Here is a 72,089-nt window from a genome sequence, read left to right as displayed (position 1 = left end):
CTTTGTTTTCTTACAATATTTATAATTTACATCAATGTGAAAAAATAGTAATCTCATTGACTTTTACTTGATCTGTTCTATCTACTATAACGAAATGCCATAAACTAGGTGGATTATGAATAACAAAAATTTATGTTTCACCATTCACACAGTGTGACTATCCAAGATAAAAATTACAAGTTTGGTGACTGCTGAGGCCCCTTTTCCTTGTTCAGGGATGGTGCCCTTTTCCCTCATCCTCACAGCACCAAAGGAGCAAGGAGCTACCTTGTGCCTATTTAATAAGGTCGCTAATATCATTTTTATAAGAGTGATCCTCACAGTCTTACATTCTAATGGCCTCCTCCTTGCCCCATGACCTGAAAAGTTAGGATCAGGACATGAATGGGGGATGTTCCTAGCATCTTCCCTCAATGACTGTCATTTTCAGATGCCATTGAACTTTCTTCCTCAGACTTTCTTTTTTTTTCAAGAGTAGCCATTGAACACTCTTTCTGATAGATTAAACAAAAAGTTAAACACTACTCTTTCTGATAAACAAAACAACATTAGCGGTATGCATATGCTTTATATGCTTGTTCTGTGGTTCCATATCACATTTTTGCTATCTTTTCCACCAAAATCCACCTTTTATCTTTATCTCTAACTTGCCTCTACTGATGGGGTGGCACGGAGGAAAAGAAGGAAACACGAGAAAAACCTGAGCTGCAAGCTGAAGAGTCTTCCATTCGAATGGGAAGAGCAGTAGAAGACAATGCGAATCCAAACCCAGCAAATGTATGCTAATCATGTCCAGTTCCACGAGTTCCACCCCATTGAGTTTGAGCCAGGCCACCTGACCGCTTCTTCCTCTGGTAAAGAACATCTCAGATGAACCAGCTGTCGTGGACATGGTTCAGAAAACTGGCCCCGAAAAGAACCCTGAGCCATCTGTGTTTGCCGTTCTATTCATAGAGTTCTCCAAATCACAGACTTCTATCAGGAACTTCACAGCAAGGCCCTCTCCTATTGGAGCTCTGGAGAACATTGCTCATTAGCATCTCTTGCACCCCCTTGGGGTGGGAATGCTGTGATTTTTAGCCACGAGAGCTCAGGGGTGAGGTGGGTAACAAATAAGAGTGGGAACTTCCGGAGTCAGGAAGCCTGCTTTTCCTCTCTTTTCCTTTGTCGGGTTCTGGGATTGACAAGAAATCCAACATCAAGCTGTACTGAAGCATCTTGTGTGCACTGACCAATGAAAGAACATTTGCAGGGTTACCTTGTGAGGGGCAAAGTTGTTTCCATTTTAAAATAAATACGAGTAAGTGCACAGTCTGATCTGTTAAGTAGATTGACTGCATAGACACAGACAGGGAGCAGTTGGTCTAACATTGGATTGTATAGCTGGTGAGGAATGTGTTGGCTTTACACCTTCTCATGATTTATCAAAAAAAGGATTTTTTTTGTTTTTACTTATGGGTATATAGATGCCATGTTGGAGCAGTGTGTGAGGAGGCCAGAAGAAAGCACTGGATCTCCTGAAAATGGGATATGGGCAGTTGTGACCCTCCTGACATGGGTACCAGGAACTGAACTTGGGTCCTCCATGAGAACAGCAAGCATTCTTACATACTGAAGCATCCTCTCTCCAGCACTGTTTCTGGAACTTTTTAGCTGTATCCATTTGTTCTTATGAGGTTGATCCTGGATTGTGATTTATTTTTCTCTAGTTAATCTTTGAGAATTTTTCTGTGACTCTAGAGAAAGATGAAATGATGAATTCAATGAGGCTGAAATAACTATGAGGTTTCTGAAAATTTATTTGTGGTGTATAAATTAAGCTTAAGGCTCATGGAAATAATATCAGAAAGCATGAAATACAAGACAGCATTAAGCCACACCAAAACTACATGCTTGACAAAATGCTGAAAAAGAGAAAATTTTGAACACACAAAGGGAGATGAGTGGGAAGACTTATTGTGACAAGTAAAAATTTTTTAAAAAGATTTTGCAAAGATTCTTTTTTCTTCAAGGGTAGAAGCATCACACATGTATTTAAATACATTGATGTGAAATATAGGTATAGTATCGGTATATAAATATGCTTCTTCTATGCTTCTCACCCATAGATTAGGAACCTCAGATTTTAGATATTTTTAAAACTTATAATTTTGAAGTAAAAAGAAGCAGTAACCAGTACATGGGAAAGAGAAAGAGATAAAGCATTAGAGGAGCATGTAAGAGATGTGGATAAATTGGGGCTGGCAAGGTGATTCTGCAGTTGAAATGACGCAGTGAACCCAGGTTCAGTTCCCGGCACCAGCATGGCATCTCAGTACTTCCTGCAACTCCATCTTTAAGGGATTCAATGTCCTTTTCTGTCCTTCAGGGGCACCTGCATTGCACAAGCAAAACACTCATACATGCAAAACAAATCTATTTTTTAATGAAACACAAGTAAACCTTTTTATAAAAGGTATGAGTATTATAATAAATGAACTTTATAGAGGAGTAGAGGAAGGAACATGCATAGCAATTCTAAAAGCTAATTAGGCAATGCACAAACAAAAAGAAAATCGTAGTGAAACATGCATATAAGAGTAATTCGTAAAAAATCCTAGAGAAGCTATATAAGAAGGTGAACCCAAAGAAAAACATATAGTTATCCTCCTGGATACTGGAAGAAGACAAGATTGCCGGACAAAAAATGGGAACATGGGGGTGGGGTGGGATGGGGGGAGGGGGGATGGGGAGAGAAAAGTGTGAAGTGGAGGATGGGAAGAGCTTGGGGGAATAGGATGGTTGGGATATAGGAAGGGTGGATATGGGAACAAGGAATTATATATCTTACTTAAGGGAGCCATTCTAGGGTTGGCAGAGACTTGACTCTAGAGGGGTTCCCAGGTGTCCAGGAAGACGCCCCCAGCTAGGTCCTTGGGCAGCTGAGGAGAGGGTGCCAGAAATGTACAGATCCTATTGCCATACTCATGAATATCTTGCATATCACCATAGAACCTTCACCTGGCATTGGATGGAGAAAATGACAGAGCCCCACATAGGAGCACTGGACTGAGATCCCAAGGTCCCGATGAGGAGCAAAAGGAGGGAGATCATGAGCAAGGAAGTCAGGACCGTGAGGGGTGCGTTTACCCATTGAGATGGTGGGACAGATCTAATGGGAAACCACCAAGTCCAGTTGGAATGGGACTGATGGAACAGGGGACCAAACCAGACTCTCTGAATGTGGCTGACGGTGGAGGAGGACTGAGAAACCAAGGACAACGGCAATGAACATGACCTCTACAGCATGGACGGGCTCACTGTGAGCCTTGTCAGTTTGGTTGCTCACCTTCCTGGACTTAGGGGGAGCTGGGAGTACCTTGGACTTAACATAGTGAAGGGAACCCTGATGGCTCTTTGTCTTGGAGAGGGGTGGAGTGGGGGTATGGGTGGAAGGGAGGGGAGGGAAGGGGGAGGAGATGGAAATCTTTAATAAAAAAAAGAGTAGAAATTAAAGATAGAAGACACGAAAGAGAATACTCAAGAAGTGAGCTGCCACATTTATGCTAAGCTGAAAGATGAAGTCATAAGATCTTTCTAATTCTAACAGTCTGTATTCACTATGAAGTATATATTTAAAGTATGTATATATGTGTTTGTGTGTTTAAGTATATACATATAAGTAAATATATAATATGCATATAAAGTAAATATATATTAAAGTATTATAGTATATATTTGTTGTCGGAGTTTCTGTCTGCCTGGTTCCCGCAGTCATTAAGTCCCAAAGAAATCACACAGAAGTCTACATTAACTATAAACTGATTGGCCTAGTATCTCAGGCTTTTTTTTATCGCTTACAACTTATATTAGCCCCTTATTTTTATTATTCTTATCTGTGCTAGCCACATAGCTCAGTACCTTTTTCAGTGAGGCAATCACGTCTTGCTTCTTCTGTGATCAGGTCAGAACAACTGGAGGGGAAAGGGCTTCCTCCTTCCCAGAATTCTCCTGTTCTCATTGACCCATCTCTACTTCCTGTCTGGTTGACCCATCTATACTTCCTACCTGGCTATTGGCCAATCAGCGTTTATTTAAAATATAATTGACAGAATACAGACCATGGTCCCACACCATATATTTAAAGCTAGGAAAAGTTCAGAAAGCAAAAAAGGGGAGAGGAGAATAAATGATTTGAGAAATTAAAATGTCAGGTAAGGGTGATGAACTGTCCCTGAACAGAATTTCTGTTTGCATGCACAGACATCCTAGACTCTCATATGCTTACAAGAGTAACATCTTCTTATGACTGGACGTCAGACCAAGATGAGCCATAATGTATGTCTTACTCCTCAAAGTCATTGAAAAGGTCACAAGCAGATGTGCAAGTAACAAGAATCAAGGCAAGCACTGGCCTTGTGGAATGTTCCTAGTCACTATCAGTGATCTTCATACAAGTACCATTGTACTTGCGTTCCCACACAAATACACTACACACATAGACAGACAGACAGACAGACAGACAGACAGACAGACAGACAGACAGATAGATAGATAGATAGATAGATAGATATAGATAATATATGTTTTAAAACTTGCAATGGGTAGCTCACGACTTTTTACTATAACCACTGCATATCATTTTCAATTATCAATATTTTATGAGATTTTACTTTTCCGACTACTCTTGTCTTTTTGCTCCTTGAACGAATTCTTTGAGGAAATGTGTAATTTTGTGTTTGAAGAGTTGAGTCCTCTGGCAATACATCATGATGACAGAACTTTGCCTCCAGTGATTGTGTGAGCTTCCGCCTCCCCACATTTGCACAAACACAACCTTTAGTGACCTTTGGAATTTGAAAACTGCATGAATCACCATGGTAGGAAAATTGGACTGAGGCAACTAGACAATTATTTTTCAGAGGATTGACTACATCCTGTGCCACATAAATTGGTAAAGGTATGTGTAGAGCCACATAATCTATCAAGATAAATTTTTCTATGATTCATTATCTATGGTAGGCATTCATGTTATTATGAACTCTATACAGCAAAAAAAGATCAATATCATGACGAATTTGATGTTGTCAACATTAAAAAATAAACCTCATTAATCTATTGTGCCTTTAAACTCTGAATGAAGGGTCTTGTGATATACACAGCCCACATCTAGATGATCACATCAGAATTAACCTTCCAAAATTATGATTACTAACTGAAGATGTGTTTTCTAAATATACCTATGCATTTACAAGAAATGACATGGGTAGCCTGAGCTTGCAAGAGAAATAACATAATTTGAAGTATACCAGTCTTGGAGTTTGGCATTAGGAAAATGATTTCTTTTTCTAAATAAAATACATGCATTACAAAATACCTGTATTACTGGAGCATAATTTTTATCTTTGCAGCAAGACAATATTTGTTCTTCAGTAACAGAATATTAATAAAGTTTTTCTAAATGATTGATACATCTACCAGCATAGGAAATAAGATGCAATATGTAGCAGTCAAATCAGAAATTTAATTTATTTTTCCCTGCATATAAAATACATCCCCCAAAAGCCCATCTCCATGTACCATGCTGCTGTGGTTTGAATGAAAGTGGCCATCATAGGATCTTGAATGTTTGGTCCCCAGTTAGTGGAACTCTTTGGAGAGGATTAGGAGGTGCGGCCTTATTGGAGTAGATGTGGCTTTATATGGCCTTGCTGGAGAATGTGTATCACTGGAAGTGGGTTTTGATGTTTCAAAAGCTGACACCAGACCCAGCAGTCTCTCTCTGCCTGCTGTAGATCATGAGCTCAGCTACTTTTCCAGAATCATGTCTGTCTGAATGCTGCCATGTTCTCTACCATGATTGATAATGGACTATTCCTCTGAAGCTATAAGCAAGCACACAATTAAATAATTTCTTCTTTAAGTCGCTTTGATCAGGGCATCTTTTCAGAACAACAGAACAGTAACTAAGACACTCAGTAAAGGCTCAGCTAATTTCAAAGAATCTTCATCATTCTTACTGGGTCTCATTCCCAATGTTCAGGCATGTACCTAAACAGCCCCCTACTATATTAAGTTTATAGGACTGTGAAATTAAGATATGTGCCAGTATCTCAAAATACTGGAAAGACAGGAGATCCTGAGTCCTTTGGGGTAATGAAATGCTTTCCATAACTTTCCAGGTACATCAGGGAACTCAGACACGGCACATGCTCAATATTTTAAAATAGCTCAAAATGTATCAGATGATTTAGGATTATATAAAATTGCTTAATTTCTAAGTGATTTCCATACTAATGAAATTGATATTAAAAAATCTTTAGATTTAGAAAAATTATTTTATTAGGTCATTTATCAAATAGAATATGCAGAGTTTTATAATAGCTTGTTTCTTTGCTTTGATCTCAACATTTATTTATTCATTTATTTAGTGTGTATGTGTGCATGTTTGCACATGCATGCTCACATGAACACACCTATTTATGAGAAATTATAAGACAATTTTTGAGAGTTGGTTTTCTTCTTCTACCATGTGGGTTCAGGTATTAAATTTAAGTCATTAGACTTGGCAGCAAGTATCTTGACCAGAGTGTGATCTTACTGGCCTTCTGGTTTTGTTTTAAAGTCAGGCTCTCTTAAGTAGCCCAGGTTCAGACTGGTCTCAAATTCACTATATAACTGATGATGGTCTTGAACATCTAATATTTGTGTCTCCATCTCCCTGCTTCTAGGATTATAGATATAAACCCCTACCCCTTGTTTTTGAGGTGCTTATACTCAAACCCTAGGTTCTGTACATACTCAGAGCCATGTACTCAGGCCAAGAAAGTATATTTCAGTCATTGCATTTTTATTGTAGCTTAAGTCTAATGAAAGTCATATGCTCAAAAAAAAAAAAAGCTCTGGAGAAGCTTCTCAAAAGCCCCAGGTTGATGGAGGACAGTTATCTGTCTATGTTACTTTCATTGGTTAATTAATAAAGAAAACTGCCTTAGCCCTTTAAGAGAACAGAAAATTAGGTAGGCGGAATAGACAGAACAGAATGCTGGGTAGCAGGCAGTGGGGAGACGCTTCAGGCAGTCGCCATAGTGAGTCGCCATGCTTCTCCTCTCTGAGATGGACACAGGTTAAGATCTCTCCTGGTAAGCTACCCCTCGTGGTGCTATATAAATTACTAAATATGGGTTAAAGCAAGATATGAGAATCAACCAATAAGAAGCTACAGATAACGGGCCAGGGGCCAGACAGTATTTAAATGAATACAGTTTCCGTGTAATTATTTCGGTGTAAAGCTAGCTGGTGGCCGGGTGGCGGGACACAGCCCGCTGCTCCTTTCTACATCAGGTTCTTGAGCCTTGCCTCCCAAAAGACTGCCCAGCATCCATAGGAAGATAATGGATACACACTGCTTGTATCATTAGCGTGTGTAGAATTTGTGTTGGAATTGATTGACACACAAATCCCAAACTGTTCTGTTGTAATCACGTAAATAAAAGAAGCAAGTAAAAAATGATTCCACAGGCCATCATGGGCTATGAAACAAAATTCAGGGGCTTATTCCCTATAATAAAATGTAAAATATAGTATTGTCTCTGTTTTTACTGTTCTTCAGCTGACCCTTGCTTGGGACAGATTTCATAGTCATATGTTGGTATTCATAAGACTGTCACCTAATACCTCTGATATGAGCGGCTTACTTAACTACCATACAAAGTATTTCACTGGCCTTTTGTTTATGAGCTGATGCCCAAGCAGCAAGCCAAGCCAGGCATGTGTTTCTGGCACTCTTCAGTATCTATAGGTGCATGGAATAAATTATATTATCATCACAACATGTTTATAAAAATTTCATCTTGGATTCTAAATAAAGTTCAGTATTTTCCAACTTATTCTTTCATTCTGACCAGGCAAAGGAAAACCAAAAAAAAGCAATTTTCTTTCCTTACTTCAGATATTCCTATAGGACCCATTTCTCCAACAGAATTTCCCAAATCACTCCCTTAAACCTGTCACTAACAGTAATAAAGACAAAATTAGAGGACAAACAATAGCCAGAACTGCAAATGATAAAACTTTGTCTGTTCTCAGCTATTTCTTTACTAATATACTGTCCTATTTGTGGAAGATCAGAAGAGACTATGAATCTGTACTAATAGTTCTTTCTTATACGTCCTGCCTCCAAAGAGACTGAGCTTTTACAACACCACAGCCAAGTTAATAACATATCTTGAGATCCTTTAAGATTGTGACTTTAGATGTACTCTGTCTGTTTAAGTTTAGTCTGCCCTTATGAAAACAATGCAATCGATCTTACTATGCCTCAGATTTCCCATGAAATCAATCAGCTTTACAGCCTAAGTTGAATAAGCTTTAATCTTAACTTATTTATTCTTCCATCTCCCTGATTCAAAATGAAGTGTGAGTGTGTGTGTGTGTGTGTGTGTGTGTGTGTGTGTGTTAGTAATCAATTGTGAAAAGAGCCTGCTGACTGAAATAAAAAAAAATAAACAACAAATATTCTATAAGTGTCAGAGGCAGCATGAAGATATGGGCTGATAACATCGGTTTGCAGTTTGGAGTGTTATTCTGGGTCAGTTAGGGACAAATGATGGGGACAGATGCACACACTTGACAAACAGCAGACAGACCAGCCAGTGACCACAAATGTTGTAAGGAAGGCCACTTGTTTGTTTCCTGGCCACCCAGACTCCTAAAATAATCACACAGAAACTGTATTATTTCAATCACTGCTTGGTCAATCAATTAAGCGTATTGCTAGCTAGCTCTTACATCTAGAATTAACCAATTTCCAGTATTTTATATTTTACCATGAGGTTCATGGCCTACCAGCAGGGTTCCAGCATGTCTATCTCTGGCGACAGACAGCTCCATGGCTTCTCTCTGACTCTACTCCACCTCCTTTCACCCAGCATTCAGCTTAGTTTTCCCCACCTAACTAAGTTCTACCTTGCTATAGGCCAAGCCGGTTTCTTTATTCATTACCCAATAAAAGCAACACATAGAAGGACTTCCCACACCATACAAACTATAGACAAATGGGAGACACAGGGAGAGAAATGGAGAATTCAAACGTGGGTTCACTCTTAATCAAGCTACTCCAAGATAAAGTATCATTTTCATTCCTTAATGAAACATTGGTTATTAAACATATTCAGAAAGAAGGTTGAGACCTGACTTCACTGAGTGAATTAAATATATATCAGGAGCACAATGTGAGTTATAATCGGGGCCTCTGAAACAATAAGAACTCCATTGTAGGGATTTCCAATTTGTTATTAAAGAAAGAAATATGAAAATAAAAGGTATAGACCTCACTCTATTCCCCTTCTACCAGAAATATATATATATATATATATATATATATGTGTGTGTGTGTGTGTGTGTGTGTGTGTGTGTGTGTATGTATGTATACATATATATGTGTGTGTGTTCATATATATGTTCATGATATATGTGTGTTCACATATATGTTCAGAATATGGTCCTGTAAAGGACCATTGGCAAACAAAAAGAAAGCAGAGCTAAAATCAGGAAGAACCCCATCACCTTACTGGATTAAGCAGTCTTTGTGTTGGATTAAAACTGTTAAATACATTACTTGTTGTGAAACTAGTACCTAGAATACACTAGTTAACAGAATGTACCAGGTAATTTAAGAGTATCCAATGTATTAACACATTTAAGGAAAATGATTATAAAATATAATTCAATTGCATTGATAAAATCATATTTACTATTTATGCTGTGGAAACCACAAATAGCTACCTCTCTATTAAAGCTATCTTTGTTTCTTCCACTGCCAAGTAGAAGACTACAAGACATGCCAACACATTTAGTCCCAGGAGAATATCTCTTGAAACCTTAATGGTAGAGGGGTAGAAGTGGAGCCAGCCTAGGAGCAGAGCAGGCAGGAGCAGAGCATGACACATGGCTATTCTGGTACAGTGAGTATTGACCAAAGAAGAGGATTGCCATTGCCGTAAGCCCACCTATCTGACAAAGGCTAAAGATTTCTAGGTCACCACATACTGCGCTTTCTCAAAGTGACTTTCAAATGTCACATAGCTATATAATTTATCTTCTGGCTGAAGTTAATCAAATAAAGTAGGAGGTCTTTGAGGATCAAGCTGACCCTGGCCTGGCTCTATTCATTCTTCATGGCTCGTTCAATGAGAAAACTATTTCAGTCTTCAGCAGTCTTAAAAATAACAGAAGGAACACTTCACCAGAACCTATACATTAGGTGGGGGAGAAATAGCCATTCTCAAATGCCTTTTCTTCCCTCCAGTTATATACTCATTATGGTCTGACGTTAGACTTTCAAGCTGGCCAAGACTATAGAGACATTAAAAGAAAGATGACACACACACCACAGTATTCCTGAGAGAAGGGACTGGCAAAATCAACAGATTTCAAATCTAACTGTAGGGATAGCCAACTCTAACCTGAGGGATCCTAAGGAAAGATTGTTACCAGTGATTAGGGAACAGCCCCTCTTGATTACAGAAGATCACGATACCTCAAAGTCATCACTGTGTGATCTGAGAGGGATGATTGCAAAAAACAAATAAGTTTTCCCTTTTTAACTATCTTTTGTGCGCAATTAATGACCCATTCTCAATGTACTGAGTTTAAGATAAGCTTCATTTGGGGAGCTGGGGGGATAGATCAATTGGTAAAGTGCATGAGGACCTGAGTTCAGTCCCAAAAAAACATATCAAAAAGGTGGCATTGTGGCAATTGCTTGCAATTTTAATCTTAGTCTAGCCTAGTTTTAATTGGTGGGTTCCAGGATAGTAAGAGACTTCTCAAAAAAAAGACCACTAGTGGGTGGAGTCTGAGAAATGATGACATCTGACCTACACATATGTGCACACGTGCCCATACACACACCACACACATACACACATACAAAAATATGAATCAAGGGGGGGAGGAAAAGAAGGGGTAAGTGTAGTTGGTACATAAAATGAATATAAAACTAAAAATATGAATCATAGCTTGATTAAATTATGTGAACTATAGAATTCTCACTCTACAATATATTTACTAATTTATTTTATGGTTATTTTTTCAAAATATCGCATAAGCATAATAAAGAGAGTGAGAAAGGCTGGTGTCTCAATGTCAGGCACTGGGCTGAGACACTCTTGGTATGTCAAATTTACAAGGAAAACTAGACTGAGAGAGGGGAAGAGGAGGCACAGAGTAAGGAGATGTTGGAATTAGTCAGGGACTGGGGATGGGAATATAGCACTCATTAGAGGTGGGAAGGACACTTTATCAGGCAAAAATAGTTCATCAGAATCCCAGAGTTTAGTCTCAGCAGGACTGTCCCACACGTCTCTAGCATGTCAAGTTACAGGATTCCATTTTTCACCAACCAGTGCCTTCAGTTTTAACTGCAAACACTTTAAGACTGAAACGTAAATGTCCATAGTTATCCAACCACATGATGAGGACTTGTGGTTGATTGTTTTTAGTTTTTGTTTGTTTGTTTGTCTTTTTCTTTCCTTCTTTCTTTCTTTCTTTCTTTCTTTCTTTCTTTCTTTCTGTCTGTCTTTCTTTCTTTCTTTCATTTCTCTCTCTCTCTCTCTCTCTTCTCTCTCTCTCTCTCTCTCCTCTCTCTCTCTTCTCTTTCTTTCTTTCTTTCTTTTTTCTTTCTTTCTTTCTTTCTTGTCAACTTTAGTTCCACAGCTGCAGGAGAGAAGACTATCAGGAAACACAGGACTCCTATGATTATGTATATGCACCTGAATCTGGCAAATGGCATCTTGCAGCTCATTCTTTTCCTGTGTCACTTGGTCCAGAGAGGCCAGGAGAAGTCAGCCATCACCATTATATTCATAAGTTTTACAGGAATTGTCAAAAGCATGAAGCATACGGTCACTAAAGTCATTGCCTCACACAGGTGGTGAAAGAGGAATCTCAATTGCATTTGTCTTGTATTGTTTAACAGTTCATGTTATGGATTATCTTTACTCTCTATACTACCAGGAGATTCTTTAGCAACTTCAGGTATAGTCAATTAGAGAGCCAGCTCCAGAAGACACCGAGCCCATTAAGGAAATTCATCCTTACAATTATCTTTTTGTAGAAGCATTCTTAGTACCAATATCTGCATCTATTCCTTAAGGGAAAAGAAAACAATGTGTATATACACATGTGTCCATATATTATAAAAGAGGATTTATTGATTAGTTTACATGGTAGGGTTAGAACTAATCATCAGCATGCCAGAGAAAAAGAGAGCCTAGTAACTGCTGAGCCTGAGAAACTGGATGCCTGAGCAACTATAGTCAAACATGAAAACCTGGACATTCTCTGAAAATGTTCTGACCTTGTGTCTGCATTAAAGGTTGAAGAAGGTAGAGTCTGGAGGCACCAATGGTAGCAGCCTGGACAGAAACACTCAGGAGGAAAGTGTCTAGTGGCTCTTCTCCAACCATCATAATCCCACTATGTCAGACCTACTGTTGAAGAAGACTGCTTGATGGTTCCCGGCTGCTCAGCCCCAAAGTAATTACACAGAAACTGTATTAATTAAATCACTGCTTGGCCTATTAGCTCTAACTTCTTAATGGCTAGCTCTTACAATTTAATTTAACCCATTTCTAGTAATCTGTGAATTGCCATATAGCTGTGACTTTCTGGGTAAAGTTCTGTCTGGCTCTAGTGGGGTTACATGGCTTCTCTCTGACTCCGCCTTCTTCCTCCCAGCATTCAGCTTAGTTTTCTCTACCTGCTTAAGTTCTGCTCTATCAACAGGCCAAGATAGTTTCTTTATTCACCAATGGTACTCACAGCATACAGAGGAGAATCACACATCATCCTATTATCTGGCAATCCCAGGACAGACACACACACAGAGGTATCCTAGATATGTGCAAATTTAGTCAAGTTGAAAACCACCACCAATTATTAATTTCAGTCTTTCAGGGTGTATCCAGATCTGATTTGATATGAGGTCTGTGACCTAAACAATAGGTTAAATTTCTTGATGAATTCATAATATGATGGCATCATGGGAAGTGGCAATAAGTAGCAGATGGAGCCTAGTTTGAGGTAGTAGGTAACTGGGTGAATGACCCTAAGCTGTATCTTGCCCTATCCCCTTTCTGTATGTTCCTTGTCTCTTCTTATCCAAGAAACAAAGAGCTACTCTACCACATAATCCCTCTACTTTGAGTTCTGCTCAAACATATGGGACCAAGCAACCAAGGATTGAGTCTTCTAAAACTGTGAGCCCAAATAGCTCTTTCCTCTTCCTTAAAATTATTTCAGTCAAGTAGTTGGTCATAGAAATGAAAAATCTAAGTAATACACATTGTAAGGTTTTGTGTGAAGGCTGCTTGTTCATTTCCCAGGTGCTCAGACTCCCGTAATAACCACACAGAAACTGAGAAACTGTATTAATTAAATCATTGATTGGCCAATTACTTAAGCATATTGCTAGCTAGCTAGAATTAACCCAGCTCCATTATTTTATATTTTACCACAAGGTTAGTGGCCTACCAGCAAGGTTTCAGCATGTCTGTCTCTGGCTGTGACTCCATAGCTTCTCTCTGACTCCACCTCCTTTCTCCCAGCATTCAGTTTAGTTTTTGTTGCCTACCTCTGTTCTTCTAAGCCACTAACCAAAACAGATTCTTTATTAACCAATGGTATTCGTGGTGTACAAAGGGGACTCCCACATCAGTAAGGCATACTTTCTGGTTCCTGGGAACGATGTTGCTATTTGGAGATCTCATTTGCATTGATACTCTTGGGTGGTTTGATGGCCAGGGGATACTGGAGGGTGGATAACTTGAACAATACCTTATCATTGTCATCCATTGCTCCAGAGAATCCTCTGAAATTTCCACTGCTCTGTTATCTATGGTCTTTTTTTTTTCTATCTTGATGACAAGCATTTGTTATGCCTTGGGGCCCTAATGCTTCTTCTAGATTTCTCTGACTTTCTATCACCTGTGTCCTATTTACTATGCCATCGTAATTAAAAACTGTTTTCTAAATGCATATCTTTATACCCAGAAATAATCCCAGAAATAAGTGGAGGTCTCATCCTCACCAGAAAAAAAGTTTCATTTTCGAGCAGACAGAGACAAGCACAAAAATCCACAACTGGTCAAATTTTAGAGAGCAAGGTCATAGAGTACCATCCCTAACTGATGTGTCTGAAACACAACCCCTCACAAGTATAGACCTGTGATATTGTGTCTTCTGCTTGGAACAGGGAACTGCACACATGAAATCTCAACACAAGATGATGGCTTCAACCAGACCTGAACAATTTCAACACCAGCTGACATCTCAACATTGGTGGGGGAAGTTTTGTAAGGCTATACTGCTAGATGAAGAACTCCACACATTTAACAGTTGCTAGGAGATGACTCAATCTTCCTCAAAGACAAGTTCCATAACAGGTTACTCAATCCCAAGTGGTTAGCCCTAAACACGGGTATATACAAGCAACACTAAGTGGAGTCAGCAGGTTGTATTTATATACATATGCATGTATAATGACAATTAAAGAAAAAAATCATGAATTGGAGAGGGAGTGGGAGAACTTGGGAATAATTGAGGAAAACGGATAGAGGGTAGAAATAATATAAATAAAGTATTCATATATGAAATTCTCGAAAATTAAAACACATCTTAATTAAAATACTAGAGACACATAAAACAAACATATCAAATGCCTTAGAATAACATTTACCTAGGATGTGAATAAACTCTATACTGAAATGGAAACACTGATAAAGGAAGGTAAGAGAGAAACTAGAAGACAGAGAGGTCTTATGTGTGCAAGGCAAGGGATATTACACTGAGTTACTGCAAACCCAGCATAATATATTTATATAAAACTGAAATACTATGATTTTATGGATAGATAAGGAAATTGGCAAGATGAACATCCAATAAATAGCAGGATAAATAGTAGAAAGAAATAGTTTTAAAAGTTGAAGTTGGGTAGTGGTGGTGCATACCTTTAATTCCAGCACTTGGGAGGCAAGGGCAGGCAGATCTCTGTGAGTTCAAAGCCAGCCTGATCTACAGAGTGAGTTCCAGGACAGCCAGGGCTACATAGAGAAATCCTGTCTTGGAAAACAAAACAAAAAGCAAACAAAGAAACAAAAAATTGAAGTTGGGGCCAGTGCTTGAGTTGGAATTCAGAGGTCCTGGTTTAAGCTTAATCCCCATTATTAAAAAAAAAAAAGAAAGAAACTGAAAAGAACTCTTGAAATGAATACTTTGAAGTTGCACTAATTAAAATTCTGATTGTAAACAGAAGTCTGAGTGGTGCTGAATTATGAGTACTCAATTAAGTAAAATAATTTTATTTTATATTCATTGCTGTCTTTATCATATATTATAAATTCAGGTAAAAGATAAAGATTTATTTTGAAATTCCACCAACATTTGAAATATTATATTGCATCTCTATTATTTTTGACAAATTTATGATGTGCCTTCCCTGACATTTAGAGATTCTTTAATGACACTCAGAACAATCATACTTATCTCCAAAAAAGTAATATAAGTAAATAGAATATTATTTAATAACATTTGAGAAGATTGTTTTATTCTAAATATTATATACTGAGAATTACTACAGAATCTTTTCATCTAGTTGCATGACTAAATTTTATATGCTCATTAGACTTCTTACATTGCTTAAAATACTGTTTTAAATTTGAAATTGTATTTTCTGTGTATAAATCTTATTTTTCTACTCTCACCTTATTAAACTTTTTAAAAATTCCATTTTTATCTTAGGCTAACACCTATTCTTTTCTGCATCTCACATTTCACAGTCTCTTCTGAAGTTGGAAGCTCCCACTGGTGTTTCATGAAGCTTCTTCACTCAATGTTTTTGCTCCAAGGATAGCAGCCGAACCTATAACCAGGCAATATTTGACTCAGTTTTACTGGACAATGTCTTTCAAAGTTTCAGTCCCTTGGCTGCATTCTTCTGCTAACAGGTGAATGAATTATGCAGCATTTCCCCCAGAATACCCTACATATCAAATGAGTTGTTTTTCCCGAAGAACATGAAGAAATACCGCAAGTATTTGAAGGGCAGGTGTTGACAGCCGCCTGTTATCTCTGTCGCCAGCCTTCAAGAACAGGGAGGTAGGGCATTCTCAGCAAACTGGACTAGCTCAAATCTGCAAGGTCTGGGCTCAGCTACCAACTTTACCTTAACAGAGTGGAGAATGGTCCAGGAAGACACTCGGTGTCACCTTCATGCACACATACACACACGCACACATACACACACATGCACTCATACGTAGAGGAGCACATGAGAACACATGCACACCACAAATGTACACATAAAAGAGGAAACTTCCATATACAATCCACTTATCATGACTGTGTTTATATAAACTCATATCATAAAGGTTAAAGAATATATTGAGTCTAAAATCATAGTGAAGAATGAATTTTAAACAAATGAAGACACAACGTTCTTTCCTGCCTTCCAGTTTGCAGTACGTTTCTACTTTTAATAGCAACTGAAATGTCATGAATATAGTAAAGTCTAAGTTTTGTGAAAGGGATTTGAAAGATAGCCCATATATTATGGAAGCAGCAACTGTGTTGGAGCCAATGGTAGCTAGAGCCAATCAAATGCAATTAGTATTCAGACTTTCAGAAAAAGAGATTTCCAACTCCATCACACTGACTCAAGGGTTAATTACTAGCTTAAACGTGGTGCCAGCTGCAGGCCAGTGTGGAAAACTACCATAAGAGAGCAGCCATATGCCGAGACCTATAGGGATGTAGGGGCAAGACTGTGCAAAGCCTCGAGGGCCTATTTCTCACTCACAACATATTGTTTCCAATACTTACATCTGAGAGAGTCCACCTAGAGTCTTAGGTAAGAGTGTCGACTTGGCGCTCTCAACAAGTTGGGAACAGTTAAAGCTAGACTCTTGATAGTGGACATAAGAGGGACATATACCTTGGAAACAAGACGTAGAGAGATGTGGTTTGGGTGGTCTCCAAGAAGTCCATTTTAATCAGAGGCTTAGTCCCCAAGCTGGACCCAATGGGGGATATATAGAGAGTCTTAAGATATGAGTCATAGTGAAGATTCTTAGGTCATTAGGGGTTGCCTTCGAGGGGAGTATGAGGTCTCATTCTCTGTTCTGACTCTTTGGCTCAAGATGTGATCTTTCCATGACAAATGTTACACTTTCTGCTATTTGCCATGAGGACCTCACCATGTTCTTGAACCTTTAATAGCGAAGTTTGGTAAGTTCTTTGTCCTTCTAGTAGCTGGTGTCAGGCATTTCATTATAGCAGTGAAAAGTTGACTAACACAATATCGATGCAAGGCTCCCAGACAAAATACCAGCCAACTGAACTTAACAACAACACATTAAAAGACAAAATGCCAGCCAACTGAACTTAACAACACATTAAAAGGCTGCATATTATTACCACGTTGGGTTTATACCTGGGATGAAATGATTTGGCAAATAAAAAAATCAATTGAAGTGACATACTACATTAATAAAACTAAAAAAATTTTTTAAGCCTGTACGATTATCTCAAAAGAAGCAAGACAGAAAATTGAGCATTCATCAAAATTCAATGACCTTTCCACGAAGTGTTAATTTAGGAACCTAGGAAGACATGAATGGGGTGCAGGAGCTGTCATACAAAGGTAGCCTGTAGCATGTCACTGCCCTTTGTGGGTTTATCTTTTTCTTTCTTGGCTAAATCAAAACACCTTCCTTGGTTAACTCCGAGCACCCAACATACAGTATCAATCTAGAGCTGCCAAATGCTTTAGCAATGACCATGAAGGGCTGCTGTTAGGTCAGTGGAGAATTTAAGGAAGCAGTAGCCATAGAAAAAACAGTCAATACAGCCTGAAGAATGGTCATCATGAGTTTACAAGAAGGTGGAAGAAACAGTATGTGGTCCATCTGGAGGATGGAGAGGAGCAGACATAGAACTGGAAAACATAGAATGCTTGTGTTTTGTGCAAAACCACGCTCAGCTCTCATGTCAAGGCCACAAGAGATCTTTAAGTCCTGGAGACATCTCTGTGCTTACTATGGGTACAATTTAGTCCCTGGGGGTACAAGACATTATAGTATTAACAGCTGCTGTCAAAATATACACAATTAGATTGATTTATCCAAGAATCTGAAAAACATTGAGAGACACCATGGTGAAATGGGACATATGTTTCTATTCCTAAATGCAGTAATAGGAACATAGTTCATGATTTCACATCAAGACAGGCATGATGGATTCAGTGTTATACACATGACACCCTGTGGGGCAAGTACTTGAATATCCTTTATTCAGAGAGAACCTAATAACCGTAAAGCTTTGCAGATTTTATGCGTGTGTCAGCTTCCAAGCCACACGGGACTCTGTTCTTTCATCAAAATCCAAGTGACTTGTTGGTCCTGCTGCCTCTTTCCTCCTATTCCACTCGTCTTTCCTTATTGGATCAGAGCTCGTGACTCTGATCATCACTGTGGCACTGACTACATGTGCTGTGGCTAATTGCCAGTCTTCCATTAGACAGGAAGCACCACGGATGCATAGAACACTTTGGATGCATTTGAGATTCCCATCACCCAGGGTCACAAGCTTCATTAGGATCTAAAATACCACCACTTACTCTTTTGCTTCAACTATGAGTTGCTCTACATCTTTGCAACAGGTTGGGAAAAACAAACATAAATACCACAGAAAAATGTTAGTCCCTTTTGACAATAAAATAGAATAAGGTTTAGTCTCTCTCTCTTCTGGTAAAATATGGTTTTCTATGCTATTTTTATAATGAGAATTTTACAAAAATATTGAGCATCTTCAGTACAGGATAACTGTCTTAAAATATACTAAACAATTGATATGTCATTTTATAAATAAGAATTTTATTAAGAATATGTCATGTCGTCATTAATATTCATTCTTTTAGCAAAAGAAGCTGGACATCTAATATATAGACATCACTTCTGGGAGAGATGGAGGGACATAGGGAATATGACGAAGCTTGCAGAACAGTGAGGAAAATAAGATGTGTCTCATCACAATTGTAGTGTGAAGCGGCGGGGCCGTGTCCCGCCACCCGGCAGCCGCTAGCTTTACACCTGAAATAATTACACGGAAACTGTATTCTTTTAAAACACTGCCTGGCCCATAGTTTCAGCCTCTTATTGGTTAATTCTCACATCTTCCATTAACCCATATTTAGTAATCTGGGTAGCACCACGAGGTGTGGCTTACCAGGAGAGATCTTAACCTGCGTCCATCTCGGAGAGGAGCAGCATGGAGACTCACTATGGCGACTGCCTGAAGCGTCTCCCCAACTCTGCTTCCTTGTTCCCACAATTCTGTTCTGTCTACTCCACCTACCTAATTTTCTGTCTCTTAAAGGGCCAAGGCAGTTTTCTTTATTAATTAACCAATGAAAGAAACATAGACAGATAACTCTCCTCCATCACACAATTTTCCTCATTATTCAATTTTCCTATCCATCTCACAAGAGCGATGATTTAGAGGAATAATGGGTGACGTGGTCTACTCCTTAGCCCTTAACAAAAACCTCTTTCACCACAAAACCACACACCCTGAAATAAGTTTCAGCCTATTAACTAGCTTGGAATTGAGCAGCAGCACAAATCTTTCTCCTATAGTAGTATTCTTCCAAAAGAAGATCATCTTCCTAACCTTCGCATTGTATTTAGTTTCTTCTCCCCTACTGCAAACTAGGATATTCAAGAGAAAGACTCTTGTCCGTCTTACACATCATTGCCGCTCAACTTACTTCACCATTTCTCAAAAAAAGGAGACAATGTTTAAGCTGTCTAATTGTATTAATTTGGAAGGGAGATTTTTTTTTTGGCCTCTGATATCTATTCAGAAATTCTGTCTTTTGGTCATTGCTTTTTCCCCTCTTCTGTTCCCAGAAAATATTTCACATATTTCATTTTCTTTCCAGACCAAGTTATTTCAGTGTCTCTTGTCCTCTCTCTTGGGTTTTACATATTAATATTCTAATGTGGAAATGTGGCTCTTCTCTGATGCTTGCACAAATGTTTGACCTCAGCCATTTGGGACGGTGGGAAAGCAGCCATGATGCAAATGGCTGATCACTGGGCTACATACTAATCACCATCACATCACAAAAGGCAGGATGTTAGTCAGTAGCAATTAGTTTCTTTCCACTTCACCCAGTGAAAGAGAAAATTTTACTTCAATACATGTAGAAATATTAATGTTTTATTCTTCAAAGTACTAATTTCATTATTTTAAAGGAAAGAAAGGTAGTTAATGTTCTCTACCTTTAGAAATAGAACTAAATAACCTTTTAAAATGTGAGTGATCATAAACAAATCCTAATTGACAATTAACTCGCCTTTTTCTTCCCTCTTTGCCATATGTTTTAATGAAATTATGATCAGTCTTTATAGCACCCTCTGACATTTGTGTGCAAATCAAGTCAATGATATTTGACCTGATAGAGCTGTAGGTGACTTGTCAAACTCAAAAGATCCAATAGATTCAGCCCCACTCCTTGAATATGGTTAAACAATTTTCTTTTCCTCAAGCAGGAAGAGTATCGTAAAAGAATAAGGTCTCTGATATTAATGAGGTTGGTTGGAGGAGATTGGAGAGTTTTATGAAAATAGCTGATCCCGTTATGCGTTCTCATGAGATTTTGTCAGCAGACACTGAGGAACTATGGGAACAAAATGCAGAAGGCAGCTAGGCTTTTTGCACACAGGATTTAAAAACAGACTGTCTAGTATGCCAAAAGTGAAGATCACTAATGAAACTTAATGCCTGGCTAGAATTGAATCAAGTTTGGCTGATATGATTCCTTGACACCTCACCCTGTTTTGTTTATGAGGGCTAAGGTTGACAGGGGTGTGAATATATTCAGGGAAAAAGAAAGAAACACAAACTCCATCTACCACTGATTGATTCACTTTCCCACTCCACAAGCAATGTCAACCGCACACTACCTGGGTAATAAATAAAATGTTTGCATAGTTTATAGATCCTCATATAGGCTGGCTTTATTCTGATCAACTCAATTTTCCAACAGACTGCAGTCTTGGATTGGAAATGTGTCCTTCAAAAAGGCTAGAATGCTGACATCTTGGTCTGCATTTTAAGAGGAGATTGTGTCATCCACATGTGAACACTTGGGTGAGTGTAGATTGAGAAGTGGGGTCTGTTTAGAAAATGGGATCTTATCATTGGCCTGTGTGTCTTTCTGTTTCCTAGGAACCAAAAGAGAGTGAACGTTTCAGTCTGACCACAGGCCAGAAGCAACCAGGGACTGAAACCTCTAAGAACCTGAGACAAATAAACCATTTCTCCATAGCTATAGAAAGCTGACACACAGTCATTGTGAAGTCCCCTCATATGCCACACCCTGGCTTGCCAACTCACCCCCTCCTCTGCTGCCATTCCTGCCCTTCTCCTCTCGCTAGAGAATCCTCCCTGCCCTCATCTGCCATTGCTTCCCATCATCAAGGTCCAGAGAACATTACTTCTTTTCACACGGAGCCCAGAATTTCATTCTCTTATCTATTCTTCTCTTGTTCAATGACACCCTCAGCCCAGTCCCCCCACAAACACACTCAAAGAAATTTCCCCTTTCTCAGACTCTCAAACTTACAAACATCTCTCCTACCCATTGGTACTATACGAAGTTAATAGTATATAAATGCAGCTATTGATGGATTGCTCATGGGTAAAATGACGAATGAAGGGATAAATAATTTCATTGGCAGAAAGGAAGTCATATTGTGGACCAGGATATAACAAAATATAAAAGTCCAACCTACTGTAGTAAGGAGCTGCGGGCTGCATTCCCACCCAGCTCCCGGCCACCTGGCTAGCTTATGCCCCAAAATAACAACACACAAACTGTATTCATTTAAACACTGCCTGACCCATTAGTTTCAGCCTCTTACTCACATCTTGACTAACCCATATCTAATAATCTGTATAGCACCACAAGTGGTGTCTTACTGGGAAAGATTCAGCACATCTGACCTGGTGGCTGGCTTCATGGCATCTGTCTCCCTGAGGAGAGGCACAGCAGTCTGCTCCAGAGAGGCGAGGCATGGCGATTTATCTCACTTAGGAGAGGCATGGCACCTGACTCACTTAGGAGAGGCGTGGCATCTGACTGAGCCATCTACCTCACTTCCTTCTTCCTGTTCTGTCTACTCCACCCACCTAAGGGCTGGCCAAGGCAGTTTGTTTATTAGCCAATGAGAATCCTCCATCATCCAACCTAATGATTTACAGAAGTTTAAAAAGTATATGCAAGTATATTCATTCTGTTACTCATTAGAGCATTTAGTGATACATGCAAACTAGCCCTGAGAGCCTTTAGAAACCTCTAAAGAAATGGAGCACAGTTTGCCTGCACGGCAGTGTGAAATGATACAAGTTTTTACCCGCAGAAACTGCTTTCAACACGTTGTGCCTCCCCCATATTGGTTATGCAGCAAGTGTTTGCTGACAGCATCAATTGACTAACTTTATAGAAGTTAAATTGTATGTATTGATACGGAATCGCTGCTCGCTTTATTTAAGTTTAACTTAATTTCCATGTGAAGATGAGATTGTTTAGCATTCTAAAAGTTTGGGCAATTGTGAACTACAAAAACAATAACTTTATTTGGTTCTCAACCAAATAATTTAAGTATTCAGATATCGTTATATATTTGTTAATTTGTGGGAGAGGTATAGATGCATCAGAGATTGTGTATGTGTGTGTGTGTGTGTGTGTGTGTGTGTGTGTGTGTGTGTGTGTGTGTGCATGTGTGTGCCTTTATGGACACATGGGTGTATGGAGACTAAAGGTCAAAGTTGAAGTCTTCCTCTGCCACTCTCCACCTCAGCTTTGGAAACAAAGACTCACTGATTCCAGAGCTCTTCCTTCAGCTAGGCTGGCCAGCATGATCCTGGAATCCACATGTCTGACCCCACGAATACCCAGCTTTCACATAGATGCTGGCAGACTGAACGCAGGTCTTCACGATTGTATAGCAAGGACTTTACTCCCTGAGCTGTGTTTCCAGCCCAGTGTTTAAATTTTTTTATTTATTTTTATTATTAAAAATTTCCACCTCCTCCCCACCTCCCATTTCCCTCCCCCTCTCTTAACTTCCCTCGCCCTCCCTTTCCAGTCCAAGGAGCAGTCAGGGTTCCCTGCCCTGCGGGAAGTCCAAGGTCCAACCCACTCCATCTGGGTCCAGGAAGATGCGCATCTAAACAGACTAGGCTTCCCAAAAGCCAGTACATGCGGTAGGATCAAAACCCAGTGCCATTGTTCTTGGCTTCTCAGTCAGCCTTCATTGTCCATTAAATTTTTTTTAAGTGTATGAACTTAAGAAAACTTTTCTACAAAAAAAATAGTTTATGTTAACAAGGGCTAGGGAGACAGCATATCAGGTAAGGTATGTGCCATGCAAGCATAAAAGAAAAGGCATTCAAAGACTTAACATTCCCTTAAATCCCAAGAGGGCATGGTGGCATGCCTGTAAGCCTAGACAAAAGAACTCCAGAGAAGCTAGGTAAATAAACTGGCCAAATTGGTGATCTCTGGATTCAAGTGAAGAACACAGCCTCAATATATAAAACGGAGGACAATTGAGAAAAACTCCTAACGTCAACATCCTGCTACCATACAGAGGCACGCACGTGCACACCCACAATACATGCACAGTTGATAGAAGCTATCAGCCTCTGTCAATAGTTTGGATTCATAATCATTGCTTCAGACAGACCTGCTGACCTATAAGCATAGAAGGAACATCCAGGTATGAAGTAAGTGATGTGAGCTAGGCCTCAGGACGAGTCCTCGTATCAGGCAGACAGCAATTTGCACCGCAATTGCTGGCAAAGCCACCAATCATTCCTGCAGTATTAAAGCAGCACAAACCAGCAGAGAACATAGAAATACTGATAATGGTGTAGGGGCAGGCAGGGGTGGGGCAGCTGCATCAGCTTCAGGCTCTAACTACTGCAGCACAGATGAAAAACCACAGGCAACAAGACTCTCAGTACTGAGGCCAGTTCAAGAGAAACCGGGCCGGAAGCTGCTGGCACTGGAGGATCTTGGTGTCCATGCCGGGCTTGTTCCCAGAACAGATGGGAACATTACCCCTGAGGGAATGAGGTAATGCAGGTGGGGGGGGGAGGTGACTCTGGTAGCTAAAAATTTTAGGATTGGGAAAGAAAAACAGGCAGGACCACTGCAAAGCCCAGTGTTTATATAGCTTAGCACAAATTCATTGAAGGTATGCACATCCTAGCTGTGCTTGGTAACACGGGCCTGAAATCTTAGCTACTTAGCAGGCAGGGGCAGAAAAATCACATATGCATGAACTACTTGTGGCACAGAATGATTTCAGATCGCCACAACTTCCTCAGACCGGCCTCATCAATAAAGGAGGGTCAATAAAGTTTGCTCATACTTGCCCAACATGTAACCAGCCCTACATTCAAAGCCTACATTCACTTCTAGACTCAGAATACACAGACTCCAAGTTTTATGAGAGGGAGCATCATATCTATTTCCTCCAGCCATAAACAATGCCCAACACGGCGTAGAATATGAAGGAAAACATTAAATAATATTTGGACTTGTTAAAAGTTAAAATAGCTAGTGATAGTTGTTGGTTAATTCCAGTACTGTTTTCTTTCTTCTCAGAATTTCTAGTTTTTCAGAAGCCTAATTCTATGAGCCTTCAGAAAACTCAATCTCATCTCTAATTATCCAAGAAGCACAGGTCTGTGTTTTTTTTTTTCTTTGAAGATAATTTTTGGACATTTTTTTTTCTGGGCCTTTAACTGTAATTTTAACGCCAGAAAAAAAAGAAAAAAAAAACGAACACTGGCCCGTCCCGCTCTACATAAAGCAGTTGGTGAGATCTACCGTGAGATTAGTCTAACCACGTCCTTTTTTCTGCACAAAGCCATCTAATAAACATTGCCGAGATAGCACATTTTCTACCCCTCCAACAAAATGGATTGGCAAGAAGCAGAGCTGATGTTCTGTATTCACTGACATACAAGTTACCACTACCTTGCCTGCAGCCCCTGTCAGTCAATGTGTGTGTGTGTGTGTGTGTGTGTGTGTGTGTGTGTGTGTATGTGTGCGTGTAAATGGAATCACACAGAATATCATGGAGACCATCAAGGAAAACTGCAACAATATAAATGAATCTTGTATCTACTCATTATTGGGTATGGTGTAGAAAAACATTTCTATAAGATTGATTATACTTTATTATTTCTGCTTCATTCCATTCTGGGCTCTTTGAGAGAAAGGCCTGCTTCTGCCTTCTTCAAGGATGGATCTGTAAACTAACAATGCCTACTCTCTCTTCATATCTCTCTGTTCAGATTTCCTGTCTGACTTTGCTCTGCTTAACCATTAGCCAAAACAGCTTTAATCACCAACCAATAAAGCAACACATATACAGAAGGACATCCCACATCATGGATCTTCTGTGCTTAACAGAGTCCAGTGCCTCATGTATAATTGTCTTGTGAATGAATGAATGAATGAATGATCAACAGCATCATGGATGCTGCTTGTTTCTAGCCTCCACTCTAACCTCACTTCTGGACTCTCTGAATTTAGAAGGCACATGTCTAGAGAAGGGAGCTAGTTGATGATGACCCTGGCCTGCCTCACTACTGCTATCAAATGCCTTTAAAAAAAAGACAGTTCTTGTTGTATGAGTTTTTGAAACTAATTTAAACATTGCAAGAAATATTTGGGGCTGGAGAGATGTCTCAGAAGTTGAGAGCACTGGCTGTTCTTCCAGAGGATCGGGGTTCAACTCCTAGCATTCACGTGGAGTTTCACAACCATCTGTTGCAGTTCCGGAGAATCTAGTGTCCTCCCCTGACCTCTGTGAGCACCACACACACAGTTCATAGACATACATGCAGTCAAAACACCCATAAAATAAAAACTAAGTGAATTTTCAAAATTAAAAAAGAAATCTTTAAAATAGCAACGCATAATGTATACTTTGAAAACGAATCAACTTTCAAAACTCAGAAAGAGAGGAAAATAATATTTTGACAAATAAGTTAGATGTTGTCATGCATAATGACTTTGACAGCATTTGATCAATCTAACCCACTGGGTATTTTTCAATTTTTATCATTTTATTAATTGTGTAAACATCATGAGCATACTGAGATAATATGATGATTTAATTAATGCATGTTGGTATTGTATCATAATTAAGGAAAACATCCAACTATGAAGACTGTTCCAGAATTTAAAAGAAATGTTTTCTCCAGCTGCAGTGCCCACTAAGGATCAAATTATTCAGTTGTATTATCTTATAATAAATACACAGATCTAAATCATTCTTTAAATGTTCAGTCTGACTGAATAAACCTGTCACTTTGGATAATGTGATTAGCGTTTCAACATCGTCAATCATCTCTCGTTAATAGTGCTTTACTTTTATAACTCTCTCAAGTCAGTGATGTCATACAACAGAAGATTTTTTTTCCTAAATAATTCCCAAGTGAATTTAAAGATGAATCATAAGTACTTAGGATAAACTTGAAACAAAATGAGTAGATACTGTTTCTACAGGGAACGATGAGAAATACAAATTACTTCCCCTAAACGGATGCATGCGTATGTGCAAAACGCAGAAAATTCCCATCATGAAAGTCAATTGCATGATGCCAAATCACATTTAAAATATCGTTTCATCTCTGATACAGTCTTCTCTTGCAATCTTGTTAAAATGCCCTCACTTGCAAGATTCTGACAGTGCATTAAAGAATGTGATTTTGTAATAACATTTCTGTCCACACACTCTATGATGAAGGGTAGATTATTCTAAATATAATGGACATTTGGAAACAGATTCATTCTTCATCTTCCTGTGACTCACTTCCACGTCATAGCAAGCGTCGAGCTTTTTATTTTTTCCCTCTCATTTGAGACGGCTGTCAATAGCTCCAGGGGCCGAGAGCAAAGAAGCCGATATTCTGTATAAAGGTCAGTCTTAGTCATAGATTAAGGAGATGGACATTGGGGTTTTAGAGACATAATTTAAGAGGTATAAAGACAGGTTGCTATTCCCCAAATATCTTCCCATCAATCCAAACTTTATTCCACAAGATGCACTGTCTTATTTCACTTAGTAATGAAGGCAAATAGAAAAGTTTTCAAAAGGCAAGATGCTTTATCTTAAGTTTACCACAGTACTTAATATCATGTGATTCAGGTAGATCTTGATTTGGAAAGTCAGTGGTAAGGGTGAACTAAGCGACTCCGAGTCGCTCTGAAGATGAAGTTGCTGGGAAGACTTTACATTCCAGCCTCATGCACATAGATTATTAGTCTCTGTGGATCCTCAAACAAACACTTGTAATGTTTAAGAGAACCTAACTTAAAGTGGTTTGATGTTTTGGTTAGGTAGAAGGGGACAGGCAGCAGCCAAGGGATGGAATGGATTTGGTCAGTTTGCCCCCTTAAAGTGCTTAACTAAGACCTGGAAATATAGAGGCCAATCTAACGTTAGATGTCAAAACCAGCTCAATTTCTGATAGTAAAGAAGAAAATCCTCATGACAGCTGTTCCATGCGCACATAGCTGTGTGTCTGTCAAGAAGTTAATGAGGCTAAAATCCATTTAAGATTGCATCCTGCCCCGAGACTCTCTGGTCACCCAGTGGCACCGGTCCTTCACAGTGTCATCCCAAAGCTATTCTAGGGAGAGATGGCACATCATTTTGCTCCTCTGGGTAAAGGTATGGAAGGTTTTACTCTCAAGGGTAATTTGATTCAATTAAAGTTACATCTCTGACACCAGCATGGTAGCTTCCTGGGAGAGAGGTCTTTCAGACTTGGATTCAGTGATGTGATCATTAGTGAATCCACAAGAATCAAGCTTTTAATTAAATAAATCATAATTTTGGTTAAGGTATAGGAGGATATACCCACAAAAATGTATATACAGTATATTGAGATAAGGCAAACATGATCTGTTCTTTTTTAAAATATTTATTTATGCATAGTGCCCTGCCTGCACATATGCCTGAAGGCCAGAAGACACCAGATCTTATTACATGTGGTTGTGAGCCACCATGTGGTTGGTAGGAATTGAACTCAAGCCAGGGCTCTTAACTGTTGACCCATCTCTCCAGCCCATGCTCTGCTCTTAATGATGTCTGTGAGTGTGGAATTGATGTGGCAGAGAGCCTACTACAAGGATACTGGGAAGGTGATAACATGAGGCAAGCCATGATGTCCTGCAGGTCCATCAGGTGGAGAAGTAGCCTGAAGGAATTGTGGGAAATGTCCAAACACTGAGCACTGGAAAGTCAGCCAAGTCCTTGAAGGAGGCACTGTCTCTCCCAAAGTTGAGAAAGGTAAAGAAGATGCTAGAAAAAATGATCAAAGAAATTATGCCAACTCTCTATAATCAGGCACAGCTTCTCTGGAAAGCCAATCTCCTGAGAATTCCGGACTGAGCCAGAAAAAAAAATAGTTCAGGAGAAAGATTTTTTTTAAAAAAAATTTTTATTTAACTTTATTTTATGTGCATTGGTGTCAGATTTCCTGGAACTGAAGTTACAAACAGTTGTGAGCTGCCATATGGGTGCTGGAATTGAACCCTGGAAGAACAGCCAGTGCTCTTAACCACTGAGCCATCTCTCCAACCACAGGAGAAAGTTTTTTAAGTAAAATGAGAATATTAATATACAACTCAAAGAAATTAGATATTAATTGTGAGGAGCCAATCAAATCACAGTTTGTCTTTTATTGGTCCCTGTGTCCCTAACTCAGTACACTCTTCCTTTAATACACAGCTCACGGAAATCAGGTCACTGCTGGGGGCTTGGAAAGTATTCTGCCCAAACACAAGAGGCTTTCTCCCCATTCTTCATCTCAAATTCCAAACCCAAGAAATTGCCAATCACTGTTCTACAGAATCGCCAGCAAAAAGAATAAGAGAAAAAATAATGAATGTGGAGAATTAAAATTTACGTAGAACCTTTTAATTATCTTTAAATGAGATTTGATAGCCATTTGATGCATAATGGTTTGTGATCTTCCCCTCAGCTACAAATAAATTTATGCTTATTACTCAGGAAGTTATAGTAAACCCTGAAATAATGGATTTCCTTGGGTATAGTTTCACTGAGTCCAATTTCAGATTCCAAAACCTCAGATCCCCCATTCTCCTCACCACATAGAGGGTCTTGAATACTACTTCAGCTTCCCTCATCCCAGTGATGAGCTTATCCAAAATAAAGGGGCAGCATCCCTAAGAACAGGACGGCTGCTGTAACAGCTCTTTTCCCCAAACTGAAATCCCCTCCCCCCCTTCAAGCATGGAGAGAGGTTTATTAGGGTCAAAAGTAAACTTAGAAAGCTCAGTCAGTTGGTGGTGGAGCACGCCTTCAATCCCAGCACTCAGGAAGCAGAGACAAGCAGATCTCTGTAAGTCCAAGGCCAGCCTGGTCTACAGAGTGATTTTCAGGACATCCAGGGCTACAGAGATAAGCCCAGTCTTGAAATACCCTCCTAAAATCAAACAGAAATCACACACACACACACACACACACACACACACACACACACACAAAACAACTTAGAAGGCTGAGGAACTAAATGAACTTTACAGCTCTCAGGAACTCCTGAAACACGATTCCTGAGTCTCCTCTCCAAAGTGACATAAAGAGGAGCAATCGCTAAGGAAGAAGAGACTTGAACTAGGCAAGCTGCCTGCCAGTCATGGCAGGAGCTCCAAGGATGCAGCTCTCCTGAGGTCACCCAGGCTACGCAGCTGCCTTTGAGTCATCCACCCTGCCACAATTTGCTTGACGCAAGCTTACACTTCCAAGCAGCTTTGGGACTCGCTAAGTACAGGTGAGACACAATGCAGCCTCTGCAGTCGACTTTCCTGAGCATCAATAAGAAAGAAACGTGATTTAGATGTTTACACACACACACATACACACACACACACACACACACACACACACACACACACACTTTTCTCTGCGGGATGAAACCCCTTCTGTACTAAAGTAAGTACAAAAAGCCAAGTTAAAGAAAGCACAGCTCTCTTTTTTTCAGTGAACCGCCTGCAGCAACTGGCAATGCTGTTTGGTTTTCTTCTTATTTCTTTTGCCAAAAGGAGAGATGTTCTTGAGGGTGCAACGAGCAGGCTCGTGCTGTTGCTCAATCAGCTGTGGTTTGAAGGAAGAACAAAGCACCACAGATGTCAAATCTCTAACTCTGTGTGAATTCATAGAGACTTGGAAGTAATAAAACTCTACTCTTTAAGGTTTTAAACACATCAAAGATAATTTAAGAGACAAAGCAAAAGTCAGGCATAGTGGAACACGCCTGTAATCCCAACACGTGAGAGGTAAAAACAGGTAGCTTAAATAGTCAAGGTTACCATCTGCCACATAAAGTATGCAAGGCAGCCAGTTTGGGTTACAAAAGAATCCTGTCTCATCAGGATATAATGGGACGTGCCTTTAATCATGGCGCTCCAGGGGCAGAGGAAGAGACAGGCAGGTCTCTGTGAGTCTAAAGCCAGCTTGTTTATGTAGCTAGTCCCAGTCCAGCCAGGGCTACTTAGTGAGACTTTGTCTGGGAGGGAGGGAGGGAGGGAGGGAGGGAGGGAGGGAGGGAGGGAGGGAGGGAGGGAGGGGGAGAGGGAGAGGGAGAGGGAGAGGGAGAGGGAGAGAGAGAGAGAGAGAGAGAGAGAGAGAGAGAGAGAGAGAGAGAGAGAGAGAGAGAGAGAGAGAGAATAGCTGATTTTTCAGATGGGTTCATTTCAAGTCAGAGTGGTACAAATCCCTAATCCAAGTGCAGAAATCTGGCTTGTGTTCTCAAATGGAAGACTTCAGTTTTGCAGACAAACAAAAATCTGCAGAAAAGTTAATGAAAGAAAATCTTTAAACTCTTGAAAGAAATTGCTCTGCTGCTCCTATTGTTCTTAAACTAGTAAGACCCCGTCACCATTTTAGTATTGCTGGCCTATGCACCTGTGGCTGAGACAGTCCAGTTTGCTAGCTTTCTGTGTTATGTTTTCATTGTGATGCACAAGGCTAAGATGGAGCTTGGGGGTAAAGTGCTTGTTCAGAGTGTGCAGAGACCGGGCCCACCCCAGTACTGTGAAAACAACCAGTCAAAAAGAAAGAGCGCTTACAAAGATCTGTGTGCATTCACAGACACACACATACACATGTTCACACTCATGCTCACACACAGTCACACAACTCACACATATACACACATGTTCATATACACACTCACACATTCACACTCATACACACTTATACACATACACACACACATTCACACTCATACTCATACAGTCACACAGTTCACACAATACACACATGTTCACACTCACACTCATACACACATACACATACACACTCATATATATTCACACATATACTCAGACATTCACATACACACACTCACTCACTCATACACACACATTTGCAGGTTATATGTGCACACTACAAAGTTTTTGAAAAGGCATAATAAAACACAAATATTATAAAAACTATGTGCATTTTAGCGGCATGTAAAAATACCATTAAAATGTTGTGTGTAAATGAATGTATGTATAATATACATTTAATAAGAGACTATTTGTATAAAATGTGTTGCAATGTATATACATATACAGAATGCTCTAGGCAGTGACACTTTCCCCATGTGTCTCCATGGGACTGAGCCATATATGCAAACATCACTTCAAGTTTCTTTGACTTTCCCTAAGCAGAGGAGTTTTATAACCCAAGCTGAGACATCCGTCCTGCAGAATGACAGTTCCATGGATTTCTGCCTGACTTCTCGCCTCCAGCTTGGATTTAAGAAACACGTCTTGATGATTCATGCATAGAACAGAATGTAGTCTTGACAGATGCCTATAAATAATGGGAAGACAGACCTTTCATACAAGTGAGCCACACAAGAAATCTCCCTGCAAAACTGCAGAAACTTCGTGGCATGAGTGTTAAGTCTATAACGAGAAAAAATACATTTGCACTTTTCGCTTTCTATACAACCACACAGAGCTCCATTCTCCCCATAAATCCCTTTTTGACATTTAATGGTGCCCAGGATAAGTTTTCTCCCAACACAGTGATTCTTTTGAAACATGCTAAGACGGTTGTTTCTTAGTTAAAGGGGGATCAGCCCTTACACTGCTTCCTGCCGTCTGTCCTTGGCTCAGGGCGGCTGCTCAAGCCTTCGTCAGATGGCCCAGGGATGTACTAGAGTGCCCCTTTCTCATTGTTTAGATCTGAAATGAGACTGAATTCCTAGCAGGTCCCCAGAGGATGCTGGTCTTCTGGGCCAGCAGAGCAGGACTACATACCAAAGCGCCAGGATTCTTTAGCCTTAGTGACCAGCTTCCAGTCTGTAGCTCACAGGCGTCCAACAAACACAAATGGATCATGGGCTGTGAGCCAGCCATTCTGCTCTCCCAAAAATGTGAATTTTAATTTTTTTCTCCCTTCCTCCTCCTCTTTTCATGAGTTGTCTCTCTGGATATAGCCAAGGTGAGCTTTAAACTTGCTGTGTACCGGAGACTGACCTCAAACTCATAACCTTACTGTCTCAACTTCCTGGTTGCTGAGATTACAGACATATACTAACCACCAATCTCAGCTTACCAGCAGTTTTTTTCAAGTGTTTATTTTTTCCTTATATTTCACTGATGTATTTAGTTATGGACAATAGCTGAGAAATACTTTTGTGAAAATCCCGAGTTAGGAATAGTCATCAGACTTGAACATTCTAATGCCTGAAGTTAAGTTTTTCCTCTGTTCCATCTAAACACTGGTGGAAATGAACGTCAGAAAGTATCACTATAAGGAATACCCCACCTCCTTCCTCCTAAACAGTATGAAGACTCAGCCAGGCCGGGCAGTCGGGAAACTCCGTCAGATGCTCACTTGCCTCCAGCTCCTGGGTCCTTCTTCGGGGTAAGAAAAGGATGGGGTTTAGGACGAAACGGATTTGGCTTATGGAGCAATAAACTCCACTTACCTCTGTGACCTGGGAAAGGTCTGTGTTCTCTCTGTGTAAGTGTAGATGCGTGAGCTAACTCTCCATCACCATGAGAAATACCCAAGAAAATAAACTTAGATGAAGACATGCTTATTTTGATTCATTGTTGTAGAGGTTTCATCCCATGGTCACTCAGCCCTGTTGCTGTGGAAACGTACAGAATATCCATAGCAGACCTCCTCGTGGTAGCTAGGAAACAAAAGGGAAATCCCAATGTCCCCTTAAAAGACAAGACTCCAATGACCTAGCTTCCTCCTGCTAAGCCCTTCCTACTAAACATCCCACCTTCTCCCAGAGGTGTTATGGGACTGGAACAAAGCTAATCTTTGTGGTTATGGGACGCATTGCTATCAAAAGTCTAGCAATGAGTTGATATCTTCTGTTTGTTTGTTTTAAAATTTATTGAGAACCTACAATGTACTGGGTATTCTTTTAACATGAGATAAGTCAATGAACAAGGGAAATAGTTTACCTTCTAGGTGGAAGGTAACAGTGGGCAGAAAGACAGACAAGTAGACCTTCATGCTGCACCTAACCCCCAAAACAAGTAGCTTTATTGAGCATCTCGTTACTCTTTGCTGTTTTCCAGGGAATACAGAGCCCTCATTTCCATGAACTCCACAGGGACTCTTCCTTGCATAGAGAGTATTGATTACCAAGCTTGGCTTCAAGCGCTTGCCATATCAGCCACCCAAACGGCACGTTTTTATCAGGACGAAAACACTGCTGCTCAGAGGGAAAAACCAGAGAAGTTCTCCATAGCACAGAAAGGATGGAGAGCAGAGCGCTGTCCCAACTCAGAGCTTGGCTTTGAGTACCCTCAACCAGAATTCCTCGGAGCGATGAAATTTTAGCCTTTGAAAGAAACCCACAGTCTCATCTGAAACAATGAAGAAGACAGCTGCAAGCTGGGGATTAGGTGGGTTGCTTCTGCCCTCTGGTGGAAACCCAAAGAGGAACAAGATAGTAAAGCGACCCTTCGGTACAACCGGAAGAGGAAACAGCAAGTTCACCCACATTCTCAGCTCTCCGAGAGGAAAATCTAGGAACAACCTTTAAGAATATAGAGTGTGTCCAAGCTCCTCACACAACACAGATCCCTCGAGTTCTAGTTACACAGGCAGAGCCTCCAGAGCGCTGAAGGCAAAGGCAATGTGGTACCATCGTAACACTTCAAATTTTACTAGAAATAATTCTTGGTAAACCAGTTTTTTTTTTTTGTCAGTATTGAAAGGACATGGTCCTGCATCTACAGCACACTGCCTCTTGGGAATAGATGGGTAAAAAGAAATGTGGTGTTCTCGTCCTTATCCCGTTGGAGTTCACAAGGCTGATGTGCTTCCAGGATGAAGCCCCTCAGCCCTTACTGGCCTCCTGTTCATGGTACTGGCAGCTCTTCAGGAAGAACCCATGTGGATACCAGCTCTTCACTTACCAGGCTATATTAGTCTAACACCAATGGGTCAAACTGGCAATGTACAGGGTTCTACATGAAGTTCCCAACACAGATACATTTCCTGTGCTCGACAAATGAAGAAGGGTGGGAAGGGCCATATGGTCCTCTCTCCCCTCTGTCCTTCAGTCTCTGCAGTACCAACACCCGATTTCATGTGGGCCAGCGGACTCCAGAAAGACTGTTGCTATCCCTTGTAGTGGTAAGAAACTGTTCCCCTCAATTTCTCGTTTTGGGTAAAAAATATCCCCTATCTTTTCCCGACTACATCTCCCCAGAATATAGGGATGGCATATATATTACTTCTGAGAGTCTGCTTCTGGAGAGAAAGGACATTCTCCCCTCCACCTTGGGTCTGGAATATCAATTCTCCAGTGGTCTGATTCCATAGCCCTTCCTCCTCTGTCCTCCTACATTCAACTCCACTCACTAACATCACTTCTAATCCATCCTCTAGAGCAAGGAAGTCGGTTGTTAATACACAACTAAAACATTTCTACTTAGAAAGGTTTAGCCAGTGTGGCAGGACACCTAAGTCATCTCTTACTAACTCTTAGGAGGTCTTAAAACCAAGTTCTCTGATGGAACTCAGACACAAGCTCTGCATTTGACATTACCCAGACAACTGGCGCCATTGTACACAGAAAGTGCTCAATAGATGTTCTAAATATGGACAGATGAATAACTTTCAATGTCTATGTTAGCACTCCGAAGGTATTTAAAGGTTCATTAGCTCCATCCTGTAACAACATTTTCATCCTGGCAGTAAGTCTGTTTTCTCTTGTCTTCCTATTGAGGATAAAAAGCTTTTTAGTTTACAGTCACACAGTAATAAAGATAATAGAAAGTTTAACACACGACTATTTTGGTGACAAAAGTCACAGAGTTGTTGGGAGAAATTCCTTCATTTTGACTACCATAAATAACAAGCTATACATAAGAATTAACATTTTGAGAATAATAAACTGGTATCATAGTTACATCTAGCTATTTATGCCACAATTGTTTGAGTGTTTCTCCTGTATTTCCTAATTTAATCATTGTGTTAATAATATCATGTAGTGAGCATTACTTTTATCTTTAAGTGAGTTTATGAAAACATAAACTTACTCATGTTAAAATAAAATGTGTCCATGGTCAAACAGTGAGACCATCAGAGGCTGAAGCCGCAGACATCTGACGACAAGGGATCAGGTGCCATCACCGTGTCACGGGAACACAGGAAAAACAAATCACTGTAGGGCTGGAGAGTTGGATTAGCGGTTAAGAGTACCCACTGCTCTTGCATAGGACAGAGTTCAGGTCCAACACCATGCCAGGTGGCTCACACTTCCTGTAACCCCAGTTTCAGGGGACCCAGTGCTCTTTCTTGTCACCTTTCCCCACGCACAAACATGTACGCATGTAAGCAAAGTCGGAATGTTTTGGTGTGTACCTAGTGTCTGACTACATCTCCTATTCGGTTACAGGTAAAGTTACCTTTTACATATTAGAACTCAGAATCATATCAACAAAGCATAGTGAATATTTAGCCTCCAGGGTCTGTAAAGATCCTTTAATTTTTTTTTCCAGCAAATGTTCTCTCACCTACATATCTATTAACTAAAAGGATTTCTTTAAACAAACAAACAAACAAACAAACAAACAAAGAACTTGAGCTCTGAGGGTCCCCTCTCTTGGCACATCACTTAAGGTCCCAGAAAAGACATCTCTGTAACTTGGGTGAACTTCATAGTGTTTTAATTACCCAGTAAATCTAATGTATGGTTATTTCCATCAGTAGTCAATATGAAAATTGTCCAGATGATTTTGTTTTGTTTAGTTCGGGTCTCCAATATCTGGTGCTACATTCATAATGTATCTCACTTTGGACGTGGATGAGCTGTGATTCAAATGTCCTCTAACTCCACGCCACTTCCACACAGGTTGGCACAGAGCTGCACTTTGTAAGGAACAATGCTTTCAAACAATAAACACAAGTCTGAGACCAAAAGTTAAACTCTTTAAAATATAATTATCCTAACATAGCAATATTTATGTACTCGATTTTCTAATCTTGGCAACATAAATTGAATAGAAAAGCAATAATATTCTTCCATCCCTTTTTCTTCTACATTCAATTCGCAGGAAGGTGCTGGAAGAGCGCCATCTTGTGGCCACATGTTCAAACTGTTGAAGTAGAAGTTGAGGAAAAGGCAAAAATGCCTTATAGTCAAGGGTGGGACTCTGTTGGGAGCAGTGAGACTCCAGATCCTGAATTTCTTGTAATCCCCTGATCTGAGTGCCTACAGCTGTTCTGAGCATGAGACCTTCAGGAGTTCCCGATGGCAGGAGGGTGGTTTCTGGTGGGTTTGGCTGGGGCGTGGCTATCTCTATATAATCTGCCCCTGAACACAATAAAGGGGGCATTCTTGGGGAATTCAAGGATGACCCGTGTCGTTGTCTTTCTGTCTGTCTGTGTTTGTGTATTTTAACCTCCTGCCCCTTGCCTGAATCTTGCGAACTGGGTGCCAGCGCACCCAATGCAGACACGGGGGCGCAGTGCACGGAAATTGGAGGTCCCAGCAGAGATATCGGGAACTAGGGAACACTGAGAAGTCACCCTCAGAAGGTGAGGGTGGATTGGGGTATATGTGTTAATCCTGATGTCCTTCGCTTGGTTTTGGTTCCAGGAAGTCCAACCGAGAAAGAGGGGTAAACAAACAGGGTTGTCCCCTGCCGGAGGGGACTTATGTATTGGGAAAAGATAGAAAGAATGTATATAGCTTAAAAAGATAAATGTGTACAGATGTATGATATGTTGATTGTGTTGTCTTTTGTGTTCTGGACTGGAGAAAGACATTTGATTCTAGGAACTGCTAAGAAAGGTATCTTGACTTTAAAATATGGGCTTAAGAATTTGATGTTTTGGAAAGGAGGTTCTGTTTTTGTCTCCACAGACGATGAGAGCCTAAGGATTTATTCGATATTCATGTGGTTTGAATCCCCGAGACCTCCTGAAATGTTGCAGTGGAGTGTGAGCGGCCTTGGCTCCAAGGCCTAGCGGCTCCAGGCGATGGGCGCTGAGGGGCTGCGATGCCTGCAAACCGCAGGACCTGCCTCGAGGACCGAGGAGGCAAGAACGCTAGGCCCACTCCAGCACGGGCCTCAGGGTGCAGAAGCGCAGCACGACCGCGACCCGAGTCTGAGTGCTACTGGAAAATGGCAGTAAATTGCAGTAAATTCTCCTAAGAATGCAGCATCCCCGCTCAGCAGGAAGTAGCCAGACAGATTGACAATTCCCTAAGTGGGGCCCCTTCAGTGGTTGCAGAGCAGCAAGCCTGCTTCCCTGAGTTCTGCTCCACTTCATGCACCAGTTTGGACCCAAAACGAATGCAGCTGGGGCTAGAAGGCAGCTGGAGCAGAGCTTTGCTAGGTGGCTGTGGTGGAAGGCACATTGCCTCAGCCCAGTCGGTGCCTAGCCTGGCGGATGCCACAGCAGTGCCCAAAGTACATGTTACCTGGAGATACTGACCCCTCATTCCCCTGAATACTTAAGATCAGACACTGTTTTATAAAAAAATTTAGGGGGGAGATGTTGGGAGCAGTGAGACTCCAGATCCTGAATTTCTTGTAATCCCCTGATCTGAGTGCCTACAGCTGCTCTGAGCACGAGACCTTCAGGAGTTCCCGATGGCAGGAGAGTGGATTCTGGTGGGTTTGGCTGGGGCGTGGCTATCTCTATATAATCTGCCCCTGAACACAATAAAGGGGGCATTCTTGGGGAATTCAAGGATGACCCGTGTCGTTGTCTTTCTGTCTGTCTGTGTTCGTGTATTTTAACCTCCTGCCCCTTGCCCGAATCTCGCGAACTGGGTGCCAGCGCACCGAACGCAGACACTGGGCGCGGTGCACGGCAGTACTCTAAGCGGAGAAACTGTTAAAATTGTCTTTCATATAGTCTGTGTTTATTGCAGCCCTCGAGTTGTGTGAAAAGGCATAACAAGCTTCCTAGAAAGAGTCCTGGAATCACTCATGTCCTCGTACCCAACAGCCAATGCACTCCCCACAGGGTCATCGGTGCGTGGTAAATTGAACTCGGGGCTAATCTGTGAAGATAGCATTTGATTACATGAAACGGGCAGCACTGAGGTTGAGAACACCTACGAAAGAGCAAGGCACCAGGCGGTGGTTTTAATCCCAGCTTTGACGAGGCAGAGGCAGGCGGATCTCCGTGAATTCAAGGCCAGCCTGGTTTCCAGAACGGTCAAGGCGGTTACACAGAGAAACCTGTCTTGAGAAACTAAAAGAGCAATGTATATGGGCACACTGGAGTTTTAAGGAACATTCATCTATCATTTCCAGCATCTGAGACACGCGTTAACACAGAACTGCTAGATGCCGGAACTATCTTCATGTGGAGAAAGGCCTCAGCAAATCTGTACCCACGGGGGAAGGTTATCCCAAAGCGACACGATATACTCATCCACCTCCCGCTCTAGCTGGATGCTGAGGCACAGACACTGGAGAGCACAGGCTTCTCCCTGGTTTGATCAGAGGAGCCAGGTAAGGAAGTCCCTGCCAAGCTGAACTCCCAGCTTGGATTTTGCTTGGCCAAGGCCAGTCACTTCTGAATGCCACATGTGTTCTTACTCCAACAGGCACCAATTACGATATCTTGTGATCTAGATTTTATCTAGGTCCAATTCAAAGAGCTGGATCAACTGGGTGTTACTGGACGCTTCCGCGAGCTGTAAGCTAGCCCTCCGGCTTCCTCTGAACAAGCAAATGTGTACACAGTGTGTACCGCATCGCTGAGATGAGGGCAGAGCTGTCACCGTCCCAGCACATCCAAGTGAGTGGAGACCAAATTATGCCGCAAAATTCCAGCTACACTGATCAGTGAAAGGAAGACGTTTACAGATTCCATAGCATGAAAGGGACCGTTCTGACCACGCCACGCCAACCAATTCAGTAATTACTCTTCCGGGGAAAAGTACTTGAATAATGAACTTATTCAAAGAGAAGTGAATACAAATTGAGACCTGAAGAGTCTTGTATCTAATTTAAACACACACGTGAACAGTTCTAGATCCAGGCAGCTTTCTGGGTGTCCAGATAACCACACACAAAGGAAGAGAGCCTTCCAATTTTACATGAACATCCAGGAAACTGCAAACGGGGAGTATGTCTCAGACACTGTAAGAAGCTACAAGTCAACATCTCTTATGCACACAAACACGGCACTTCTCAACACGCCCACGTGCAAATGCACACACAGCGTGCACACACATGCACACACACCCAGGCACACATACACATGTAATCCAATAATGTAAATAATAAATATCATGACCAAGTGGCCTTAATCCTAGGAAAGGGAGGTTGTTTTAACACTAGAAAATAAAGGTTAATTTGTGGTGGCCTCGCCCTCCATACCCAATATGACCATGTTTGCAAGGGAAAAATACTGACAAAAGTTAACACAGAGGAGCATCAGGTAAATGGGGGCAACTCATGAAAAAAGAAATGACAGCTAACATTGTTCTTTATGTTTTCCTTAATATCTGGGACATGATGGAAGCAACACCAGCATTTCTTCTGAACTGCCGGTTTTAGCCTATAAGATATGCCACACACACACACACACACACACACACACACACACACACCAAGAAGCAAAAGGCATCTTTAAAGGTTTATAGATTGTAGTAAGCAAATTTGTTTCTCTTATTCCAAATCCACCAGAGTACTTGGCATGCTAATATGGTCCCCACAAACCCACTCAAAATAAATGTGCTCTATAAAAACTGATAGACAGATAAGATTTATGTAGAAACACAATAGGCGACAGACATAACTTGGAAAATGTCCAGAAAAGGTTAAAAAGCTGCCATTGTCAGATTATAAAACTTACCAGAGTGGCGTGGAACCCAAGAGGCATCCCAGTAGACAAAGGACATGTGTCAACAAACAGAGCTGGACAAATGGGTACCCATTTCAATACACCCCTGCCACCATCCTAAACTCCACACCTGAGTTCAATCCCCCAGTCCCACGTGGTACAATACAAGGAGAGAACCAACTTCCGCAAGCTGTCTTCAAAGCTGCACCTGGAAACTCTAGAGCATGCTTCCACCCACCCAAACAAAAAAATGTAATATTTATAACGTAAAACTTCTAAAGGTGAGCATAGGAGGAAATTGCTTTGTATGCAGACTGGACATTTCTTAGATGCAGCAAGGAAAGCATGATCTCTAAAAAGGACATCATTCAGAACAATTTTTAAAAAGTTAAGACATTTCATCTAAGGTGCTGGCAAACTGAGAGACAAGACACAGGTGTGTAAAGAATTTGATCAAGAATGTATATCACCCCACCCCACCCCTCCAGGTAGTGGTGACACATCCCTTTAATCCCAGCACTCGAGAGGCAGAGACAGCCAGAAGTTTGTGAGTTCAAGGCCAGCCTGGTTTATGGAGTGAGTTCCAGGACAGGCTCCAAAGCTACAGAGAAACTTATCTCAAAAAACAAAACAACAAAAATATATAGAGCGAATCAACCCCCAAAGTTAGCAGGGAAGCAATGCAAAGATAAATCATTTAAGTTCACATTTCACCGAGAAAGATGACGCCAAGCAACATGAAAAGATGCTAATCATCCATCATTGGATAAAAAAGAGCCTTATAGGAAGGAGCTACTTACATACCCCAGCCAGTACAGTGGCAAAAACTACAGACTATAGCAGTGTTGACAAGAATCCCAAATAAATGGAACTCTTGCACATTTCTTCAGAAGATGGCGCTGATTTGGAAAACATCTCGATACGTCCTTGAAAAGCAGCTGCCTAAGCTTCTCTCCAATCTGTGATAAAACCCCACAACCAAAAGTAATTTGAGGAGGAAAGGGTTTGTTTCAGCTCACAGTTGACAGTGGTCCTCTCTCATAAAGGGGAAGTCAGAGCAGGAACTCAAGGTAGGAGCTGGGTATGGGAACTGAAGCCCAGACTGTGGAGAAATAGTAGTTTGCTCCGTGGCTGGCTCAGCTTGCTGTTTTATACGCCCCGGAGACGCGCCTACAGGGTGGCACCACCGACAGTGGGCTGGGCCTTCATCACTCGTTTGGCCCTCCTAGGGTATCCTGACCCCAGGGTGAGAACTGCTGGCTTAGAGGACAGAAAATGCCTGTGTATGATTGGGATGTAGGCAAGCCTGCGGAGCATTTTCTTAGTGATTGATGAGGAAGGGCCCAGCCTACTGTGGATGGTGCCATCCCTGGGCTGTTCTCATGCTCTGTAAAAAAGCAGGCCAAGCAAGCCAGTGAGCAACACTCCTCCATGGCCTCTGCATCAGCTCCAGCCTTCAAGTTCTTGGCCTGTCTGCTTTTTTTTTTTCTTTTTCTTTTTATATTTATTGATTTTCATTGAGCTCTACATTTTTGTTCCCCTCCCTGCCTCTCCCCTCCATCCTTCCCTCAAGGTCCCCACGCTCTCAATTTACTCAGATCTTATCTTTTTCTACTTCCCATGTAGATTAGATCTATGTATGTTTCTTAGTGTCCTCATTGTTGAAGTTCTCTGCAATTGTGATTTGTAGGCTGATTTTCTTTTTTGTTTAACCATTTATGAGTGAGTATATGTGATATTGTCTGTGTCTGGGATACCTCACTCAAAATAATGTTTTCTAGCTCCATCCATTTTCCTGTAAAATTCAAGATGTCGTTATTTTTTTCTGCCGTGTAGTAATCCATTGTATAAATGTACCACATTTTCCTTATCCATTCTTCAGTCGAGGGGCATTTAGGTTGTTTCCAGGTTCTGGCTATGACAATGCTGTTATGAACATAGATGAACACGTCCTTGTGGCACGATTGAACATCCTTTGGATATATACTCAAAAGTAGTATTACTGGGTCTTGAGGAAGGTTGTTTCCTAATTTTCTGAGAAATCGCCACACTGACATCCAAAGAGGCTGTACCAGCTTGCATTCCCACCAGCGATGCAGAAGTGTTCCCTTTTCCTCACAACCCTCTCTGCAGCACAAGTTGTTAGTGTTTTTGATCTTGGCAAGAAATTGGTCATCAAAAGAATAATCTAATAAAAAAATGGAGTACAGATCTAAACAAGAGAACCCTCAACAGAGGAATCTAAAAAAAGACACTTAAGGAAATGTTTATCCTTAGTCATCAGAGAAATACAAATCAAAACAACTCTGAGATTCCTTCTTACACCTGTCTGCTTTTGATGAACTGATCTGAACTGAGCGAAATTAACTTTCTCCTCCAACTTGTCTGGCTCTGGTGTTTCAATAGCAACAGGAGACACCTCCAACAGATGAGACCAAGCTGACGAATGAGTAGCAGGAATTACAGACCCAGGAATTAAAGTGTCAGGCAGCATTAAGTGGTGGGGAAAGCAATTATGACATCTTTGATCCAACTAAGAAACCAAACCTGAGACCCAGTGTTGTTGAAAGGCCGAGGCAGACTAATGATACAGAAAACCTATTTAATCCAACTGTAAAAACTCCTCAAATCTAAGGGAGGGAAATAGACCACCAGCTTCAGGAGACATTTGTAAGTCAAAATTACCAAAATATAACAGAAAAAAAAAAACCTGCTCATGCTTAAAGTATCAACAGTACAGAATAATACTGAGTTTCAGAAGCCAAGTTATTTCCATAGGTAATCCCATTAGAAATGACTTGCGGTCAGGTCAGCCTGGTCTACAGAATGATTTTTAAGACAGCCAGAGCTACATAGAGAAATCCTGCCTCGAAAACCAAACAAACAAAAAAATCAAACCAAACTAACAAAAAACAAAAACAAAAAAACCCCACAAATCTCTTGCTCATCAGCAATCCCCAAAGCCAGGAAAGCACTGAGGGACAGATTTCCAATCCTGCATGAGCAAACACTCACTAGGATCACTGCATGCACCAGGTTATTAAACCTGAAAGAGTGGGGGACAGATTGTTCATGATGAACATAAGCTAACACAACACAAGATCGCTACACTGGCACTGCGGGTTACCTACAACAAATTTTTGTTGGATAAACACAACAAAAACCAGAAAGCAAAATCAAGAAATTGCCCACTACTCTGATGTGCAAGTCTTGACACAGAAAGTGCTCCCGCCCCATACTTCAGTGTTTAAGGAGCTGCAGCATCTGCAGGTGTCTAGCTACAGGTCTACAGGTCTCACTCTAGATTCTAGAAATCCCTTCACAGCTCAACACACTCCTTTCCAGTTCTAATGTGTTAATAAAAATAAATAGCACACATCACTGAACTTATAACAATTTTATTTATAACAAAACAAAATAAAGTTATGCATATTTATTTTCTTTGGCACGTAAAAACAAATATTTACAGGTATAAAAAACAGTAAAAAAACAGACCAGAAATAAAGTAAACAACAAGTTACAACAGACACTTCAAGCACTGAAAAAGGCTCACATTGACAAAGACAGACATTTAAATGCAGACTCAAGCTGACAAGAACAATTGGTAAGGCATCACAGATGCCAACACTGAACCACATCGTTTTAAAGACTCCATAAAATCACAGCCTTCACCTGCCATAAAATCCAATCAATTGATTTTATTTTACCATCTAACTACAAATAGATATCCAGTTTCTTTTCTTAAAAGATATGAATCTTTTGTATTTGTATGGATTTTATTTTTTTTCTTATCAACTTGTATTGTTTTAAGAGGCTGTATGTCCTCTATTCGCCAAGGGGCATAAAGGCTCCAGGCATTTTTTACCTTCTCAAATTAAAAGCTCACATTTCTTAAAAAGTAGCCTTTAAGATCACCTGCAATTGATTTACTAAGGGTCACAATCTTTGTAAGTTCTTTTTACTCTTTTTTGTTCCAGGCAAAGGGCCCATCACTTTACAGCTGGCTTTGAGGAGTTTGCTATTTGAACAGTCTTTGGTGTTGGTATGATAATCACACAGACACCTTGTACAATAGTCGAATCCACAGCTTTCCCGTTTGCAGGTTGCTCGCTCTAAATAGTGGTCATACTTGGCAGGGAAATTACAGCGAACACAGGCTTTGAGGCTTTCGTTGTTTTTTAATGTCTTGCCCACCTAGAAGAAAAAAAAAATCCATACATGTATTTTGGTGGACCAAACAAATTTTAGTAACTAAACCACAAAGGGCAGTCATGCCTCCAATATACAGATAAATATTACAGGGACATTTTAGTATCTACCACCCAACGGTTCAGGAGTTACGGCAGACGGCCTTTCTGAAAGGCCCCTTGTCCACCTGTTCTGATGGCAGCGTTCACTACAAATGTAGTATGGAATAGTTTGAACAAAAACAGAAGACACGACCTTTTCAATAACTGCCCGAATGCTTCCTACTCGAAACTGAAAGAACATTATCACTTGATTGAATTGGATGGCAAACACTAGATACCATGTAGTACCAAACTGTACTTTGGAACCCTGCTTCTTAACGTTAGCTCCCTTCAACAGTAAGTGCCCCTAGTCCTATTACACCAATTAGACAGTTACCTCAAGGAACTCATTGTACCGGCTGTAGGCAGAACCCTTCTGATCACACTGCCTAGGGAACTTGGCTTGAGCATCGTTTTTGGGAGAAGCCAAAGTTGATGACTTCTGGACAGAGGTCAGTGCAGTTCTGCTCACGACATACCCTCTGGTTGAAGTGTGCAGTGACAACTTATTGGCTTCCTGGTTGAAAAGGGGTTTAATAGGAGATTTTAAACTCACGAAAATGTCAATTAAGATAAGCTTATGAGGAATCAAGGTGACTTTAAACTAACCAAGACCAAAGTTCTGCTCACAGAACATAAGGTCATTCTCCCCACTATCAGTAGGTGGCAGTAGTCAGTCATTAAACATGCAGTTAGTTCAGGTTTTGGAGAAGAGGTCACAATGTAGCTCCAGTTCTCAATCTTCTCAAGCCCCCCAAATTCCCGGATTACAGACATTAGCCACCACCCTACGGTAGCAGTGGATTTAAGGTAACCCTTTGAAACAGATTTCCATTCCAATAAAGAAACTGAGCACAGACTTTAAGTATCCCTTGTCTAAAGTCACCTGGTTAAGTCTAAGTAGCATTTGTTGCCCAAACACGTCCAATCACATACTGATCAGTATGAGAAATATGACAATCACCAAGCACTTCAGAAAATTAAACACTTTCTCTATGCGGGCTGCGACACTTTCGGGGAGGAGTCTAACGACCCTTTCACAGGAGTTGCAGACCAGATATTTACGTTACTACTCATAACAATAGCAAAATTACAGTTATGAAGCAGCAACAAAATTAATTTCATGGTGAGGGGTCACCACACCATGAGGTATTAAAGGGTCACAGCATTAGGATGGTTGAGAACCACTGATCTATACAGTAAGACACTCCAGTATGTTGACAATTCATTTCTTCTGGTACCTGACCTAGCTAACACACAGCCCTTATTTAGAAATCAGTCCGCACGGAACAGCGTGTAACCAAAGTACAATGATCTCTATGGAAGACCCACACATGCGGGCCTCTCAAACCCTTCCTCTTCCTCTGCAGCCCCTGACCGGGAGGCTGAAGTGATGCTTTACGAATTTAAGGGACTTACGAAAGTCTTTTAGTTTACTCGTAGTCCAGGCTGTCCTTGAACTCAGAGATCCACCAGCCTCTGCTTCCCAAAGGCTGGAATTAAAGGCGTGTGCCTCTGCCACCACCCAGATATAAAATGTCTCAATTTCGAATGAAAAAGAGCAAGGGCATCAAACTTACAAGGACTCTCTGCATGGCTCTGCTGTACAGCTGGAATGCTCCTTTATCGTTCTCTACGATCTTCTTCCAAATTCTGCTCACTTTAGACAAGCTAGATGGGAAGGAGACAAAGATGCGCAGATGAACCAAGACCAGAAGCACAGTGAGAGCTTCACTGACCCAATTAAACCTCAAAACTGCTTAGACAACCAGGCCCAGTTACTAGTGTTTAACCAGACTACCAGAGGGCCAAAATGTTAAAATGTTTTAAAAGCTCCATCAAGCTTCCGTCGCATCTAAATTTTTTTGTATCTGTCCAGAGAACCAATTTCAAACCAGCACAAGTGTGCACACCTCCACCCTAGCTATTTGATAAGAGAACTCTTGGCCACTTGTAATACTATATTAACTGAAACGGCACACTCCACAATGTGGATTACAGACACCAGCCAACGATAGAAACCAACACATCACCCTGCTTTACTTCAGACACCCAGATCTCCCGGTACAGAGCATAGCCTACTAATAACAAGACTGCAAAATTCCAAGTGACCAAACTAGATGTAGATTTGCCTAAGTTTTCTTTCATTTCAAATGCCACCCATCAAACACGAACCAGCTCTGCTAAGGCCGCTTTACACTCGTCTGCACAAGCGGGTCCCATGCTATCTAACACACAGTGTGCACCACTCACTTTATTAAGTCCATGCCGCTGAGTTTCGTCAAAATATTAGCTAAAAGGTGTTTAAATCCCCTCCGGGAGAGCTCAGTAAGGATATCTAGATGTTCCAGGCCCATTTTCTTGCCAATTATATTTTGCAGTCTAAAGTTTCCACTGGCGATAACTTCCTTCAGCATTTCTCGGTCCACTTTAGGGTTCCTCTTGGAATTCTTTTTTAATGTTGAGCAAAGCATTCTTTCAAAATGCAGGACAGGCAGCAGGTTCTTATTGGGGTACTGGTCTGGGCTCTGAGATGGCAGCAGGCAGGGCTGGGTACTGTTTCTGAAATTCTCCAGAATAAGGATGCCATCCTCATGCTCACTTTGCAGGGTAAATGATGCATAGCCGCTGTCTTCGTACAGTTGGCTGGTCTCTAGAGCTTCTATTTCACTACAACTGTTGAGTATTTTTTGTACCCGCTGATTTTCCTTGTTATCATGTCCCACAATTGGTGACTCGATGAAAGACACCCTTTCCTGATTTCTAAAGCAGTCCTTACAGGAAGGCTCCACACACACAGGGCTGTAGGAACCTGGCCGCACACTGTGACCAGGCTTCACCACTTCAGGGTCAGAAAGATCAGGGTCACAATTAAAACACTTCATCTTAACACAAAGAGCAGGGCTTTCTTCTTTACGACCTATGAAAAGAACACAAGAAACGGAATATAAATCACTTTGGGGCTAACATGTTCCCCCTACTCCTTGCTGGGGACTGAACCCAGGGTTTCACACCAAGATCAGCGCCCATACATACCCAGCATCAGAAATGGACATGTTGTGTGACCATGGCACGCATGTCCCAACCAGCAGACTTCAGCTCTTCTCCCTGTTCCAGGCCACCGCATTCCACCCACCTATGGCTACTTCTGTGGGCTTCCTCTCAGCCTCCACTTTTTGTCAAGGTGTGCATTCGACACGATGCACATGTGGTCAGAGGGCGACCAAGAAGTTTTTCTTTATGTGGGTGCTGGTGGTTGGGCACAGGTGGCAAGCTGGTGAGACGGCACATTTACCTTCAGCTCTGACTTCCCTTAGTCAATGCATCTGAACTGAGATTTCTCTAATCCATTTCCTCATCTGAAACAGGACTGGCAGGAGCAAGAACACAGCAGTGAACAGCTCTGGCATCAAACCTAGTCCAGGGAGGCTTCTCTTGGCTCAGACTGTTCTAAATTTTGCTCTTATGAGCTTTTCCAGCTGACTTGGGACTGTATTTCACATGCTGGCATCACTTCATTTTTTTAAGCAGATTTTAAAACTTTTCCGGACTACAGGAGTCCCTTTATTTTTTTTCTAAATTAGAGAAAGTATCAGAAGACAAAAATCTGGAATGAATACACTACATATATATTTTATATATAAATCCATCTTGGATGAAGAACTCTCCAAAGATCAAGCTAAGAGCTCCTAAACAATCCGAAATACTTTGTATTCTGTTTATGTCATCAATTGATCACACATAAAAAAAAAAAAAAAAAAAAGCATATTACCTGATTCCATACCCCCTAATCAAACAATATACGGGGCACGTATCTAGTTCTGCCATTTTATCCATCTGATACTCATTTAATGACAAATCATTTTTAGAGGCAGGCAGACAAAACCTTTGTATTTTTCTAAGCAGGAAGAAATTTGGCTCCAAATTTGAAAAGGTCACACAGGTCACTGGCAATGATGAATTGCAGGGAAGTCTATGGAATCAAGGCTACAAGTGTTTAGGAGAATCCCAGTGGGTCTAGGGTGTTAGGCTGTAGTAGAAATGTAGGTAAATGACCCCAATTAACTAATGCACAGGATATGGATTATTAAGTAGAATAAAAGAAAATATCCGGTGGCTTAAGACTCCAGCAGTTACCATCCAGAATACCATTTACCAGGCTGGGAGAAAATGACAAAAAAATTAACTCTAAAGCCTTAGTTTTCCCATCCACAAAATGGGAAGGAAAACTGTATTACCCAAGAGCGTCAGTCACCCACATTGAGCCAACCTCCCTCACATTTCCTCCACTGTCAAGATCAATTCCACACAAGTAAAAATTTAGGAAGCAAAATTTCAAATGAAAAAAATTTCTGGTGAACGTTCCAACCAGCTTATTCTATTAGGAGATTTTTGGTTTTCCTTAAAGCGAACCTACAGATAAAACTCACATTTCACCGTTTAGAACTTTATCCCTCCCCAGTCCAGTCCGTGGGGTGGGGGAGGGGGCAAGTTTGAGAGTTACTGAAGTGCACCAAGCCTGACCTTTCCTTCACATCGTGACTTTACATTCCATATCAAACACTAATTAAAATTGGCATTAAAGTCTCTAGCTCTTCCATCTGTTAAGTCAGTTTCCGTCTCAGTCCAACCATGTGGCCAAGGTCAAGAACCCCTCACTTCTCTGCTTAAACCTGACCAAAGATGACCAAAAGTAGAATGCACAGGAGAAAACCTTTAAGTCTACTTGGAAAAATATTTAAATGGACAAAAGTAATTTTTAAAAAAATGCCTTCAAAGCTGTAAACCAAGTCGGGGAGGGGACTCGGAGGCAGCACATATTTCCTGAGGATGAAAGCTGAGCAACAGAATTCCACCGTAAAACTTTAACATTTCCGACAGGATCCAAGATCTTTTGCAAACACAACTCGCTAATCCACCAGTTTCTAGCTCTCAAGACTTAATTTCGTTTCTGATGAAGGGGAGATATCAAAGAATTGTTTTTTGCCGTCGGCTTCAAAAATTTCTAGGATAAAATAGATGCATCTGTCTTTCATTGTGAGGCAACAAAGACAGATTATATAGAATTAGTATATATTTATATGCAACTGAGTTTGCTCAACTCTCACCCAGGCTTTGAAACAAGTGACCATTAATTTCTCAATCCACAGGAGGTAAAACAAAACAAAAACTTCGATTCTCACCATCAACTAAATAAGAGGCAAATTTATGTTTTTTGATTTTTTTCTTTTTCTTTTTTTTGGCGGGGGAAGCGCTTTTCAAAACCCTCCCCTGAGGACTCCAGGTCTTAAGACTTAGTCAGAGAAGAGGGGGAAAAAAGAGGAGAAAATAGATATTTTCCCATTGAGTTAGGTAGGGTGGGCAGAAGGGGGTCTCTACATTTGGCGGGAGCAGGGAAGGAGCCCCTAGAAATGCTGAGGGGGTCGGTGGTGGGAGGTGCCCCGAGGGCGCGGTGCACGAGGGAGGGCGGGAGATAAGCGCGAACGCAATCTCCCGCGCTCTCCGGCCAGGACGCTGAGGGAGACGAGTTTGGTAAACTGAGGAAGTGAGCTAGCTAAACAACTGTAAACAGGAGGGTTAGGGGGCTGGAGATGGGGCCTCTGGCAAGTCTGGAAGCCCAAAGCCCTGTCACAGCTCGGGCAGGAGTGGGGGAGGGGGCTTTTGGCGCCCATGCAGGGGTTGGGGTGGAATCCCGCGCGCAGCTGCCACCACCTGCACGTCCCCGCGGCGGGACACCTGGATGGGATGGGTTGGTGGGACCCCGTTCCAGCCACACACCTGTCCCCCCTCTGCACCAGGCGACTCTCCTCCCCTGGCCCGGGAGGCCGCCCGAGGCCCGGGACCCCACGATCTGCACATGCACCCGGTCATGAGGCGGCAGCCACAGAGCGGGGAACCCGTCCCTACGATGCAAGCCACACTCACCGTCCGGGACCGTCCGCGAGCCGAGGGCGCAGGGGCAGGAGGACGGCCGGGGCAGACCGCTGCAAACGCGCCGGCTCATGCCGGAGGGCGCGGGTTCCGACGCAGGTGAAGTGGCGGCGACCACAGGAAAGAGGCGACAGGCCGCCGCGCCGAGCTGTAGCTCTTAAAAGGCGCCAGCTGGTACTTTTAAAATCTTTGAATTTGGTGCCCAAATCAGAACGCGCCAATGGGGCGCGGCGTCCGCACTCGCGCGCCAATACGAAGGCGATGTGAGAGGGACGCCCTCGCTCGCCCAATAGGAAGCCGCGGGGGCGGAGCCAGCCGCGGAGCCAGGGTCCCGCCCACTGCCCGGATCCGCGCCTCCCCGAAGAGGCGGAGGGCGTGGCAAGGCGCGCGGAGGCGTGGCCTGCGAAGGCGGGGCGCCCGCGCAGACCCGCCGTGCTGCCCTTCCCCCCCCCCCGCTGTCCCGCGAACCGGCCTCCCGCGAGTCCTCGTGTCCTGCGGACAGCTGCGACTTCTGCCTGCAGATCTGTGACGGGCACAGGCGGGGCCCATGTCCTCCTCCATCGTCTCGTTAAGCGCGAGCTCGGCGAGCGGTAAAGCCCGGCGCCCGAAGCGCAGACCTCCCAAAAAGCAAGGCCTTCCCCTCCGGCTCCAGACCCGCCTCTCTAGGATTTAGGCGCGCTCCACTCTCCCTCCTAAACTGGCTCCGCCCCTTGCCTGGAGCCTCCGCGCTTGCGCCCTGCCCGCCGGCCGCGCTGCAGACTTGGCGGGTCGGCGCTTGCGCACTAGGGACCTGGCGGGTCCCTCCGGGCGGGGCGGGACAGATGGCTGCGGGAGGACCGCCCTTGCCCTCGGGACGGCGCGCAGAGGCACCCCGGCGTCGCTCGGCTCGGAGCCTCCCGGGGGCTGAGGGCGCGGCCTAATCTCCAGTCTTCGCCGCAGCATTCTTTTGGGTTCTCAACCACCGGGAACCCTTACGAATGTTAATTGGTGTTTTCGCTTTTCTGTGTTTTTTTTTCCTTCTAGGTTAAGCGCAAGATAGCACACCTGTTTCCCCAAATAGGTCAAACTCCACACTTTTGGGGGCTTGGAGGAGCCCTGGTTAGGTAGATATTTTTGTGGCAAGGGTGGGAGCGAATGTGTTAATTGTTAAGTCTGATAGCGAACAGAAGGGCGCCGCTAGTGATGCTGGGCATCGCACACCTTGAATTTGTGACCGTACAACACCGGACTCGGTTTCAGAATATGGCGCCCTAAAGCTACAGGATGCTCGCTCGGAGAAACGCCCACCCCCTCCACTTGCCACTTCCCTCTTGCTTTTCTGCGAGGTTATTTGACTTTCAGTTAAGGTTCCTTGCTGTCAATGACAGCTCCTGAGTAAGGCGGGGCCAAGACTAGGCTGAGTCAGTGCTGCGTGGATCAAGTTTTTATCTAAACTCTGTTTATTCCTAGTTTTCTGGCTTTTGACATTTGAAATGTTGCATAAAAGTAGTTATGGATGGTGATGCTTACCAAAATCTTGGCAGCATTTTCTGTTTTGTACTTGAGAAGTGAGCCTCTAAGTATAGTGGATGGAACGACAGAAGTCTTTCTGGAAGTTTTTGTAGTAATGAGAATACTGGCAATCAAAATTTTCAGTAAATGAAAATAGATACTAAAGCAAGTGGTAAAAGAACTGTAAATAGAGACGTCGTGGGTTGGGAATTTTGAATGGTCAGCTAAGTTTGAGTCTTTGCACCGACCTTGCAAAGCACTGCATAAAAAGTGCCTGCAGCTCACCAAGCAAGGGAATGGGAAAGTGAGAAGCTAAATCTTGGGTCTGCTGTAGATTTCCGTGTGAACTTGTATATATCTTCTGATCGCACCGCATAGGGATTTCAGCTAATTTGCTGAATGAATGTTAAAATGCTGTCTGATAGGGTATGGTGGCACACACCTTTAATCCAAGCAATTAGGAAGCAGAAAATTGAGTTCCAGGGCTACACAGAAAAACCGTGTCATGAAAAAGGAAAAATATTTTTTAAATGCTGTACAAGAGAGATGGTTGTGTAAAATATAAACACTAATGGAGAAGCGCGAACTGAGTACAGAGCGGATTGTGTGTACAGTAATGGATGTGGGCTTCAGAGGCAGCCGAGACCTCTTAAAATGCTGGCAGGGAAAGAAAAAGGTTGTATTGGCTTGCCATTCTTAAATAATCTTAGCATTATTTTCACTTTATAATGATTGTGCTTAGAAGTCTTAAGTCAAATTTCCCTGTAATTAATAGGATTTCAGAGCTAGTCAAGAGAGTGCATGGACTTTTGACTCCTCCAGGACTAGGGGGAGGAATTCTTGAGGAACTGAGAAGGTGAAAAAAGCAAAAAGAACCCAGTTCTTTTAGGCAAGACTTCAGGAGTCCAAGGTCAGGCAGTAGTGGTTTATACCTTTAATGGAAGCACTCTGGAGACAGACAGGCGGATCTCTGTGAGTTCAGGCAAGCCTGGTCTACAAAGCGAGTTTCAGGCCAGTCAAGGCTATAAAGAGAAACCCTGTCTTGAAAAAACAAAAATTTCCTGTTTCAAAAAATAAGCATGTTGTAGTATCATCATCACAGCTGTCTAACGAACATTTGCATCAATCATGCAAGGACGATGAATGAATGACCCTGTCCTAAAAATATAATCAGTACTGCTGCTTTTTCAGAGAACCTGCGTTCGATTCCTAACACCCACTGGCTGTTCACAACTAACTGGAACTACAATCCCAGGTGATCAGATACCCTAATCTCGCATCCACGGGTACTGCAGATACATAGTGTACAGACACACATGCATGAAAAACACCCATACATATGAAAGGCAGATTTAAGAAGTATTTTTAAAGGTAAAGTACCTTCCATGAGATTAGAAGGGAAGGATTCTGTTCACGTTACCTGGTTTCTGTATTAAATACCGTACACAGCTTGAAACCATTGCCTATCATTAATGGTTTTGTACTACTCACTTTCCAGTAGAGTGAGTCACTAAGGCCTCAGTTTAAAATAAGTGTACTGAAATAGATAATATATATAATTGTATATATGTATCTATCTATCTATATATATATATAATTGATTTAAGAGAAGCACATTCTAATTGTTCCTAAAACTTAAGACTACAGCTGATTCTAGAAAATCTGAGGAAGTGCCTCATAATTCCTTTTTTAGGCCAGAGGCTCCTAAATCCTAGTGGCAAGGAACAGTCAAACCCTCCCTATTTCAATAGAAATTTTTGCGACAACAGTGCTAAGTCACAAGAAACAGTATCGAAAAGTTCCTGTACTCTGATAAACCTTTCCACCGAAGCAATAATCCGAATCAGACCAAATCAAATCGATTTAGAAAAAGCCCAGGTTTAATGAATACCAACGCTCCTAAATGGCTTTCCAGCCCCGCAGAAAGGAGATGAGAAAGGAAGACCAGAAAACCACGTCTGTTCTCAAGGTGGGGTGGTCTTGAACATCTCTGGGAGGGGTCATCATTTGGCTGGGTTTAGAATCTGGACCAAGGCAACTCACAGGGGAGGAGGGTTGGGATGGAACTTCCACCCAAACATTCCACTCTTTGGATATATAGATGTCTGGGGCTGTGGTGTGGCCTTAACCCAAACATTCCAGAGTCTGAGTATATGGATGCCAAGGGCTGGGTGACACTTCCACCCGAACAGGTATGGGTAAACTGGCCAAGCCTTAAGTGTTAATGTCCAAATAACTCACATAGCACCAAAATATCTAGTTTGATCTTCATAGATGAAAATCCAGTGCAATGTCTTAGAAATCAGGATCAGGGGTCTATTAAGGGTAAACCCACTGGATTATGTACATAGTTAGATCTTAGTTTGAGGAAGTCAGCTCCAACATATCTGGGGAAGAAGCAGAGAAATCTCAAGTATTAGTTTTAAGTATTTGGGATTTAACATGAATTTTGATGTGTGATGATTGATATAGTGCCAGTTGATATGTCTGAGAGTGAAATGTCTTGTTTGCAATTTATGTCAGACACTAAATATATGAAAACATTATTGAAAATGGGCAGTGACTCTGGGTGTTTGACAGTTAAGACTTTAGCCCCATTCGGAAGGGACGCTTAAAACCTTAGTTCTGAAGCTGGCATACTTAATATCACACTGGCAACACCTGGGCTTTGAAGGGGACACACTCAAACTAGGGCAGCCTGTGCCTTTCTTTGCGGCTAGTATGTGAAGCTTGTCGGCAGCAGGAGGTGGAGAAACACTGTAAGCAGGGCAGGACGTTCTTCATTTCTCCTCTTCCATGGTACAGCCTCTAGGGGTACTCTTGGAAAGAAACAGATCTGGCTTGCTGTAACCAGTGTATTTGGTAACACATTACTTTAGATCTTCTCAAGTTTTGGATGGCACTGACATTGCAATCAGTGCAATGTCAGTTAGTCTACGTTGCCCCTACGGTAGCATGTTTACCCAGCCAGCCTGAATGCCTGAACAGAGAAAACCCAGCCTCCTCCAATCGAGAGAGCATTCCCCAGCACACACCCTCTGAAGTGAAGTGAACCATTGCCTCTTCTTGGTCTCCTCCCAGCTGATTCACACTGCGGATCTTGGACAGAGTACTCCACGTGGGCATCCTTACAGTGCATCTCTGTGGATGCATCCTATATCCTATTGGTTCTGTTTCTCTGGGGAACTGATACAGGAGCCCACCAAGGCTTATTATTCAGGAAATTTTGTTCACATTTTAACAAGAGGCTTTTTGCTTACCAGGCCCCATGAGCCTGAGGTACTCTGTTTGCAAGGCCCACGTTCCCAGCTGCAGGGCAATCCAGAACCTTTGCACCACTGAGTGGACTACACCATGCCCTGCAAGTGACCTGATTCTGGTGTACACGGGAGCACCCTGTAAGGGTGTGTTTTCTCTAGGAACTTCCTGTAGGCCATTCCTTCCCAGTCCCAGTGTGCCTGACTTTTATTGCTTGTTAATTTCACTGTCAGATTCTGTCTCTTTATATGGTAAAAACATAGATATTTCTGCTTAGTATTGTGTCTAATTTTTTATAGAGAAGAGTCCGAGACTGTTAGCTTACATTCCTCAGGAATACCGGTTAAGTACTTGCACACGAGGATTCACTCTAGGATTTTCCTAGTCTATATAAAAAAATAGCTTTATACAATAGCTTAGTCTTTTCTGGAAATCATTTCTACTAGAGATTCGTAATCCGCATAGTCCTTCAGTGACTGTATCAGGCCATCCAGAAGACAATCTCCCTGCATGAAGCTCTCAAGGTCATGTAGCGATTTGTTTATTCTGTGATCTGTGACCCTGTTCTGTGGAAAGTTGTATGTTCTTATTTTCTCTGATCTTCCTTTTGTTCCAACCTAAAGAAACAGGGAGAGAGAGAGCGAGATGAGATGCATGAAGATCCAGGAGGCCTACAGCAACGCAAGAACCAAGTTGACGTGCCTGATTAACGGCACAGAGAACAGGGGTGGAGTGTACAGATACAGTACCTGGGTCCTGCCTCTGCCCCTTCAGTGCATTATGGCTTAAGTCTAAACTTTCATTTCCCACCAGCAAATACTGATGGCATAATGACGGAGTCTGGCAAGTGGATGATACTTAAACAGTAGAAGCAGCACATTTATGTGTACATTTTATGTGTATGTAATCTCTGGAGTTCATGTTATCCCGGAGTGGTGATAAGGTGATAAGGTGATGGGTGGTCATGGAAGGACTGTGTATGGCATAAAATCAAATACAAAACAGTAGGTTCACGCTTCCAGTATCCCTGCTTCCAAAATCTCAAAGGACTAAAAGCTGAGTAGGGACGTGGTCCATGCTGACAAAGCTAAAACAAATGCCTTTGACGATAGAAAACAGGATGAAGCTCTCCACAGGTACTGCCCTATAATACAAACAAGGACAGTACCAATGTACAACGACACTACCCACAAATATTTTATCTTTATAAGTATTTCTGAAACTCATTCTTACCTGGATCTTTCTAGCATTGTATCTTTTTGCAGTTTCCTCCTCTAGATGCATGCTGTATAGCCTTGCACGTAACTTTTTCATAGCCAGCTCCCTGTTCTTCAGCTGAGATCTCTCTTGCTGGCATTCAGAAACAATACCTGAATAACGATATGAGAATTGGTTTTAGTACAAAAATCTTTATTATCAAGGATTATTCCTATTCTTTCTTACCCCCTTTCTTCTTTTGTGAGATAAATCAAGAGTTTAACAGAAGACTTTAATATTTTTAATACACTCTTTCTTCACATCCTCAGCTATCAAAATCTTAAAAGGCGTATAAAAATGAACATATATAGAAGTACAAATCCTAGTATTAGAGTTAACAGAATATAGCTGTGGATTTCCTTTTTATCTATTTCTATTTATACATTCCAGTTATCACCTCAATATTTAACGGTTTTCTGTAGTTAAAAGGGTAAAATCCTACCTGCCCACTAGTCTTCTTAACTACTGGTTAGCAGGAACTATGACAGTTTGTTCTAGTTAAGGGACGTCTGAAAAGTCTAAACCAGACATCCTTGTCCCTCACAAGCCACTCCAGTGCTCTAGTAATACTTAAAAAGCATGGTTCTCGCAGCAGAGTACAGTCCGTTTGCCCAGTTATCTAGATTCAGAATGCCGTGGACTTTACAGTCTCAACAGAAAGATGCTCCTGAAATTGTATCTAAGATTGTGTGTATGTATCATGTTTCAGTGTAGGAAGTTCAGTGCTTCTATTGCTTCCAGGGTTCTTGTTACTATCTTAGCCCCCCTGCTAATAACTAGTGATTTAGAACACTTTCTGTTAAATAATGTAGGTAATTATCTCACTGAGGTTTTTTTGAAACAGTGAAATCTATTAAGTATATATTTCAAAACCCGCATGGCAGGTGGCAGGACTCTGTTCTCTTCATCATCACTACCTTGGAGAGCCCCGCGCTTAGCCTTCCCTCTCCCTCTCTTTGACTCTGTATCCTACATAGCATCAACTACAGAACCTACAGAATCAAGTCATTAGTTAAGAGCCCTTAATGGTTTCTTTTCTTTTGGGAACTGAAGATCTGCTTCAGTGGAAAATCAGTCAGTCCCCCAGAAACTGATCTGATTCAGAGTTTCCCGTGGAAGCCCGGGACCTACCTGTGGGAAGATGGACTATTCGAACAGCGCTGTCCGTGGTGTTCACGTGCTGACCTCCAGCCCCACTGGCTCTCTTAGTATCAATTCTCAAATCTTTAGGATTAATCACCAGTTTAATCTATACACACAAAGAAAAGCTGCAATTTTAAGAAGCAATTGTATGTACTAACTGTCTTCAGGTGGGACCTACACACTGTTAAATACATGCCATACATAAATCACATAAAATTTAAAAGCTTAAAAATAGACTGTAGTTAGGATATTATTTTAAATTTATATATTTTTTTTGAATGGAAGGAACAAAAGCAACACTCCCTAATCCTCAAAAGTTGAGCTTTTTCCTCACAAATTGGGGACAGTTAAAAATAGGAGATTCAGGGTTGAAAAGATGGCTCAGCGGAGAAGAGCCTGTGCTGCCCTTAAGGAGGACCTGAGTTTAGTCAGCACATCAGGTGGCTCCCAGCCTCCTTTAACTTCAGCTCCAGTTGATCTGTGCCCTCTTCTGGCCTCCACAGGCCACATATACATAGATCTATACGCACAAACAAAATTTTTTTAAAAAGTAGAAAATGTAGAGTTTTACTGAACTCAAAAACTTTAGCAGATGAAACAAAAACTAATAGCAGTTTGAGTTCATGAAACTGTTTTAGGGAGAGAGGGGATACAATTTCTAAAATGTTACACCTATAATTTGGAGACAAAGATCATGAAGGCAGGGTATGTATTCCATGAACACTGGAATCAAACAAGATGATGCACCATCCCAAGTAATAACATCAGAAGCACCATGGTTAAAACTATCTGTCCAGTGAGCAACTAGAGACTGCTCTATGGCATGTCAATCACTGTGCAGTAAGATAACGCCCGTAAGAGTTGCTAGGAAAGCTAGACAGAGCCTGGCCCTCACCTCTATATCCTGGAAGCTACTAGGGTTCCTGACACCGACTTTGCTGCCCGTCCTCACTCAGTCCTCTCACAGATATTAAACCAAGGAAGGAAAGCCTTTCAACCCTATCAGACATATAAGTAGTACTTTTTCTTAAAAATAATAGGAAGAAACCCTCAACTCATTTATCTCTCATTTTTTAAGTGAATTAATTTGTCACTTTTAGCAGAAGACAAATTAACAAAGCAGGTTGTTATCTTACACACCGAAAACTTGCTTTGTGAGGTAAGTCCCACACTCGGGGCCCTTCTACTACAGCTGAGTCAGAAGGTAGCAACTGTGCTGAGTGACCAGTCCTTTCCTGACGGCATCTGGAGAACCCACCCTGCAATGCGAAGGGAGGCAGGCAATCAGTTCACAGTATTACCTGACCCATGATGGAGGTGCACAATGCCCTGTACTGCTGGAGAAAAACCCTGGTGTAAATCTGGACAATCTATACACATTTCCACTCTTACCCTCTGTTGTAAAATGACATTTCTTGAATCAAATTTTCAAGAGTAACTCAAAATATGAAAGGAGGAGCAAATGACAGGTGTCAGTGGCTGGGGGCGTCCTGCGCGAGCTCCGTTACTATGTTTTACCTCAGTGGGCTGGGGCAGAATCGCCACTGTCATGGTGCTGGTGTGGATGCGGCCTTGCTTCTCTGTCCTCGGCACTCTCTGCACTCTGTGCACCCCTCCTTCAAATTTCATGTGTTTGTAGGCTTCTGGGCCTCCAATGCTGGCTGACGCATGCCTAAGGCCACCTTGAAAACAGGGAGCACAGAGTCCTTACCATTCTGCCATGTACTGTGTAACCTGACCATCACATGCACTCTCATGGAATACAGCTGAAAGAGCCACAAGCTAATAAGAGAGAGTACAAGCACACTGAAAAACTTCAGCAAGTCTTTGATATCCGGTGTTTCGAAATATAATCTTGAATTTTTTAAAGGATTATTTAATTTTATGTCTGAGTGTCGTATCTGTACAAGTATGCATGTGTAACACATGTGAGCCAGGTGCATGCGGAGTCAGAAGGCAGCATCGGATCTATTAGAAATGATCTGTGGGTGGTTGTGAGCTACCGTGTGGGTGCTGTGGGTGCCTAGGACTGAATTTAAGTCCTCTGCAGGAGCAGCAAGTGCTCTTCACTACTGGGCCAGCTTCCCAGCATCTTAACATATAACCGTTTCTGGTCAGTTAAGTTACAACACTACCGAATTCACATCAGTAACAGCTAAAAGACCACCGTTTGGGTTTCTTTTTGAAACAGGTTCTCCTGTAGCCAAGGCTAGTCCTGAACAGTGTAACTGTCCTGCCTCAGCCTCCTGCGTGCTAGGATTACAGATGTGAGGCCAGGGTATCCTACAACCTCTTTTCAAAGTGGTAAGTGATTATCATGGAATGGTTTTCCATCATACTTTACAGCAAGCTTCAAAACTCTATTTTTATTTAAAATCATTAGGTAAATAATTCAGTCCTTACAAATAAGTTCTGATCATCATCTTGCCTTTCCAAGGACACAATGTAGATAAATCGATGCTTTACAAAAACAAATCCATCCACTTACAACTGTGCTGTTTAAAATCATCTAGGAAGCAACTTCACCTGAGAAATGACTACACACTGACCTGCAGGGAAGTCTGTGAGTCTTTTCTTGATTGGTGACTGATGTGCGAGGGACACTTGATGAGGTAGAAGGTGGTGCTACCCCTGGGCGAATGGTCTTGGGTGTTTAAAAAACGCAGGCTAAGCAGCCAGGGGAACAAGCCAGTAAGCAGTTTTCCTCCGTGCCTGTGTTTCAGGTCCTGCCTCCACATTCCAGCCTGGAGTTCCTGCCCTATCCTCCCCAAGTTGCTTTTGGTCATGGTGTTTCTCACAGCCACAGGAACCAAACTGAGAGACTGACCTAGTTCACTTGGGAAATATTCCAGCGTGTCAAAGTGCCATCTTTTAAACGCAGCATACTGCCGGTACATGTCAAACATCTCCGAGGTGAAAAGCATGGCCTCCTGACCGCCCACCCCTGCAGTCACCTCCAGGATCAAGTCACTCTCATCTGTTTCTTCTGGAGGAACCAAAAGTGAGATGATCTGAAATACAAAGACAGCACCTTCCTGTAACTATTAAATCTTCAAACTAATGCCCAAAGCTACGAAATTAGAGAATTTAGATATGTAACCTAAGTTTCTTTAAACAAATCATCTAATATTGCTCTTCCATACAGTTTGATCATCTTGCTAACTAAAAACGTATACTGCATAACTTCTATTAAGGTATTAATTTTCAGTTACATTTTAAAGATTATGAAATGCATCTACTTTTGATGGGTTTGTTTTTATTTCTTCTTGGAATTCTCTCTTTTGTGTTTTGGATGCTCCTGCCTCGACCTCCTCAGAGCTGGGAGTGCAGGTGTGCACCACCACACCAGATTTTATGTGGTGCTGAGGACTGAACGCAAGGCCTCATGGTGCTGGAAAACACCCTAATAACTGTACTGAACCCCCACTCCCCACTTTAGAAATTGCTTTCTATCAATTCCCTGTTCAGGTAGTTTGGAATTAAATGCTGGGAGCAGGGCATTACACCCCAAGTAGAATGTAAAAGTAATTCTCTGTTGAAACACAAGCCTAATAAGGAAGGCAAACAGAGGTCCTCATCTTGCATTTGCCAGTTAAGCTTCCTTAACATGGGAGAGAAAATTTTTGATTCTGGAAGTTTAGGACTGGCACGCTGTCAATACTGAGATAAAAGCCACGTTCTCATCCTGGGGAATCTTTCCTATCTACTGTCTACCCACAAAGAAAAGAAAAAAAAAGCAAAAGCAAATTTGTCTTTTGAACGTATCTTTTTGCCTTTGCCTCCCTAGTAAGAGCTGATACTTTAATTTATCAGTGAGAGCTGTACTCTGGTAGCATGAAATATGTGGGAAATAGGAAGCATGTCTTTTTCCGCTTTAGACTCTCCTTTGGCCTTGGCAATCCCTTCATAGAATGTGCATACTGGAGAACATCACACTGCAGGCCCCCAGTTTGTCACTTGCAGGCCAGCAAGAGAGATGGAGATGGCTCAGTAGTTAAGAACAATGACTGCTTTTCCAGAGGACCCGGATTCAGTTCCAGAACCCACTTCATGCAATGCAACTTACAATCCGTAACTCCATTGCCAAGGGGCATGTCACCTTCCTCTGGCCTCCAACACGCACCAGACAGGTTTGCGGTACACAAACACACTTGCAGAAAAATATTCATAGAAAGATACAGAAAAGACAGCAATAAAGTTCTATCTAAATAGTAACAGGCTACTTCTCTGGATAAAGTTCTATCTAAATAGTAACAGGCTACTTCTCTGGACTCTTATAAGCCTGCGATGAAACATGTAAGGAATAAGGGCAGAGACGCTTTACTCTTTGGGTACATACCATACCTGATGCTTCAGCTGAGTTATTTCTTTTTGACACAGAGCTATCTCACTCTCTGCAAGTTTCTTTAACTCTTCATTCTCATCTAGGAAGAAGAGCAACAGTTATGTTTTCTTAATTAGTGCTGAATTCACCTCCACAGAAGTCATGATAATAGACTTTAAGAGGAAAAAAACCCAAGGGTTGGAGAAACGGCTCAGCAATTAAGAGCACTTGCTACTCTTGCAAAGGACCTAGGTTCAGTTCCCAGCTCTCACATGCTGACTCACAGCCATCTCGAATTCTACCTCCAGGGATCTGACACCCTTTTCTTATTTTTGTGGGCACCAGGCATGCATGTGGTACACATGTATACACACAGGCAAAATACTCAGACGTATAAAGTTAAATTTTAAAAACATTTACTGGTTTTATTTGATATGTATGAGTATTTGCCTGCATGTATGTATATACCACAGTGCATGCTGTGCCCACAGACTGGGGTGCTGGACTACCTATGTCTGCAGTTACAGAGAGCCATAAGCTGCTGCATGGGTGCAGGAACATAATCTGGGTCTTCTGCAAGGGCAGTAAGTGCTCTCCACAGTTGTGCTTTTGCTCCAGCCCCCAATAAATTTACCATTTACCAATACCAAATAGATACACTTAACTAATTAGAATACCCAGGAGAGGCACAAAAGGTTTTAACAGCTAAGCCAAAATTGAAAGCTACAGTCCAAAGTTAGTCTTAGTGAACATTTCCTTCAGATAAAATAAGTATGTGACCCAAAGCATTGCTGGAGTCTGCCCAGTGTTCACAGGAATATCCCTTCCATCCCTGCTTTCATGATTATTGTGAGTTCTCACTTGTGACTTAGAGATCTACTTTCTCATCCTGCTGCTCTGTTATGTGGACTTATGAAGCCTAGGAAAGGGGATTACAAACTGTGTGCTCTCTGAAACATCAAACATACACACAGTTTAAGAGTGTACGCTGATCTATGAAGAATCTACATCGATGGGAGGTGGGACAGTACACATGCAGGGCCTTCCATAAGTCAACACTATAGCTCTAAGTTCTGTGGCTTCTCACTTTGGAAGGTTTTGTTTTTTCCAATTCTCTAAGCAATTATTCGTTGTGAACACCAGTTTCTTCGCCCCAAGTGTTGGGAAATAAAACACCAACTAACTCTCGATAACTAGAAATTATTTTTGGATTTCCTGAATACACAAATCAGACTTTTAATTAAAATTCTCTTTGGTAAAGCTGCCAAATTTAAAGGTGCTTTTCTGTATAAGCTGGAAAAGAAGAGATCATCCTAAGTCAGGTGCTAGCGCGATCTCGTTTCATGTAAGTAACCGGTTTCTACAGATTCAGTTAGTGAATTCTTTCCGAGTCCCAAAGGTTTTCTTCTCTTGTTCTAAATGTGCTGTACCACGCAATTTGTCCTTGTTACGGTCTCTACAAATTTTCATCTTTTAGTATCTACCCTGACCCCTCTGCCTATTCATGCTCAACAGCTTTCTCCTAAGCCATAGTTCTCCTAGGCCAACATGGAAATCTGTACCAGTATCCTTATAGGATTATTTTTATTACCTAAATATGAATTCAATGGCAGAGCTCTATCCCCCCCCCCCCAAAGAAACTCAACTTGTATCCCTATCTTAAATTATAGAACTCATTCTGATAACGGAAGCTACCCCTCCCCATAATTCCGCCCAAGTATGTGTATGATACAATCACCAAATCTTGTTTCTTAGTGTCTTGCAGGTCACAATTCTGTGCCTGCCTACCACCATTTCTCCTTTGAATGATAATTAGCTTCCTCCTGACTCACTTATTCTCCACGCTAACTCTGCGGTCGACTTTCCCTAGATAACGCCACTTCTCTGCCTGAAAACGTAAGACACTGCCCATGCTCTATAGAAAACTCTAGTCCTTCGTCTTTCTTATTCCACGTTCCTCTTCCGTTGCCATCTGCCACACCTATTCTTGCGTCCGCCGTACTGCACTCGTCAGGTGGTGCCTTTATACATCACGTCTGCCGTCTGGTCCCTTCTCTTACACCACCTAACCACCTCTTTCTGCTTTTCAGCACGCCTCGTTATACTGAAATTAAAAGTCCTTATTTTTTATTCCCATTTTCGTGTGTGTGTGTGTGTGTGTGTGTGTGTGTGTGTGTTTGTCTGTCTGTCTGGCTATGAGTACACATGTTTGCGTATGTGTGCACGACGTGAAAGTGGAGCCCAGAGACTGATATCAGGAGTCAACCTCAATCCCTCTTCCCACTTTATTCAATGAGACAATTCTCAGAATCAAGTCTAAAATTCCCAAGTGGGGTTTACTGGGCAAGGGCGTCTCTGGAGGCTTCAGTAACGCTGACGCTTCGGCTTCGGATTTAGCCTCGAATGCAGCGGAATCTCGGGGGAAACGTGCTGAGAACGCGGATTTCGTGGTCTAGGATTCTAACTATACAGTGCATAGCACCTCACACTAACGGGTGAGTACCATGAAGTCACCGGGCTGCAAAGCCTGTCGCAGGCATGACTACCTCGTCTTTCCTGAGCATCTGAGCTGCCAGGAGGGTAGGGAAGGCAACCGAGACCCTGAGTAGCTTCCGAGGCCAGGCCGGCAGAGCACCGAGTCAAGAGATCCCTGCCGAGCCTGCCGGAGGCCATCAAAACTCCAGTGACGAGGTCGGGAACGCGGGTGGCTTCCAAACGCGCTGCAGCGGGCAGCTTACCGTGCAGCAAGGACTCGGTGTCCCGCAACTCCCGCTCCTTCTCGCTGAGCAGCCGAGCCGCCGCCGCCAGCTGAGGTTCCCCGGCGTCCAGAGCCCCGGCCTCCAAGCCGGCACGGCGCTCCAGGAAGGCCCGGAGAGGCCCTTCGCGGGCGAAGAGCTCCTCGGGAGGCGGCGCAGTGCGGCTAAGAGCGCGGAGGGCCCACAGGCGCCGGGCACCGCTCAGGAACCCGCTCCGCATCCCGACCGACCAGCCCCCCGGGGCCGGAGCCAAAGCAACCCACGACTCTCGGGAGAACTCGGAGCCGGACTTTCAAGCCAGCTCTTAAAAACTCTGCCGGAAATGTTGCGAGAACTTCCGGCAAAGTGTGGGGAAGCCTCTAGGTTTCTAAAGGCGAAAGGTAAGGGGGCGGTGCGATCACAAGACGTTTGCCCCGCCTCCAACCCAAGATCTGACTCCTGGGCCCGCCCAGGGGGAGGGGGCTCCAAACCCTAGGCCCCGCCTCCAAGGAGTTGGGAGCTCCAAGGCCTGGGTCCCGCCTCTCCGGGGAGCGCGTGGAAGCTGGGCTTCCTCGGCCCCGCCTCCTCGAAGTCTCTACCCATCCTCCAAAGGGAGTGCCAATGCCGCGGCCCCACTTCCAGAGAAGCTCGACTTCCTCGGCCCGGCCTCCTAGCGGGGGGGAGATGCTGCGATGCAACAGCCCGGCCACCAGAAGGGGTGCTCCAATGACTCAGCCCCGCCTCCGAGGGGGAGGCTCCGACGCCTCGGCCCGGCCTCCAGGGGTGGAGCGCCAATGCGTCAACATCGCCCGGACTGGGTGGGGGGCGCCTAGGCCTCGGCCCTATCTCTGAGGGAGTAGCTCCGAAGCCTCGGCCCCGCCTCCAAGGGTGATGCTACGGTGCAGCGGCCTGGCCTCTATCTCCAAGGGGAGGGAGAGGAGCGTAAAGGCCTCGGCCCGTCCACCGGACAGAGCTCCGCCGCCTCGGCTCGTCCACCGGACAGAGCTCCGCCGCCTCGGCCCCGCCTGCATGGGGGATAGCTCTGCAGCCTGAGGGCAGTTTCCATGGGCAGAGACCCGCCTTCTGGGCTAGACCTGCAGGGTCAGAGCTCCGCTGCCTAGGCTGGATCTCCGGGAAGCACGTGTAGCGCCAATGCCTCGGTCCCGCCTCCGGGGAGGACTCCGGAGCCTCAGCTCCGCCTACAGGCGGAACTCAGATGCACAGGCCCCGCCTCCTGGGGGAGGGCTCCAGAGCCTCAGCTCCTCCTACAGGCGTAATTTAGCCGCCTAGGCCCCGCCTCCTGGGGGGAGGGCTCCAGAGCCTCAGCTCCGCCTACGGTGGGGGAAAATTCAGACGCCTAGGCCCCGCCTTCGGAGGGGAGGGCTCCGGAGCCTTAGCTCCGCCTCCAGGCGGGACTCAGATGCACAGATCCCGCCTCCTGGGGGAGGGCTCCAGAGCCTCAGCTCCGCCTACAGGCGGAATTTAGACGCCTAGGCTCCGCCTCCGGGGGAGGGCTCCAGAGCCTTAGCCCCGCCTACAGGCGGTATTCAGACGCCTAGGCCCCGCCTCCAGTCGTGGCTCCGGCCTCGGCCCCGCCCCCATGCCAACTTGGAAGCCTTGACTCTGTCTCCGAGCTGATCTTGGACGCGCCCCCAGGCCAGTTCCAGGGGGACAAGCCCGAAGTGAACTGAGGCGATGTCTTTGGCATTCGACAGTGAGGTTTTGCTTCCCTAGTCTGCGCGGAGACTTGACGAACCTTGTGGATAGTCAAGTACCCTGCAGACGCAGAGGTACAGCCACGGAGGTCATCTGTCCCCCATCTCTAAGGTGACTTTTAAAAGGCTCATCAGTGTTTTCTCCTCTTCTTTTGCCTGCTCTCATTTTCTGACAAATGAGTTAGATTAGTTCTCGAGACAGGTGTAACCTACTACGACTTCCTAGTGATGCTACAGAACGTTTCTGTTTTCCTATCATCCCCGATCACATCATTTACCAGCTTTCTCACGGTTTCCTGTCTCACATTCTGGTCCATTCAGTCCTGCTCTCTATTGTTCTTTCCCTCTATTGCTCCTGGTCCACTCTCCTCCTCCTGCAAATCCATGTTAAAACTAACAAATTGCAACGCAACAAAGCCTTCATAAACCTTCCTTCCTTTTGTTCTGGAGTTGTTCCTCACAGGGGGAGTACTCGCTTAGCTTGCTCAAGGCTCAGTCTCCAGCCCTGCAAAGAAAAAACCAAAGGCCTGCTTTTAGTATCCATCCCATCCGAACTGCTAACTGAAGCTTTTGCAACTTCAAAGACTTAACCACAGCCCACCGGAGAAGTGGGTAACGGAAGTGGGTAAATACAGCCAAGCCAGTCTTGGGAAAGCAGGGATTGAAGCTCGAAGCTCAGTCTACAGGATTACTAGTTGTTGTTGTTGTTTTTATTTTTTAATTATATATATATATATATATATATATATATGGTTCATTGTTGAACAAGTTATCCTCATTGTAAAATAAAATGGTAAAGGATGGGTACTCTTAAGGTGAAAACAAAATTAAAACTATTAATTACAAAATTAAAAAACAAATTTTGCATCATATCTAATCAATCCTTATCATCAAATGCAAAGGTACTGAAGTGAAGAAATAAAGTGTCCCTTCAAATAACTGCAAGCAATTCCAGTACCTCAACTTCCCCTCATCCTTGTGTATTCAAGCGACACCCTGTAAATGTTTAGCCGTAAAATGGAGGCTGAGAGCCCGTTTTGTTTTGATTCTGACCTGAGTACAGAAAAGTATTATCATGTGGTTTTCTATTAGGGAAAGTTCTTTCTAACTCTAAACTCAATTTTGAAGGGATTTTTTTTCTGCCTTAGAAATCGTGGTGAGGGTACTTTGAATTTACCGTCAGAAATCCTCCACTGCACCCTCCAAGATGTCAGTTCATGTAAGACTAAGCTAAGGGTCCATCACGGCATGAAGACTCCACAGCCATTCTACTCAGATAGCCGTACACCAATGAGCAAACAACTTGTCTACATGTATACATGGGAGAATTCTTTATTAATTCAAAACAGTTTAAGAAAATCGGTATAATGCATATGCATTTTACAATAATATCCATAAATCCCCACAATATAGTTAAATGAAAACACTTGTTATTTGATTTACTTTAAAAACTCAGATACACATAGAGACTTCTGAGATTTCTTACAGTATTGTCATGCTCAAATCTACCACATGGTAAAAACTGGAGCACTTCCAGGGAGTCTATTACTGTACACAGGTAAATGATAAAATCTACTCAATGGAATAAAACCCCAGAAAAACAAACTCCTAGAAAAAGAATCTGGATTACCTGTTCGGTTATGAGAACCCACAGTTATTTTGGTGTTGTGAAATAGCCAAGCACGGTTACTCTTGTACTCATGTCGTTAGAAACTGTGTGTGGTTCACTAATAAATATATTGGTGGAATACAAAATATGGAAATAGATTACTAAATAGAATGAGCATGGAAGTGAGAAATTGTACATGTTCAAAATGATAAATTTCACGGAATCAAATTCATTAAAATACTTCTTAGTATTTTGCAAACTCAACAATACACAAGAAACACTGTGACGAACAGGTTAAAGCTAGAGGGACAGCATCAAGTCTTCTACAGCACTTCAGCGCTGTATACATTGCTCAGTGGCGAGTACCGAGGAAAGCATTAAACACGAGTAATAAATAACCTCTTGCTACAATTAGTGAGACTAAAGTCTTTAAATCCAGCATATGCACAGAATCTAAGTTCGTTCGCAGGGTGTGTCGGGGAGAGGGGATTGTTTGCACTTTCACTGAGAGACTGTTCAAGCTAACACTGGTTCGGAATTTGACCCATTTCGCTTCCTAATTCATTGCACTTTCTTGATAGTATTTGTTAGTGATCCTTTAATGAAACCTAGTATTAGTGCTAAGCAGTCTGACAGAATTGTTTGTTTTCCTTGCTCAGTGTAAACACAGAGTCCATTTGCCTCTAAGACAGCCTCTTTGCACGTGTGCTGCTTGCCAGCAGAGAGCAGGCCCTTTCACACGGGATGCTTTAATCAGGTATAGGAGAGTAGTAACAACAAGAGGAGCCCAAAGCAAGAGCAGTAAGCCTGCTGGCATGTGCCTTTGATATAATGTAATAAACTTGGCACTATTCAGGGCTGGACAGGTGGCTCAGCAGTTAAGAGCACTTGCTGCTCTTGCAGAGGACCCTGATTCCGTTCCCAGCACACACCTGGGGACTCAAAACAATATGTAGCTCCAGTTCCTGGGGATGCTTCTGGCCTCTGAGGTGCCGCATGTCTCACACACTCACACACACACACACACACACACACACACACACACACAGACAAAATACTCATACAGATAAAGCCAAAGTAAATCTTTACAATAACAAGAAAAGAATAACACGATTCCTTCTAGAAACCAAACACTCCTTCTAACATGAGGAAAGTAGACAGAGCCCAGCAGAGAAATGCTCTGCACAATAACGTCTGCCTCTTCTCAAAACTGTCACGGTTCTGCAAAATTCAAGAGCATTTCTAGAAAGTCACAGCAGAAAGGACAGGAGGAGGGGGAACAAAGGGCTGTGGTTTCCAGAGGCAGGGGCAGAGAGAAGACATTAGGTGAAGCATCTGGATATTGGAGTGGAGTTCAGACTCAGTGAGCCAACATTACTCTTTTAGTTGTGACTAATGGCTTCCCAGGGGGGTAGGACACCGGGTCCTTCTGTACTACCTTTGTGAATTCTCTATAATGTTGAGAATATTCTAAACTCTGATGAGAGTCTTCATGAACCCATAGCCACTTTCATTAATCTTTCTATAACACTGAGAATAGTCTAAAATCTGATGAAAAACTTCATGAATACATAGCCATGTTCATTAATGTTTTCTATTCACAGATGCATGGTAGAATTGACGAAATCACGCTAATATTAAGAAATATTTTTGTAACGGTGCCTTACGAAATTACATTATCTCTATTACTCATTGACATAGTTGGAATATTCTAACTAACTTGATTTTATATTATTACTACCCTTGGGAATATTCATTTTACTTCCTATGTTTCCATCTTTGTGTATGTGTGAGTGTATGTGCATGCAGGCATGTGTGTGCACATGTGTGTGTATCCATGTTCATATTCATATTTATATTTTTCAAGTGTGTTTCAAGTAAGCAAAGAAAGTAGAGGGCACAGGGAAAGTTGGTGGGTAATAAATAAGAACAGATATAACAAACATCTCTATGAAAATATCATAAAGAAACTCTTTTTTTGTACACTAACCTAAAAACTTAAAGGAAAAATTTTCGGAAAAGTACATTAAAATGACATTGACTACATACCTTCCTAAAAAAATGTGACTATTACTGGCCTGAAGAACTTTGATCAATTGTCATATGCAACATCATTGTTCCCATGGCCACCCCATAATTAATTTTCTTCACCTTCAGATGAAGAGACAGATTCAGGCAGGATAATGGCTTTTCTACCATCTCTGGATATAAATGCCCCTTGAAATCAGCTTAGTCATTTTAGAAGGAACTGTGCCCAAACCTAAGAGAGGGCGTTTGATTATCATTCAAAAACACGCATCTCTAGCTACTTAAAACCTGAAATGCTGCACTAAAGGGCTAAATCCGCAGGAAAATTTGCAGCAGGAAACATTTAGTACAAAGACATGCCTGGGAATTGAATTTCAGATTGCACACATGACATTTAAATATTGCCTTTGGTTATCACTCTCAGTGCTCGCGATAACGGCTTTCCCCAACTCCGAGAGCTGCTGTCACAAGAACCGAACAAGCCTCCAGGCCCATTTGCCCAATTGAGGCAACACCCTGCTCCTTGGCGTTTTCACTGGGATGATGGTCTGGAATATTCACTTAAACTGGTGGGGAAGCCTGTCACTTATGGCTGTTCAGGACGAGTTCTATCTGTAAGAGTTATATATTTTTTAACCTAGGCAGAAACCAAAGTTTGTTGTTGGGACCTAATACTTTCCTGTGCGCTGTGTGTCGCAATAACAGGATAATCTTGTAGATACATTCTGGAGGGATTTTTGGGATGTTTTAGTGGTAAATGTTTGCAGTTGTGGCAAGTGAAAATTACTAAAATTATTACATGTGTTACAATTCTTTCCAAGGATGGCATAGTATCTTAACCAGAAATTTAAAAATAGAAAAACAATACTCAAATACTTGAAAAACATACTTTGGTGGTTGGTTATTAACTGGCAATCTAAATAGATAGGCAAGCCAATCTTTTGACATTCTTTCCGATTTCAAAATAATATGCTAATATATAAAGCTTAACGTATTCAAAATTCATGTTATGTCAGGTTCTAGTTATATCTTCTAGCTGTTTAAAAACAAATTGGTGGTTTTTCAAAACATTCTTTTCCTATGGTTTATTTTAAATTCCTCCCATGTAAAAATCTTCACCAAAGCACCTGATAGTTTTTATTTGTTGTGAGTGTAGTTCCCACAATCACCATGCTATTTTTCCCAAGAAAATTAAAGAATTACAGAAAAAAAGAATAGAGTTAAATTAAGATTCAAGTATTATTTTATATCAGCACAATAGGGGAGGACATTTGTTTTCAATAAATAAGCCTTTATCTACTCCTTTCACACTGAACTATCAAATAAATATAGCACATACTTCATACTAGGAGGCATCAGAAAGCACTAATAAGCGTTCTGGTTATTATCACTGTTAGAACTGCTCACATATCAACGTTGTACGAATTTTTTAAGGACCATATTAGAATTTTGCCTTTTGCGTTTCAGATTTTCAGTATCAACATCCTGTTTTGCTTAAATCCACGTGTGCCTTGGCATACTGTCAGAGCATCTGTGATAACCTTAGATAACATCATGATAAGCCAGAAAGAGAAGAGTCATGCATCCAGTGTTGCATGTCTATGTGGAAGGTCCACCTCTGAGGACCTCAGTCTCTAAGGCACCTCTCTATACAGCATCTACACCATCTACGTTTCTCTCCGTAGCAGACAGGCCGATAGATAGGTACTACAGAAAGTGCATTAACTTCTGTGTGTTCTAGCAGATTCTAACAACAGACGACACCATCTTGGCAATCTAAAACACAAGGTGCTTCATTTTAAAGTGCTAGTATTTCCCCAGGGAGCTATGTACTCACGAGGAATGAAATCGAACTTGAATAAAGCAAGTG

At 42.2% G+C, this 72,089-nt stretch overlaps 2 protein-coding genes across 3 annotated transcripts; both read right to left on the bottom strand.

The window, feature by feature from the left end:
• Positions 1–44,117: 44,117 nt before the first annotated feature.
• Fbxo5 (F-box protein 5) lies at positions 44,118–50,921 on the bottom strand. Its single transcript, XM_038340079.1, has 5 exons — positions 50,654–50,921; positions 46,982–47,648; positions 46,309–46,399; positions 45,066–45,245; positions 44,118–44,633 (listed from the first exon to the last, which is right to left on the bottom strand). The coding sequence occupies exons 1-5, from the start codon at positions 50,730–50,732 to the stop codon at positions 44,376–44,378; spliced, it is 1,275 nt and encodes a 424-aa protein (XP_038196007.1). The 5' UTR covers positions 50,733–50,921; the 3' UTR covers positions 44,118–44,375.
• Positions 50,922–54,008: 3,087 nt separating this feature from the next.
• On the bottom strand, positions 54,009–65,217 carry Mtrf1l (mitochondrial translation release factor 1 like). Of its 2 annotated transcripts, none has more exons than XM_038340398.1 (7): positions 64,871–65,217; positions 62,153–62,232; positions 60,636–60,819; positions 59,327–59,490; positions 57,797–57,914; positions 56,642–56,778; positions 54,009–56,025 (listed from the first exon to the last, which is right to left on the bottom strand). In XM_038340398.1, exons 1-7 carry the CDS (start codon positions 65,106–65,108, stop codon positions 55,825–55,827), a joined length of 1,122 nt encoding a protein of 373 aa, XP_038196326.1. In that variant the 5' UTR covers positions 65,109–65,217; the 3' UTR covers positions 54,009–55,824. The 2 variants fall into 2 exon arrangements, with proteins under 2 accessions (XP_038196326.1, XP_038196327.1); XM_038340399.1 differs by having other exon boundaries at positions 62,148–62,232; positions 64,871–64,891.
• Between the last annotated feature and the right edge of the window lie 6,872 nt (positions 65,218–72,089).

This window comes from Arvicola amphibius, chromosome 8 (assembly GCF_903992535.2).
Source record: "Arvicola amphibius chromosome 8, mArvAmp1.2, whole genome shotgun sequence".
NCBI lineage: Eukaryota > Metazoa > Chordata > Mammalia > Rodentia > Cricetidae > Arvicola > Arvicola amphibius.
Note: the sequence above shows the minus strand (reverse complement) of the source record. Positions and strands in the feature narration are given on the sequence as shown.

Bases quoted from the DNA above. Each gene is read 5' to 3' on its own strand.
- Fbxo5 (XM_038340079.1), bottom strand. From the start codon at position 50,732: ATGAGCCGGCGCGTTTGCAGCGGTCTGCCCCGGCCGTCCTCCTGCCCC. The intron at 47,649-50,653 runs GTGAGTGTGGCT...TTCTTTTCATAG, and splicing joins CTCGCGGACGGTCCCGGACG to GTCGTAAAGAAGAAAGCCCT. The intron at 45,246-46,308 runs GTAAGTTTGATG...CTTTTCAACCAG, and splicing joins GAGCCATGCAGAGAGTCCTT to GAAGCCAATAAGTTGTCACT.
- Mtrf1l (XM_038340398.1), bottom strand. From the start codon at position 65,108: ATGCGGAGCGGGTTCCTGAGCGGTGCCCGGCGCCTGTGGGCCCTCCGC. The intron at 56,779-57,796 runs GTAGGTCCCGGG...ATCGTTATTCAG, and splicing joins AATAGTCCATCTTCCCACAG to GTATTGTTTCTGAATGCCAG. The intron at 56,026-56,641 runs GTAAGAATGAGT...CTGTTTCTTTAG, and splicing joins ACAATGCTAGAAAGATCCAG to GTTGGAACAAAAGGAAGATC.